At 40.2% G+C, this 72089-nt stretch overlaps 1 long non-coding RNA gene across 2 annotated transcripts; it reads right to left on the bottom strand.

Moving 5' to 3' along the window:
* Positions 1-15949: 15949 nt before the first annotated feature.
* LOC119619052 (uncharacterized) lies at positions 15950-53802 on the bottom strand. 2 transcript variants are annotated; one of them, XR_012094866.1, is made up of 5 exons: positions 53513-53802; positions 42406-42482; positions 39309-39385; positions 27878-28016; positions 15950-19462 (listed from the first exon to the last, which is right to left on the bottom strand). It is a non-coding gene; the product is annotated as an uncharacterized lncRNA (long non-coding RNA). The 2 variants fall into 2 exon arrangements; XR_005235420.2 differs by lacking the exon at positions 15950-19462 and having other exon boundaries at positions 22171-28016; positions 53513-53792.
* Positions 53803-72089: the final 18287 nt, after the last annotated feature.

Genomic DNA, 72089 nt, shown 5'->3' with positions numbered 1-72089 from the left:
ACGCAACTATCTTCCCATTTACGAAGGGATGTTTCTCAAATTTGTCTTCTACTTTCAAAGCCATAAGGGAAAGGACACCAGGTAGGGGCGAGCAGGATGCTTGGCTACATGTCATGTAAAAAAGAAACCACAGCCATCCTTCTATTTGCACAATATGCACCCATTTACAAAAACAGTTCTAGCATCTGAACTCACAGCCCTAGGGGTGGGCAGAGCAGGCTATATAATTCCCACTTCAGAGAGGAGCAACCTGAGGAGCAGAGATGTTGAGAGGCAGAACGGTGTGGTAGAAATACCAGTCACTGGACATGAAACCAGGAATGCCTGCTCTAGTCTAAGCTCTACCCCAGACTCGCCTGGACTCACCATGGGCTTCCTATACTTGCTGGTGCTGACTTTATGAACTGCGTGTTGGAGAGGGAAGAGTCCAAAGATGGAAAGAGCATTCTTGAACAGTTGCACAGAGCAGAGATCAAACACAACAGAAGCAATGAGCAAACAATACATTTTTATAGTGTTACACCATTGAGCTTATGGAGCTGTTTGCAGTTAGCCTACCCTGACTAATATATTCCTTCTGCAGTCAAGCCTGCTTTCTCCTCTGACTTTAGTCCAGCAAATTTAGCATCCTTTGGAGATTCTATCCTGTGCTTTCTAAGTTGGATTTCACTGATAGAATGTTCCTTGGTTCCTGGACCCTGATCCTTGTTCAGTCTCTTCTCTATTACTCTGAATATCAGTAAGAAGGCAAACCCATACATTACCCAGCTCTCCTCCCTGGCGGAGGAGAGCCAGTTCCATCAGATAACCTAAAAGACTAATCACAGGGCACCAGATCCAGTCCCAGGAGACCCGGGGCTGACTCAGCTTCTAATGCACTTTGTCTTCTTATCCATGTGTCATTCACTCCTTCTCTAAAATGAACAGGTTGACCTCACTCATACCAAAGCATCCTGCTAACATTTTAGGATTCTAACACATAGACTCAAAGCACAAGAGAGAAGGATGTGAGTTAATTAGTCAAAGCTGTGAGATAATTAATGAAGGTAATTTCCCCAGACTCTGAGGGGAAAAAAATTATATCGAAGGGGAGAGAATTGTTCAAGCTGATGTCATGTTTATGAAGGCAAAAGATCAGAATGTTTCCACGGCACATGTCCAGTGGTTTGAGAGGTAGCTAATGAGAATGGAGAGGCTGTAGGTGCTGGATTTGGGCAGGTCTGGGTTCAGTTCTCACCCTTACTCCTTACTGGCCATGTCTCACTCTGTCACCTAGGCTGGAGTGCAGTTGCGTGATCTTGGCTCACTGCAACCTCCACTTACTGGGTTCAAGTGATTCTCCTGAGTCAGCCTCCTGAGTAGCTGGAACTACAGGTGCACATCACCATGTCCACCTAATTGTTTTGTTGTTGTTGTTGTTGTTGTTTGTTTGTGTGGTTTTTGTATTTTTAGTAGAAACGGGGTTTCACCATGTTGGCCAGGTTGGTCTTGACCTCCTGACCTCAAGTGATCCATCTGCCTCAGTTTCCCAAATGTTTCACCTTTCTAAGCCTCAGTTTCCTCACTTGTAAAGTGGTACATCTCAGAAAGTTGTGGTCATTAAATGCAACCCTGTGAGTAATGCACATAGTAAGTTGCAGAAGGGAATTCCCTTTACTCTCATCATGCCAGGGTGAGGATGAAGCTGTTTTGTGAAATCAGAGAAGGATACAGGCATTTCCTTTTTGCTTGTATTTATTCATTTATTTCAAAATCATATGTCAGACACTGGCAATACAGAGGTGAATAAAGCATGGCCCCTGACCTCAAGGAACTCTAGGTGGACAGACAGGGACATACACAAATTATTGAGCTCCTAGTGTGATAACTACCTCATACAAGTATGAGAAAGCCAGGCTTTCCCATTCCAGAAGCATACCAAAGGTAGACACATACAGATGTTCATAGAAACATATACAGAGACGTCCACCGGAATTACAGCTATAAATTTTAAGCAATTGAAAAAAATCAAATGTCCATCAATAGGAGATCAAATAAAATGTAGCAGATGAATAACTAGAATCATTAACATGTAGTCTTTAAAGCTAAGATTAAGTGAAAAATGCAGTGACCAATGCAAATGCAGTTGGATGCCATTTAATTAAATTTTGAAACACACAAAATGTTTTGTATTTTTCATAGATGCATGCATGTGTGTGATTTGTGTGCATAAAACCATATATTTTTAATGAACTAGAATCCATGTCAAATTATGAACCTGGTTGTTTCTGGGAAAGGTAGAAGGAAAATGAGTCCAGGGATCATGGTCAAAAGAAACAGTATTTTCATCTGCAATGTTTTCCTGATGTTTTTAAACATCAGAGGAAAATATGATAAGGCTAGAAGGAAATATGATAAGATCTTAGCATTTGTCAATTTGGATAGTGGCAATATGTGTGACTGATCGTATTATGAGTGCTTTTCTGTATTTTTTATAAGTTTCTCAAAATAAAAGTTATGAAGTATAGCAGTGGGTCATACAAAGAAGTGATGAAAGTGTCCTTTATCTGTTAGCCTAAGTTGACTTTAAGGAAACCTCAGAAGGCCCTGGCTAGAGAACATGATCGAGGCAGGTTAGCCAGTGGTGATGAAGGCTCTTGGGGACTGTCAGTTTACCACAATGACACTGTACAGGAGACAGCACAAAGAGGTTGGTTTGAAGTTACAAACACCTGGTTTTCAAACTTCTGTATTTACCACTTAACAGTGCGACAAGTTCACAAATGTACCCACACTTCAACTCTGATATGTATTGCTTTGTCTAATGAATCTAAGCCTTCATTTCAGTTAGCAGATAAAGTGTGGACTTTAAATTCTATATGGTTTAGCCAGGTGCGATGGCTCACACCTATAATCCCAGCACTTTAGGAGTCCAAGTGGGAGGACTGCCCAAGCCCAGGAGTTTGAGGGCAGCCTGAGCAAGACCTCCTCTCTACTGAAAATAAAAAAATAAAAAATAGCTAGACTTGGTGGTGTGCATCTCCTTTCCCAGCTATTTGGGAGGCTGAGGTGGGAGGATCACTTGAAGTGAGCTGTGATAATGCCCTGCACTCCAGCCTAGGTGAAAGAGTGAGACCCTGTCTCAAAAATAAAAAGTAAAAAAAATAAAAATGAATTCTATATAGTTTATTCTTAGTTTGAGCCAATAATTTTAAATAGTTCCTTTAAGAACTTTTTATTCTCTCTAAAAAAAAAATAATAAAGTCCAATCTATGGTTTTTCTTCCAGCCATCACCAGCTCCTCTCCTTGGTGCCTTCTGTAGGTTGGAGCCCTGAGTCACAGAGCCTGTTGAATGCTGGTGTCAGAAGGAACATTGTTGAGCTAATTGCATCTGCCCTGCTAGTGTTTGCAACTGAACTCTTTAGCAGATGAAACTTAGAGTCTGCTGTCTCTTTTTGGGCAAAGTGTAGGTGCTCCCTGGCTACCTCAGCCACACTACTTCCAGACCTTTCTGGGGACTTTCCATGAATCCATTCAGCCTCAGGTCAGATGGTTTGTTGTCTGTGCAGCCTTTACTACAGAGCCACTTTGGCCCTGCTATGGTGAGACCCTCTAATGAGCATCATACCCCTAGAAGCTCTCAGCTGCTTCTAGGTCTTGTCCACGGCACACAGGAACCAAGAGCAGTTTGAGAAAGCTAAACTTGAGCCTTTCTTGGCATGGCAGGCACTACACTGCCATGTTCTTTGGGGGAGCTGCCTGATATTACTGCAGCATCCTGTGAAGTGGCTTTGCCTGGCAGCTCCCCAAGCAGAGTAGAAGCAAGAACTACCCTCTGTTCTGGATGCCTGTTTCATTTATCTTAAGCACTTTTCCTTTGTTGTTCAAATGCCCAGGCAGTTACAAACTAGAACACAGGATGGTTCCATCCTCTCTTTCCTCCTGCTCTGCCTTCTCCTTTCCATAAAACCCTAGGCTGCTGTGATGGCTAATTTTATGTGTCAATGTAACTAGGCCACAGTACCTAGATATTCGGTCAAACGTATCTGGATGTTGCCGTGAAGCTATTTTCTAGATAAGATTGATATTAAATCAGTAGATTTTGAGTAAAACAGATGACCCTCCATAATGTGGGTGATCCAATCAGTTGAAGGCCTTAAGAAAAACTTTGCCTTCTCTTGAGGAAGGAAGAATTCTGCCAGCAAATGGCCTCCAGACTTGAGGTACACCATCAACTCTTCTCTGGGTCTCTAGTGAGCCGAGATTTGGGATTTGCCAGCCTTCATAATAATGTGAGTCAGTTATTAAATACCTCCTGAACTCTCCCTCCCTTTCTCTCTCTCTCTCTCTGAATATTCTCTGAATATTCAATGCATTCTGTTTCCATTGTGTGTGTGTGTGTGTGTGTGTGTGTGTGCGCGTGTGTGTATATATATATATATCTCCCACTGGTTCTGTTTCTCTGGAGAACCCTGACTAATACCGCTTGAGCCAACCTCATGCTGAGCCTTAATGGTATACAGAGGTAAATGTTGAGGAGTCCTCTGGGCTTAGCATTTGATGTGATAAATGAAAGATAAATGAATTCAGCAAATTATTTTCTTCTCTATAAGAACCAGCTTGAGGCCAGGCGTGGTGGCTCACGCCTGTAATCCCAGCACTTTGGGAGGCCGAGGGGGAAGGATCACGAGGTCAGGAGATCGAGATCATACTGGCTAACATGGTGAAACCCGGTCTCTACTGAAAATACAAAAAAATTAACCAGGCGTGGTGGAACGCACCTGTGGTCCCAGCTACTCAGGAGGCTGAGGCAGGAGAATGGCATGAACCCGGGAGGCAGACTTTGCAGTGAGCCAAGATCACACCACTGAACTCCAGCCTGGGCAACAGAATGAAACTCCGTCTCACAAAAAAAAAAAAAAAAAAAAACCGTTTGCAAGGATATGGTTTTGCTAAGGAGGTCAATACCTGTTCTCTGGAATAATGAACTTGAAGGAGGTAGGAGGTTGCCAGGAAACTATGACTAAAAGAGAAAAATTCTAATTTATTATTACAATTTTTACCACCATTACATTATGTTATCTTGGACACATCTTTTCATCTCTAAGCTTCTATTTGTTTCACACAGTTGTGAGAATGTGCTTATAAAAGATGTGGCTTCCTCAAAGATCTAGAACCAGAAACACCATTTGACCTAGCAATTCCATTACTGGGTATATACCCAAAGGAATACAAATCATCATATTACAAATTACATTCATGCGTATGTTCATTGCAGCACTATTCACAATAGCAAAGACATGGAATCAACACACATGCCCATCAACGATAGACTGGATAAAGAATATGTGACACATATACACCATGGAATACTATGCAGCCATAAAAAGGAATGAGATCATGTCCTTTGCAGGGACATGGATGGAGCTGGAAGCCATTATCCTCAGCAAACTAACACAGAAACAGAAAACCAGACACCACATGTTCTCATTCATAAGTGGGAGCTGAACAATGAGAACACCTGGGCACAGGGAGTGGAATAACACACACTGGAGCTTGTAGGGGGTGGGGTGCAGGGAGGAAGAGCATTAGGAAAAATATCTAATGCATGCTGGGCTTAATACCTAGGTAATGGGTTGATAGGTGCAGCAAACCACCATGACACATATTTACCTACGCAAAAAACCTGCACGATCTGCACATTTACCCCAGAACTAAAAATAAAAATTTTTAAAGAAGATATGGCATACTGCCTGATGCACAATTAGAGGTATAATTAGTCCTCAATTAGTCAGAGGTATAATTATAACCACTAGCATTAATGCTTATGTTTTTGATATTTTGCCATGTGCCAGTCACAATGCTAAGTTTAATTGGAATCATGGGTCTAGGGTCTAAGGTTTGGAAGGGGTGATGTGGTCAGAGTTCAGTGGCCACAGGTGAGGTCATATGGGGTGCATATGCACAACGATACAGTTTAGACGGCCAGACCTTGGCTGAGTTATAAGATCCAGGTAGATGGTAAAGTAGGGATTAGCATGTAGTCAACTATGATGGGACAGGTGATTTGGGGTCATTGGAATCAGAGTTGAGAAATGGAGAGTAATGACTACTACTCCTTCCCACATCTCTTTTCTCGAATTATATGATTCTGCTAAACTTGCCTTCGATCCCAAAAGACATTTGTGCTGGCACCAGCTTTACCATCTGCCCTGCTGAGTAAGGAGCGAACGTTCAAGCAGCTTCACCCATGGAGTCCAAGGAGGATGGGAAATTCCCCTGGAAGCCCAAAGTGAACCGAGGCCAAACTCTGGGCTTTTTCTGAGCAAACAGTTTGAGAGAAACCAAAGTGATGATGATATAGAAGAACAACTGGGGCTGTCCCCTTGCACCGAAGCAAGACTGATGAAAACACAGGGATTAGTACAGATGATTCATTGCCAGTCCTTTCCCTGAGAGTGTTTGCTAGTGGCGACCCAATAAATACCGGATCTCCAAAAGCGCTGACAATTCGCAGACCGGGCTTGGGAGTTACAGAAATCACTTCCGAAATTGGTGGGAGGAAAAAGCGAGGTATGGAGACACGGGGGCGTATCCCTCTTCCAGAATTCGTGTTCCTTCCTTTGGTAAGATACTTTCCTCCTTTTAAGTGTGGGTGACTCTAGAATCTAGATGAATGTTGCCTGAGATCCCAACCTTGCATCCCTCCTGCGTGGGTGGGAATTCATGTTCCTCTGTGAGTTCCGTCTCTGACACCCATGAGGAGGGGTGGGAAGCTGTGGAGGCAAGAGGGGTAGCTGCCTCACCTCTGATAATTAATAGTGAGGAAAAACTAAAGGTCTCTGGAGTGCTGCTTCAAACAGAACCTACAGTGAACAGAGCTTAAGGCAGTATTCTGTTCAGTATCTTGACTGTCATGGTGGATCCACAAATCTACATGTGTGATAAAATGTATAGAAGTAAACACAGAAAAAGAGAGACAGAGGAAAGAGAACGAGTTAAACAGGTGACATCTACATAAGACCAGTGGATTGCATCGATCTCAATATCCTGGTCTTAATTTCCTATTGTGCTATAGTTTGGCAAGATAGTACCATTGGGGAAAAAAGGGCAAGGAGTACACAGATTTTTTCTGTATTATTTCTATCTTTAAAAACAGTTTTATTGTTTTTTATTGATTCAAATACCATACAATTCACTCGTTCAAAGTCTCAATGCAATGGCTTTTAGTGTATTCACAGAGTTGTGTGTCTATCACCCCAATCAATTGTAGAGCATTTTCATTATCACAAAAAGAAACCCCTTACTCCTTAACCATTACTTTCCGACCCCACCATTTCCCAAGCCCTAGGCCACTGCTAATCTACTTTCTGTCTCTGCAGATTTGCCTATTGTGTAAATTTCATACAAGAAGAGTCATGAAATATGTGGTCCTTTATAACTGACTTATTTTACTGAGCATTTATTGTACCATGTGTCAAAGTTTCATTTCTTTTTATTGCTAAATTATTATCCATTGTATTTGTTTATTCCTCATTCAACAGACATTTTTGGGTTTTTCCCATTTTTGGCTACTATGGATAATGCTACTATGAATATTCATGTACAGGTCTTTGAGTGGACTTATGTTTTCAGTTGCCTTATGTATATACTTAGGAGTGAAATTGCCGAATCTATGGTAACTAACTCTACATTTAACCTTTTGACAAACTGTCAGACTGTTTTCCAAAGCATCTGCATCATTTTACATACCCATTATTGGAATGAGGATTCCAATTTCTCCATATTCTCATCGACATTTGTTATTATTAGTCTTTTTTATTATAACCACCCAATGGGTGTGAAGTGGTATCTTATTGTGGTTTTAATTTGCATTTCTCTGATGGCTAATGAGGTTAAGCATGTTTTCATGTGCTTATTGGCCACTTGTGTATTTTCTTTGGAAGAATATCTATTCCAACTCGTTGCCCACCTTTTAATTAGGTTATTCATCTTTTCATTATTTCTTATAATTGCATGTGAATTTATAATTAACTCAATAAAAATTTCCATGTAAAAAAAAAAGGATGTTGGGGGAAAATGGAAGGGAATTCAGAGGAAAAAAGTACAGTCATACATCACACTCAACTCTGAAAAATCCATCATTAGGCAATTTTGTTATTGTACAAACATCATAGAGTGCACTCACACTAACCTAGATGATATAGCCTACTACAAACCTAGGCTATATGGTCTAGCCTTTTGCTCCTAGACTACAAACCTGTATAGCATGTTACTCAGCTGAATACTGTAGGTCATTGTAATATGATGGTAAGTACTTATGTATCTAAGCAAAGAAAAAGTACAGTAAAACTAAAGTACAAACGATTTAAAAATGGTACACTTGTATAGGGCGCTTACCATGAATGGAGCTTGCAGGACTGGGAGTTGCTCTGTTGGTGAATGAGGGGTGAGTGAACATGAATGTCTAGCACATTACCGTACATGACTGCAGATTTTATGAATACTGTACACTTAGGCTATGCTAAATTTATGTTTTAAACTTTTTCTTTCTTCAGTAAGTTAACCTTAACTTACTATAACATTTTCACATTATAAACTTTGTAATTTTTTAAAAACTTTTTGAGTCTTTTGTAAAATACTTAGTGTAAAACAAACACATTGTACAGTTGTACAAAAATAGTTGATTTCTTTATATCCTTATTCTATAAACTTTTTCTATTTTTTATTTTTTTACTTTTAAAACTTTTTGTTAAAAACTAAGATACAAATATGCACATTAGGTTAGGCCTACACAGGGTCAGGATGATTAATATCACTGTCTTCTGCCTCCACGCCTTGTCCTGCTAGAAGGTCTTCAGGGGCGATAACATACATGAAGCTGTCTCTCCTATGATAAAAATGCCTCATTCTGGAATACCTCCTGAAGGACCTGCCTGAGGCTGTTTTACAGTTAACATTTTTTAAAAGAAGTAAGAGGAGTATACTCTAAAATAATGATAAAAACGTTAGCAAATGTGTCCACCACACCACAGTTGTTTATTATAATTACCGCATATCAAGTGTTACATATATACCGAATATTTTTATACAGCTGGCAGTGAAGTGGGTTTGTTTACACCAGCATCACCATAAACACAAAAGTAATGCGTTCTGCTGCAAGGTTACAATGGCTAAGACATCACTAAGGAATAGAAATTTTTCAGCTGCGTTATGATCTTGTGGAACCATCATGTATGTGGTCCGTTGTTGACGGAAACATCATTAGGTGGTGCATGACTATATTTCACTGGAGAAGACAAACAGATGACAACTCAGCACATGAAAAGATGCTCAACATCGTTAGCCATTAGGGAAATGTAAATTCAAACCATGATGAGGTCTAGCGACACACCTATCAAAACGGCTAAAATAAAAAGTAGTGAAAGGAAACAAAGGTTGGTGAGGCTGCAGAGGAACTGGGTCACTCATCACTGCTGGTGGAGGTGTAAAACAGTACGGCCATTCTGGAAATAGTCTGGAAGTTTCTCATAAAACAAAATGTGGACTGCCATACAACCCAGTAATTGTGCCCTTAGGCATTCATCCCAGAGAAATGAAAAGTTATATTCACACAAAAACCCGTGCATGATTGTTCACAGCAGCTTTATTCATAATAGCCAAAAACTAGAAACAAACCAGGAATCCTTCAACAGGTTGCTGGTTAAACAAACTGTGATTCATTCATACCAGGGAACAGCACTCAGCAAGAAAAAGGGGCAAACCTTGCATCAATCTCCAGAGAATTAAGCTGAGTGAGAAAAGGCCAAGTTCAAAAGGTTATATAATGTAGGATTCCATTTATGTAACACTTTTGAAATGACAAAATTATAGAAATGAAGAATAGATTCATTGTTGCCAGGAGTCAGGGTGGGAGAGGTTCAGGAGAGAGAGGCCAGGTGACAATAAAAGGGCAACATCAGATGACAGATCTGTTAAAATGTTATGTATCTTGGTTGCATCAATACCCAGTACCCTGGTTATGCTATTGTACTATATTTGTTAGGATGTTACAACTGGGAGAAACTGGTAAAGCCAGTACCACACCAGCTCTCTCAGATCTGTCTGATACATTTCTTGTAACAGCATGTGAATCTACAATTATCTCCAAATAAAAAGTTTAACTTTTAAAAAAGCAAGAGGCAATGCCTTCATAGCTCCACGTACAACTCTACCAATCAGTAACTGTGTGATTTGGGGCAAGTTAGTACTGTCAAATTTTACATCTGTGAAATGTGGATAATGCCTACTCACATAATCGTGGTAAGGATCAAATAAAAATATAAGTGAAAGAGCGTGTAACTGGCTGGGTACAGTGGCTCACACCTGTAATTCCAGAGCTTTGGGAGGCCGAGGCAGGTGGATTACTTGAGGCCAGGAGTTCAAGACCAGCCTGGCTAACATGGCAAAACCCTGTCTCTATTAAAAATACAAAAATTAGCCAGGCGTGGTGGCACATGCCTGTAATCCCAGCTACTCAGGAGGTTGTGGCACAAGAATCGCTTGAGCCCAGAAGTCAGCGGAGATTGTGCCATTGTACTCCAACCTGGGTGACAGAAGGAAGCTCTTGGGGGAAAAAAAAAAAAAAAAAAAAGGAAGAGACAATAACTAACAAAGAAATTACTACTACAACTGTTACCATTCTCTGTCCCAATCCCTTAGTGCAGTCCACAGTGGAGAAACGTCCATTCATCATCATTTGACTTCCCCATTTGATAATGATGTAGCCACTGTGAGAAAGGCACCCGAACACAAACACACTAAGTCACCCTTGAGTGGGAGTGATAAGAGGTTGCCAACATGGGAGGGTTCAGGTGCTTTGAAGGGCTCAGGATTAGAGGGGAAACAGGCCAGGCTTTGAGCACTTGTCAGCACCTCTCAGAGAGAAGGTGCAGGAGACAGGCAGTGCTGGGATCAGGTCACAAGGCTTACAGACTTTGGTACCTAGAAGTGGGCCTTCTGACCTCCCTGCCTGAATTTAAATTTCCTCTTAACCTTGTGGTCTTGAGAAGACCACTTCTCTCTGCCCCAGGTTTTTCTTGCCTGTTAAACAGAAATAATAATACCTCCCTTACATGGCTGAGGAGATGATCATCCCCATGACATAATGTCCTTTCTCAGACTGCAGACATTCCTCTGCCAGTGTCCTCCTTCCTGCCAAATTCAATTAATGCCCACAATGTCATTTTTTATTATTTTTTATTAAGCCAATCTTTTTCTTTTTACTTAAATAACTTTTTTTGTCAAAGAAAACAGAAATAGATGTACATTTATTCACATTTTAACATCTCTGAAAACAGCATGCTCCTTACAGGCAGTGGTATATGATGGTTTCATTAACAGAATAATTTTTCTTTCTTAATGGAATATGTAATAGTGATTTTTATAATCAGTGGCATTTTAGATTCTATTAAATATGAAGTGTCACTTCTTTAAATAGAAAATCAGCTTTGCTTATTAAAATAGAAGAAACCGTTTAAATAAATACATTTTGTTAAATTACATCTTAATTAGATTTCCAACATGATTAAATTTCAGCTAAACTGTGCTGCCTGAAAATAAGTTAGCCTGAGGCCTGTTTCTGATCTACTAAAATAGGAAAGTTTAGGAAGCAAAGAGAGATAGTCATGACTTACCAATATGGAACTGATAGGATCTCCACAGGGCAAATACAATATATTTCCGTGTTACTAATAGCCACACTATGTAGCACATAAAACTATCTCTGTTATTAGCAAATGGCTGCCTTTAAAGAACAGTGGGAGAAAGTTCATGCAGGACATACACAGAGCAATTCTGCATCTCCGCTTCTGATCACTGGCTGCTGGAGGCAATGTATACACCATTCCCAGGAGAAGGAAAGTGTGCAAGGTAGTGGCTGCACACTGAGAGATATTATGTACCAGTTAGAAATGTCAGATAAAAGCGTATCCATTGATGTGGATAGAGTCTTAAAATGTTAAGTGAAGGAATAAGAAACTGAATGAGATATACATCACACCATCATATATGTACATTAGGACATTATACATCCACCATAAACACTGCACATTTAAAAAAATATGTATATCCTTAGGATGGGGTCGAAGAGGGTAGGAAAGGTGATCAAGGGTATGGGGAAGAAAATAATATTAATAAAATAAAAATAAATCCAGAGATGTTACTTGTACCAATGATGATGCTGTGCCCTGACATAAAGTATGTGAGTAAACCAACTCTCCATATGAAAAATATAAATACAAATGTAAAGCTCCTAACAACCACATGAGTATACAGTAGATACTCAGTGAATACTAACTACATGCCTTTAGGAAAATATGCAGAGGCTGCCTGCAATGTCTTCAAGAATTCCAAGTAGTACTGCATTCTCAGTGACTGTCTCAAGATTGCCATCACATACCCCCTTGTCAGAACCCTGCACCAGTCCAGTTCTCCTCGACCCCTACCCACACACACATTCCAGACTCGTATAGTTCAGGCTGACCTGCCACCAACAACCACCCCTCCTCCAACACCACGGGGCGTCAGAAGCCAAGCTGACTCCCCTGAAACAGACTCATGGACCCCAATGAGTTGATCCAGGTGGAAGCTGCTTAGGGATTGAGTCACACCAACCCATTATACAGATGAGAAACTGAGGCTAGAGAGGGGGCAGAGACTTGATGGGATCTCACAGTGAGTTAAAGCCAATTCCATAACTAGGACTAGGTTGTTTTTCTTCCACACATGCATACATCCTCTCCCACTCCACGCAAGGTTTATAATGCCCCTTATTGGACTTACCAATAAAAGAAACCATTAGCAAAGCCATTGAAATAGAATTCCTATCCTCAATGGAGCAGATATTCATGTCTAGGCTGCTGCCCACCAGCTATGGAGGGAATGGGACGTAGGAAATTGCTGTCAGGGCAATGTGCACCCTAGCAGATGAGACAGAAGCGATAAAGCCAAGGGTGTCATTTTCTAATGCTCTTATCCTGAAGATGATCTGTTCCCTGGCAGATACAGGAGAGAACGTCAGGCCTGTGGGCTGCCTAGCATCTTTGCCTCAGAAAAATGGTGGGTGGCAGATGTAACAAAAGCAGTGTCAGGGTCAGGGCAGGCATATGAGCCATCCTATTAGAATCATCTCATATTCCCAAAGTATATCCTTTTCACAGCTCATAAGAGACTTAGAAAAGCTAAGTAACTTGCCAACATTCACAAAGGCAGTAAGGGGTTGAAGAGGGATTTTAGCAGAGTGCATGTGTCTTTAAAGCCTTAGTCCCTGCCCTGCATGGCTTCCTGAGACCACAAAAAGAAAATCAGAAGTGCCATGGAGCTTTAGAGAAGACAGAGCTAAGATTTGAAAATGGGGAGGTGGGCATGAATCCAGGAGAATTTCATGTACCTCCGTCATTTGACATAGGTCTTAAATGAAGGGTATGATTTCCCCAGGTGAGTTGGAGAAGAGGGTTTCAGGTAGACAGAGTGCATTGCAAAGGCGTCCGGCCAGGCAAGCACAGAGCGTGCTGGTGTGACCAGCAGGTTGGTTATGTTAGAACCCGGGTCATGTGAAGTGGAACAGAAACCAAATGACATGAAAGGCAGCTCGCCGCATATGGAGGAAAGCAGGGGCCATCAGGTCAGCAGTTGTGTACACCACAGTGGGCACCGTAGACCATGGAAGGAGTTCAAGTGGAAGTGGACATGGCCAGAGAGGTTCGCTATCCTCCCCAGAGTTCCCTGTCAGCACCTGTGACTAAGGGGGTGGGGGTCAAGAACGCAGGTTTTGAGCCAAACTTACTAAAGTTTGAAGCAAAACCCTGCCATAAATTAGCTGTAATCTTGGGCAAGAGGTTTATCCTCTTCAGTAATGCTTTGAACTTGCCTGACACATAGTAAGACACAGTGTTTGGTATGGGTTAACAGTGGTGATGATGAAGATTATGATAACAGCAAAGGAAGAGGAGGGGGTAGAAAGAGGAGAATGAAAAGCAAAAGGCTGGGCACAGTGGCTCAAGCCTACGCCTGTAATTCCAGCATTTTGGGAGGCAGAGGTGGACCGATCACCTGAGGTCGGGAGTTCAAGACCAGCCTGACCAACATGGAGAAACCCTATCTCTATTAAAAATACAAAATTAGCTGGACATAGTGGCGCATCCCTGTAATCCCAGTTACTCAGGAGGCTGAGGCAGGAGAATCACTTGAACCTGGGAGGCGGAGGTCGCAGTGAGCCAAGATCATGCCATTGCACTCCAGCCTGGGCAACAAGAGCGAAACTCTGTCTTTTTTTAAAAAAAAAAAAAAAAAAAAAAAAGAGAGAGAGAGAAAATAAAAAAGAGACAGAGGAAGAAGAGGAGAGGAGTGGAGGAGGAAGAGAAGATGGAGGAGGAGAAGGAGGAGGAAGAGGAGGAAAAAAGCAGCAGCAGCATTTGTTGTAATATAGAGGGAGAGGTGGCTCCAGGAGTCAAAACCTCCTGAGGAATAAGGAGTCACTAACTCCGTCAGCTAGTAGGATTCTAAGAGAAGGTCTAGAGACATGGTCAGGAGCCTCTCCACGGCCAAGAAACTCCTCTGCTTTTCTGTCCTATAATAGTGCCAGCACCCTGCTGGGCCTGCCAAAACCAACAACAATAAACATGTATTTAGAAACCAAATGTGCTAATCACCATACTAGGTGCTAGAGACTTTAAAATGAATTAGACCCAGCCTCTGTTTTCAAGGATCTTATAGTCTAGTAGATGGGGGTGGGACGGGGGGACAGACTCATAGGTGACCATGGAAAAGGGAAAAGCCAACCGACCTGAGTACCAGGTTAAGCTTTCAGTGAAGAACTGGGTGCTCGGGGTAAAGAAGCCACTTCTGACTGGAGGCATCTAGGAAGAGGGAGCAGAGGCTTTGGCTCCTTGGATCTGAGAGAAAGCTTAAAAAAAAAAAAAAAAAAAAACCGAGTCTGCATCTGAAAAGAACAAGAATCAAGCAGTTCCAGGGTTCTAAGTAGCAGAAAATGAATGCATAATTCTGACTATGCCTTGGAATGAATGTACTCCCACTGTTTTGCCACCTTTGTCTCTTCTGCTTAGGATTCAAAATCCTGAAGGTTCTTTCTTTGGGTTCGAGAAGGCAAACCATCAGGAATTTCCATCTGGGAGCAGGTTCATTTCCCAAAAGAAATTTCAGCCGGTGTTGCCAAGAGTGGGAAAAAGATAAAGGTGATGAAAAGGAAATAAACATCAACTAGAGCCTGGGCAGACAGAGCTGGTTTCCACCCAGTCTCCTCTGATTTCATTCAAAAAGGCAAAATACTCAATTTAAAATTCCTCCTACCAACCCTGCGCGCACACACACATGCACACACAAAACGTGGGCACCCACACACCAACATCTTTGAAAATAGGAGTAGTTGTAAGATCCAGTTCTGCCCAATGAGATGTAGGTAATATTCAATGAGTGGAGGTCCTGGTTAACTTCTCTGAAAGAAAATGTCCCCTTTGGTTTTTTATCCTGCCCTTCTTTGCACCCGAAAATAATTGTGATGGCTGGAGGAACAACAGCCATCTTACAACCTGAGGCTGAAAGCTATACTCTAGGGTTGGGGTTGGGTAACTTTGTAAAAGAAGGAAGACTAAGTGCTCGATGACTTTGTAAAATTATTTACTTTTTAGTAGAGACGTCGAAACTCAAGCAGCCTAATTCCAGAACCCATATTACAATTAGTTTGATGAGTGTTGGTAGCAGGAGGTTTGGGGGTCTCCTTCCATTAGTACTCAGATCAAATGGCCCTACGCAGGAAGCCTTGCTAATTCCCAGGATAAATCAGGATTCCTTCATTTTATAAGTTCATGGCTCACTGTCATTTTCCCTCTGGAAAGTTACCACAGTTATTTGTGTCTCTATTTGTATGATGCCTGCATCTACTACCAGACTCTAAGCCTAGCAAGATATAGATATGGATCTAGTTTTAGAGCCATATCTCCATCTCCATTGATCTATCTATCTATCTATCCCTATCTGTCTACCAACCTACCTATATAGAGCCTTTGTATTCCTGATGCCCAGCACAGTGCCTTGCATAACATAGGCCCTCTAATGTTTGCCAAGAAAATAAATGAACAAATGAATGAAAGCCATGAATTGAAACCACATCTTCAGAATCCTCCATCACCTTTATTTCTAGCAAGAAAAACAAGATGCGAACAAACAAATTTAGGAGTTCTCAGTTCTTTATAAGAACATAGACACCTCTTGTAGATTCAAGGGCTGATTGTTCAACGCGTTGGCCCCTCAGGAACTTCCTCTGGGCATCACATGGCTTCTCAGGATGCACACAGATTACAAAGGGCATGTCTGGTTTCCTCTTTAGGAGAGATTGAGTGAAAGAAGAATCTGGTCCTATCTGAAGTCTGGGGATCATGTGGGTGTGATTATCAAGATTCATGCTCTGTGCCACTCCCCTGAGAGACCCCCAGGCTGTCCCCCCAACACCTCCACCTCTGATCAGTCTCCAGGGTCAGTGGCAGAAAGCAGCAAGCCTTTCCACGGCTCTGAATTTGAGCTGCTTGTGCATTGAGCACTGTCAGAGCCACATCAAAGGCTAAGGTTGGGTTGCCAGGTCTACACTGAAAGTCCTCAGGAGCCACAGCTCGGGAGGCAGGGGCTCTGGAGGCGCCCCCAGCTCCCTGGGAGACCAGGTACTTTCCTGATGAGAACATATCACTCAGCTCTTCCTGTGCTTTTACTGTAAACTCTTGGCTTATTATGCACTAAGAGGAAGGACAGAGGGGAAAGAGACAGACAGAGACAGAAAGACAGGGGAGGTTGACTTGAAAGATGCACAGCAAACAGCAACTGATTCTTACATGTTCAGACCTGTGAGTGACAGGCCCCACTGAGAGACAGAGACTGAGGCCCAGAGAGGGAAAGTGGCTTGCTCATGCCCAGGAAGCTGAGAGAGCAGAGAGGAAAACCCAGGGCTCTTTAGCCAGTTCTCTTTCCACCACATCTACACAGTCACTCTTCCGGAAAACCCTCTAGGATCCAGAAATGAATTGAGCTCTCTTTGATAAGAGAGGCCCCCAAGAAGGAGCAGGGGGACAGCAATTATAGGTACTGAGAGCCAAGTATGCTCACGGCACAATGGCGGACTCAAGTGTCATCCCTTCCAGCATGTGACAGTCACTGCATCTCAGAAAGTACGTAAATGAAAAAAGCCAAGGCCTCTGCCCTCACTGAACTCCCAGTCTACTGGGAGAGTCAGACATGCACCCAGCTCCATCCAATACCTGGCATCCTTGGAAAAGGGTTAGCAGTACACAGAGGAAGGATTTGATGGTCAAGGTGGGAGGGGTGCAATGGGAATCAGGAAAGATGTCCTGTCCTTCCGGGTAAATATGTGTTCACTGGTGGAAGAAAGGTCACCACAAGCAGAGGGACATGGGCAGCAGAGGCCTCAAAGTCAGAAAGTACATGGTGTAATCCTGGTGAGTCACCCTGTGGCTGAGGCTTAGCTTGTTTGTAGGGGACAGTTGCAGAGAGCTGACTAGGAAGGTAATTTAAACCATTGATGAAAACTGCAAAGCTGGAAGCCTGGCTTTGTGAATGTCCGAGTGCCCAGTGCAGGGCTGAGCACCAAAGACCCATGCTCCACATGAACGATAGTGGGGCCTGATCATTTCCTACCTGGGAGCTTAATGAAGTGTAAAACCATGTTCACATCTCCTACCATCTGGGAGTTTGTACCAAAAAACTCCTAAAGACCACTTACAAAGCAGTACCTATCAAATACTGCATATTCTGAAGCACAGAAGTCCTGTGGTAGACATGAGTGTGAGTGGCCAACATAACCCCATCACCCATCTACAAGCTTTATGAAATGGCTTACAATTAATTCTTCCAAAGAATAAAGAGATAAGAGACCTGAGATGCAGAGACAAACACATGGCAAGATGGATGACATCTAAGTCTACCACTGTGCCTATGTATGCTTGGCTTTCTCTATTTATTTATTTATTTATTTATTTAGAGACAGAGTCTCCCTCTGTTGCCCAGGCTGGAGTGCAGTGGTGTGATCTCGGCTCACCGCAACCTCCACCTCCCGGGTTCAAACAATTCCCTTGCCTCAGCCTCCAAGGAGCTGGGACTACAGGTGCCTGCCACCATGCCTGGCTAATTTTTGTATTTTCAGTAGAGACTGGGTTTTGCCATGTTGGCCAGGCTGGTATTGAACTCCTGACCTCAAGTGATCCACCCACCTCAGCTTCCCAAAGTGCTGGAATTATAGGCGTGAGCCAGCACATCCGGCCTGGCTTTGTCTTTTAAAAGAAAGAATTTTCTGGGGTGCTTTGCTTTTCCTCATCCTCATCCCATCATAGCAGAGGATGCCTTTTTTCCACCTCAATCCACATTAAGGGTCTTTTAAGAGGGTACACAGAGAGTTAGACCAGAGGCCCCCAGAGTGAGACACTTTTGAACTCTGGCAAGTAAAGGGAATACTATCTACTGGACCTTTTAAACCTGGAGTCTTATTTTACTCTGTTGTATGCCCAAAACTGAACATAAATTGAATATTAGTAACCCACCTGCAACATGCTCTTCTCAGTCCTTGCAATGATTTGGAGATTTACCTTCACTACTGCATATAGAGATGTACTTCATTCATCTTAACTGCTGTAAGGTGTACCCTCACATTTTACTTACCCATTCCCATGCTTAACCCTTTTATAAATGTAAAAGAAATGCATGGTCAATACTGTGGAGTCCTAGTGAGGGAAAGGAAATCAGGCTGGTGGGGCCAGGGGAAAGAACAAAGAAGAAAGTAGATCAGCTATAAGTCTCTGCCTCTCTCCATGGTCCAGCACGTACAGCCCTCCTGCGCCTAACTTATCACCAGACACCTGCGAGTTAGCTCACTGCAACCTTGGTGTTATCAGTACTGCACAAAGCCCTCTTCAGCATACAGCATGAACACCATTTTATAAAATCCCCAGCAAGCCTTTGTTTTCTTGCAGTCAGCTCCTCTCTTACCGGCTGCCTGTTGCAAACTCGCAACTTATTTTCATACTTTCTTTAATAAATCTGCCTTTCTTCATCTACAGCTGTCTTGGTAAATTATTTCACCCCCATGCCACCAGCCCAAATAGTCATTTCTCACCTGTGACAAATCCAGAAAACTTGGAATATACAAAAGGGGAATACTTTAAAGCCTGTTACACAAAGGGATTATTTAGACAAATCACTCTGGCTGCAGGATGGAGGTTAGGTAAGTAAAGATCAAATAGGAGGCAAGGAGAGACACATCCTTGTCTGAGAGAACAATGATCTGGTCACAAGTGATGACTACAACCCAGACTTCAAAGTCCAAGTTGCTCTGGCTTCAAACCCCAACCTTTTTTTCTTTTTTTCTCCATGATGACATATAATATACTCATAGCAGGGTGCTTGTCAAGACATCAAACAGGTTATCTGTTGAGATGAATTTAAAATATAAGTTAGCCATTCTTCTATTTAGATAGATTTTTAAAAAAAGAAATCACCTAGAAAAAAACACTTCTGTGGTCCCCTAGAGTTACATAAATGTAGGTGATACTTGCAGTGGGGCAAGGGGAGCCCAAGACAGAATCATGTATTATTGCATTAGAGCTGTCACTTCGGGAGACCAGGGGTACACAAAGCAAGGGGGTATACCCAGAGATGGACCAATTTATTTAAGGAGTACAGGGAATGGTTGCTTACTTTTGTGAAATGGTATGCATGTATTCTTAAGTTAATATTGTTTTATTGTTTTATGACATTCTGGGAAACCAAAATGTGGATAGTTGCAGAGAAAACCAACAGAAAGCATTAATCCTGGGAAGTAATTGATATTAATGTCACTCACTTCCATGATGTTTTGTATAGTTAAGCACTTTGCATAATCAAGCATAAATTTACTCTGCTCGGGGGGAACAAATAAGACCACTAAATATTAACATTCTCATTTCTTCTTGCCTCCTTTGCCCTCTGCTCTCTGGCCACCTGTAGTTGATAAGAAGAATAAAGTAGAGTAGAAAATCTAGTACTAATGTTGTGCTACTCCGCTGTGGCTAATATACAAATCCCAAATGTCAGATAGGGTAAGCCAGAATGGAATTTACGCAATTGGGTGTGAGTTCTTGCTCTGCCGTTGATGAGCTCTGTGACCTAGGTCACGTTCATGGAGCTTGTAAATGGCTACAATCACGTAGACTTTACATTTGTGTTGCTCTGAGCATTAGTAAATGAAATAACATTTACTAGAAAATGGTGTGCACACAATAAATAAGTAATGGATGGAAGCAGGAGATGTGCTTATCTGTCTATCTGCTCCTCCTCATTCCTTTAATTCCTTGACTCCACCCAGGAAAATTCAATTTGAGGTTTACACACTAGGCACGAAATGTTAATGAGGGATGGTGGGCAGCTATGGCAGGCATTCCTAAACATTCCTCCTAAGTATTGCACTCAGCCCTGGAGGAACCAGGCTCCAAGGTAGGGGCCTCTAGCCAGGTCCCTGGTGCCATGCCAGGGCAGGGTGCCCCAAGATAATGTGGAGATCCCCAAATACCTACACCTCTGCCTCAAGCACTCCACAGAGTTAAACAGCCCCAGCATTTAAATTGGACGTGGGCTGTTTGTCACAATCTATGTTAATATCAGAGAGGTGCTTGAAAAATTGAGAGGCATTCCCGTAATGCCATGCATTTGAACTACTTCCTAAGCATGTGTATATGGATCATCTCTTTTGGTCTTTGTAACAAACTCATGGGGTTCACTGGGCAGGTACAAGTCTCTTACCTTTGCAGGTGAAGAAACTGCAGTGAAAAGGTAATGCATTTTGCTCATGGTCACAAAATTATCATGTGGTAGTGTCAAGGTGAAACCCAGAGGGTTCATCACTAGACTGACCTATTGTGTCAAGGACATACTCAGCTTAGACATCCATCGATGCCCATGAGCACACAACAGCACAACTAATTTTACTGCCCGGACATCATTTCCTATCATACACACCTTAGCTTACCCATCCCATCTCACTGCTGAGTGTATTTCTTAGTAACCATGAGATTCTTAAATAAAACATAAGTTTAAAAAGACAGGTAATTATAATCTTTTCCATTCACACTTCAAATTAACACTTGGTACAAATGATGTACTCCCAACTCTGCAGCGGCTTTTGCTACTGGTCTCCTGAACCGTATAGAAAAAAACGAAGACACCAAGGACTCAGCCTTCCACCTCTTTGGCACTTCCTCAAAGCCAATGTACTGGACCTCCCAATGTATTCCAAGATAGGATTATATTAACATATTATTTCATCTAAGATTATAACCGTAATTATTAACAAGAAGACATGTTCATTAAGAAAAAATTTTAAATATGGAAAAATATGAAAATGAAATCATCCATAATTCCACCCTATGTGCATGTGTGTATATGTGTGTGTGTGTGTATATATATATATATATGTTTATATATGTATGTATGTGTGTATTTGCGTGGGTGTTTCTATGCTTTTCTTCTTCCTACGCTGATGAAGCTTGTGGTCCCAACCCTCTTCCACACACACTCACACTCTGTGGGCAGGAGGAACACAAATCCTCATGTGGCTTCCTTTCTACTTATAGAGTGCAGTGTGGGGACACCATGCCTAGGAATCTTATGAGGCCTTAGATGCAGAAAAGTGGCTGTTTGAAAATTTCTTCCTGGTCTTTTTGTGGGCATCATGGGTTGAGGGCTTTATAATTGTGTCCCCTTCTTTAAAAGTGGAAAGGCGGCTGGGCACGGTGGCTCACACCTGCAATCCCAGCACTTTGGGAGACGGAAGCGGGCAGACCACAAGGTCAGAAGTTCAAGACCAGCCTGGCCAACATGGCAAAACCCCATCTCTACTAAAAATACAAAAATTAGCTGGGCTTGGTGGCAGGTGCCTGTAATCCCAGCTACTCAGGAGGCTGAGGCAGGAGAATTGCTTGAACCTGGGAGGCGGAGGTTGCAGTGAGCCGAGATCATGCCATTGCACTCCAGCCTGAGCGACAAGAGCAAGACTCTGTCTCAAAAAAAAAAAAAAAAAAAAAAAAAAAAAAAAAAAAAAAAATGGTGGAAAGGCTCTGGAGGACTGCCAGTTCCCCAGATAGACCACCGTTTATCAGCAAAGGCCAGTTTTCACTGACCAAATATGGGAGAGTACTGCCTTGAACAAGTTTTAGCATGTCTTAGAAAAAGGAGGTCCAGGGTTTGGGGGTCTGGATTCCAGTGTTGCAGGCAGGTCTTTGTCATCTGATATCTTGGGGTTGGTGGACGCTGAGAGGCTAGAGGCTTGGAGGCAGTCTTGCTAAGTAAATGGCTGTTTGATAAGCAAAAGGGTTTTTCCAGTTGAGCAATCTATTGTCTTAGGAGAGATGATGTCTACCCAGATGAGCATCCAATTGGCCTGGGCAGAATAAATGGGTTTTCATGAAATGCCTGAGGTTAACAATGAAGTTATTTACTGGTTTACAGCTTTATCTTCCTGGGCAAGAATTTTCTGGAACAAATGGTAAAGTCATATTGGGCCTTGGTTCCGAGTCCTGATTAGCAAACTTAAACCACCACCAAACTCAGTAGCAGCATGGAGGAGTGACTGAGCCCCAACAAAACATTTGACAATGTCTGGGGACATTTTTTGTTATCTTCACTGGGAAAAGGTGCTTCTGACACCTAATTCACAAGTTAGGAGTGCTGTTCAACATCTTACATAGCACAGGACAGGCCCCTACCCCTGCAACAGGGAATTATCCAGGCTAAAATATCAAAATAGTCTTTTGATATTTTACTCTTAAGGTAAGAGACTCTGACCTATAAGAAAATGAAGATTCACTCTGAGGACATTTGAAGAGGGAAAGGAGAAACAGGGACCAGAGGGCAAGAAAGCAAAGTTAGAAAGATGAGGGGACCCCTGGGAAGGGACCAACTTAAAAAGAAGTCTGGGACCGACCATATGACTGATTACATCATATTATTAGTGATGTTTTATGGTCAACATTGTAGTAAAGCATTTGCCTACATCGTTAAATATTTTTTGAAAACATGGCTTTTAATGGTTTCATAATATCTTCATATATGCCTGTGCCATAACTTTTTAACTAAGTCCTTATTTTTTGCGGGCAGAGTGTTTCTGATTTTCTGATGTTGTCAGTCATAGAGCAATGAGCACGTATCAATACATCTTTGTGAACATCAGGTTGTTTCCTTAAACTCTTAGACAAAAAATTGTTACATGAAAGGACATACACGTTTTCGATCATTTGAAATACGTTGCCAAATCAGTTTTCAGAAAGACTCCCCAATATAGATTTCCACAGAATTTATAGAGAGTTGTTGGGACTTTTTTTTTCAATGTTTATGCTAAGGGACCAGTCTCTACCATAAAAGATTTTTCTACCTGATTCTTCCCACTCTTTCTTCCAAAAAATGGATCAATTTAGAAATATTGTGCTACTATGGCTGCCTCAGCCTTCCAGATACCCATTCTCCCTTTTATGGAATTATTAGGAGTAGTTGAAAGTTGAGAAAGCAATTACCTCCCTAATGATATCCTAGAAATGTGAACCTTTTAGTTTAACATCAAGTGATTCCATTTGAAAAGAGGGAAGAAGAATTGATAAGCATCTAACATACCACCCCACCTTTCAAAATGGAAGAAGTAAGATCTAAAGAGAAGATACTGTTAGCCTCACAGAACCAGGGGAAAGTTGAACCTAAAATCCAAATTCTTTATTCTTTATCCAGTGTTATTTCTGCTGAGTCCAGTTTCCAAAAATACAGATAAAAAAAGACTTTAACACATGACATTTTCATCGATAAAGAAAATTGGGCTGAGAAGAGTTAGGCAGCTTACTTCTGATGACAGAGCTGGTAAGTGGCAGAACTGGACTCCAACAGCTTCTATCCAACTTGACTAGTTGTATTTGGTTAGACTTCTGATGATCCAGAAAGCGAATAGTCCATAGTTAACTTATTCATAGGAAAGCCTCAGGTGAAAATATGATGCTCTCTTTCATATTAATGAATATTATAATATGGAGTTAAATCTAAATTAATTAACTAGCAGATTCCCTTTATAATAAAAAAAACTTATGGTGTACACCATGGTGCTATCATTCTAGCCAACAGTCTACAAACGTACTGTCCTACAGCGTGGTCACTAGACATGTGGAGTTATTGAACACTGAAAATGCAGCTAGTTCAAGTTGAGATGTGCTGTAAATGCACACTACAAAATAAACTTCAAGGACTCAGTATGAAAAAATAAATGTAAAGTAACTTGTTAATAGTGTTTACATGATTAGATAAAATAAATTATTAAAATTCATTTTAGCTGCTCCTTTTTCCTTTATTTACTGTGGCTACTAGAAATTTTTTTTTTAATTTCTGTGTGGCTTATATTATGTTCCCATTGGACAGCACTGGTCTAAACTAATTCTTGCTAATTCTGTGATCAAGGCATCTCAACCATCACCCAGCAGACAGGGCCCTAAAGATGGAGAGTAACTTGATACCTGGTCATCAAAACTGTTGACAACACCCAGAATCTTAAACTGTTAGGTCTGGAAGGAACCTGCGGCAGAGATTTCTAATTGTTCTGCAATACCCATTATCCTCTTCTCTCGGAATAATGGAACCTCAGTTTTTAGCTGGCAACGTATATCAGCTAAGAATATAGACTCTACTTCTGTATTTCCTAATCTACCCTGCAGGTTGGGTGAGCCCATGCGACAAACTTCAGGCCAAGGGAATGTGAGTTGAAGTACTATGTGCAGCTTCCAGGTTATATATTTCATCATTAGAGATTTTTCTTGGCTTTTTATGTTTTCCTGCTTTCAGGAAAAATATAAAGGATCCTGGACCCTGGAGGATTTCTTGGAGTAGAGATACCTATAGCCTACATTTAGGCCTCTACATGAGGAGGAAGGATGTTTCCATCTTCCTTTAATACAACTAATTTAGTCTTAATTAATGCAGATCCTAGAGGTCATTTTTATTTAACACTCCAATATTACAGGATAATTACACATCAGAGAAGACTACAATTACCTAAACTCACACAGCAGCTTAGCATGAGCTAGGTCTTCAACCTAAACCTTCTTATTATTTATCCTTCCATGCCATGCATTGCACTCAGCTAGCTTATCCAATTTACAGAGTCTATAAAAATACATTCCAGAAGATGTGATGCATAAATGAACTATTATCCTTTGGATCTTAGAGATAAGAATTTCAGTTTGCTCATACATTTGTTGTTTTGAACTGCATCCTTAAAACAATGATTTGTGTAAACTACCCATGATGCAATATTAGCTTACTTAAGCGAGAGATGCACAGCCATAAAATAAACTTATTCATGACATCTTGCTGGAGGCACTAAAACAATAAAATGTAATCCTGATGTCACTTGCTGCCTCCCTTCCCTTTAAAATCCAGATAAGACTGACTCAAACGATCAACTCCATGCTTCATGGAAGACCAAAGCCCACAGAATTCTGGGAAAGAAAAAGGGGTGATAGGGGAATGGGGGACTTGTATTCTGATGTCTCCAAATCTAGGTTTCTGATTCTGCAAATGCTGTTTTTTCCACATCGCTATAATCCAGACAAGAAACCCCACTCTTCTTCTATTTCTACACATCTATATACTCATCTTGCACAAAGAGCTAATCAGTGTAATGCATTTACTTGAAGATTTATTTAATAGTTAGAGAAAGGATTATTACATCACAACAACTTCAAATTGGACATTAGGCATCCCCCTTGTGAAATCCTCTTTTGGCCACTCTCTTAGTTTGGGCTGCCATAGCAAATTACCAGAGACTGGATGGCATAAACAGCAAACATTCATTTTCTTACAGTTACAGAGGCTGGGAAGTCCAAAATCAAGGAACCAGCAAAGCTGGTGTCTGATGAGGACACTCTTCCTGGTTTGCAGCTACTTTCTGATTGTGTCTTCATGTGCAGAGAGAGACAGAGATCTTGTGTTTCCTCCCTATTTTATAAGAGCACTCATCCCATCATAAGGGCCCCAACATCACGACCTCATCTAACCTTCTTTACCCCACAAAGATCCCACCACCAAATACCATCACGTGGGGAGTTAGTATTTCAACACGTGAATTTGAGGTGGACACAAACATTCAATCCATAACAACCACCTTATCATAAGGTAATTCCATAAGATGCTTTTCTCAGGGTCACCACTAGGCCATAGAGACACTTTCTTCAAATGCAGACCCAGAAAATATGAATTAGGGAGCAGGGCACTGGTTTAATTTCAACCCCAGCCAGCTGCCTCAGCCAGCCAGTTGAGCAAAGGCAACCTGCACAACCATGCATATTGTTGAAATGTTTACCCTGTGGAGTCCTCAGCCATAGACCATCTTTCTAGTCCCTCCTTCCCTCATCCCCTTATAAACCACTGATCTCTCCTATTCCCCATTGATACAGAGATGAGATATATCACTTAACTCCTCTTATATTCTCAGGCTGGACAGCTTAGCCATAGCTTTTCTTTTGCTTGAACTCCTGACAACCCCTTTGAGGTCTTACCTGCTACTCAAAGAGGCTTCACATATGATCTTTCCAAATAAGAAGGACTCCTTCTACTATAGGCTGGATGTTTGTGTCCCCTCCCCAAATTCATATGTTGAACCCAAATCTCCAGTGTGATAGTATTTGCATGTAGGGCCTTTGGAAGGTGATTATTAGGTCATTAGGGTAGAACCCTCATGCAAGAGAGTAGTGTCCTTATAAAAGAGACCCCAGTGAACTCCCTTGCCACTTCCACCATGTGAGGATGCAGTGAGAAGACAGCAGTCCATGAATGAGGAAGCAGGCCCTCACCAGACACCAAATCTTCCAGCAGCTTGATCCTGGGCTTCTTAGCCTCCAAAACTGTGAGAAATCACTGTTTGTTGTTTATGAGCTACCAGTTTTTATATTCTGTGATAACAGTCTAAGCAGACTTAGATACACTTCATAGATGAATTCTGGTATAAGCTGTTAAGATATTAAAAAGTTTTCTAACTTAGAAAGCAAAAATATATAGTACCTCCAGGCTCTGTCTTTCACAGAGGGAAATATGCAAAAATACCTCCTGAAAAGCTAAGGCTGGGTGGGACCTTTCCCAGAGGGTGGGTGAGATCACAAAGTCCAGACAAATGCCCTGTTATGTGGTTGTCTCTTCAGTCTATACCCAACAAAGGGCTTACCAGCCTCTATTTGATGGACAGTCATTCTCTCTCAAGGCAATTTCTGTATCTTCTATCACTGGACCTAGTTCCATCACGGGATGGATACTTTCTATAGAATATATCCATAGCATAGGTCTAAATGTTTTAACATAGAATTCAAGACTCCTTACACTTTGGAGACCACCTAAATCTCCAGTCTTCTCTTCATCTTCTGCCCTTTGTAACCTCCTTTTCATGCCTCTCACTTTTGTATACATTGCTCTTTCTGCCCTACCTAGAATTCTTTGTCACCTTTCTAAACCTAGAAAAGTTCTGTTATACCATAAAATGTACTGCAACTTCCCCAGGCAGAGTAGTTCATTTGCCCCTTTGTTTTCCTAGAGCTCCTCCTCCAAATCTTCATTATAGCCCACATTAGATCATATTGGAATGCTTCCTTAAATCCTCTGTTGCAGAAGAACTGCATCACCTATTTATCCAGCTCTCAGAACACAACCTAAAATGCAGTGCCTAAGATATATTGGTTTGGATTATTATACAACAACTGTATCCCCTCTTCTCCAAGATAGTCCTGAAACACACAAAAACAATGACCTTGCCCATCTTTAGTCATCTCTTCCCTGGCCAGCCCTTAGTACCTTCCACTGGTCTTTGTGTAGCAGGGACTCCATCCTTGTCTTCTTTACCTGAATATGTTCCTATTTCCTAACTCACTCTGATAACTGGGATTCAATGTCATGTTCCAGAGAGAGCTCTGCAGGGCCCCAAGGACCATACCTGAAAGAGATACATGATTGTGCTTAAGTAATTGTTCAAGATTGCATTCCCCTACTGGAGCAGTAGATGGTAGCTCAGATCAGGACCAGTTAGATCACTAGACCTACCTCAACAGGTGTACCATATAGGGCCCTCGGGTACACCTGCCCTGCACCTGGCTTCCTCCTGAGTCCTCACAGCTCTGAGCCGTCCTGTGCACCCTACTTTCACAACTGCCAACTTTTTTCAACTGTTTCTTAGATTTTTTAAATTGACTATTTAAAATTATTGCACAAATTAATGCACATTTATTATAGAACCTATAAAATACAAACAGAGCTTAAGAAGAAAATAAATATCATCTAAAACCTCACCCTTAGAGATAACACTATTAACATTTTGATATTCTTTCAGATTCATTTTCTGCATAGAAAGCTATTTACATTTTTAATCAAATTCTATCATCCCATACATGCCATTTTGTAAACCATATTTTTGTGCAAAAATTATGCTGTCACAAACACCTGTCCGAGTCATTAAAAATATATCTTACATAGGAATTCTTAGCATAGTGTCCCATGGACTGACTTCAGGAAAATTGAAGGACCTTCTGAAATTGTAAGTTGACATTTGTGTGCATGTGCATAGCTTTTTCTGGGGACAAGCTCTATGGCTCTTGAAGCCCCAAAAGGGTCCATGTGGCTGGGTGCAGTGGCTCATGCCTGTAATCCCAAAACTTTGGAAGCACGAGGCAAGAAGATCACTTGAGGCCTGAAGTTTGAAACCGGCCTAGGAAGTATAGCCAGACCTCATCTCTATGACAAAAAAATATTTAATTAGCTGGGCGTGGTGGTGCGCACCTGTAGTCCTAGCTACTAGGGAAACTGAGGTGGGAAGATCGCTTGAGCCCAGGAATTCAAGGTTTCAGTGAGCTATGCTTGCATTACTATATTTCCAGCATGAGTGACAGAGCAAGATCCTGTCTCTAAAAGCGGGGGAGGGATGTGTCTATGAACCAGAAATTATTAAGAACAAATGACCCATCATCATTTTTATTGACTATATAATATTTTATTTTGTAACTGTGCCATACTTTATTTTTTAATTTCCTACTAGACATTTAAGGTGTTTCCACTGCATCAAACTCACAAGAAATTCTGCTATGGCTATTCCCAGAAATACATGTGCTCAGACCCATTATGATCCCTTTCAGATTAAGCCCCAGATGAGGATTTACTTGCCTAATAGACATTAATTTTTTTAAGGTACTTCTTTGGTTCTTAATTGGTTTTATTTGGAGATTCTATTCTTTAGTCTTCTAAGTGTAACTTTGTAACCAAGTATCCCAAGTAGTCCCAAAAGCCAATTTTTTCCTATCTTGCTTTCAGCCTTGAAATATACTTTAAAATTCTTTGTTTCTCCCTTTTCCACCAGGTATGTTCCTGAACAGTACTCACTTATCTAATTCTGTTCTTGCTTAGAAACTCCACAAGCCGATTGTGAAACAAACCGGGAGAAAGACCCAGCTGTAGAATCATCCTGCTTAAGGGGAGTTACAAACATTTGGCCCACCACCTCCGGGCTAAAGTCAGGGTGACTCAAACCAGACCTCCAGATGGGCAATTACTGAAGACAGTCATTGGAACAACACGTGCAAACCTACACCTGCACCCTAGTGCACCACTCCCGCATGTTCCCCACACCTTTTCCTTCTTAAACCCCTTCACTCCGCCCAAAATGGTGGAATGGTCTTTTAAAGGCATGAGCCTGGCCATCCCTCAACTGCTAGCATTTGATTAATAAAACTGCTTTCCTTTCACCACACCTCACTTCATGTCTTTGGTCTCTGAGCAGCAAGCAGCCAGACTTGAGCCACAACTCTGGACCATTTGGGGCTCTGCTCAGAAGCCCCTCCTAAACTCAGCAGCGTGTCATCCCGTCAGGTCTGCTTTCACCCAATCACCTTCCACTGAACACTCAAATTAAGAGATTCCATAGCACATTTCTTCTGGCTTCTTTCAGGTGTAAGCAGCCTCATTGAATGGAACTGAGACAGAGCGTTGGACTTTGTCTCAAAACACTTGGGTTCAAGCTATGTCTCTGTCAGATATGATCTGTGTGATTTTGGGAAATTCATTCAACTCCTCCAGGTGACTGGGAAGATCATTCTTGCCCTAAGTATAAGTACCCCATATTACAGGCAAAGAAATTGACTCTGACTATATGATTTAACCAAATAATGACACTCTTTTCACCAGGGGCCTCATGGGGACAGGTGAGGACTTAGAAACAGAAGTATTCCCTGGAATTTCCTTGTGAATAATGTTGTCATTTCTCTACTTTCTACTGGAAGGATAATAGAAAGCTCCGATTTTCCCAAGAGGCATCTAATGGTGTGAAATGATTTGAGTGAGTCATACAACCACAAAATACTCAATTCTGGATTTATTGGCTGAGAAAAATTGAATTTTCTTCAAATTTTCTCAAAAAAGAAAAAAAAAAAAGATCAAACATTTTCAAACTGAAACTTTTAGGGAAAAATATCCATGTGGCTTTCTTTTCATCCCCTTCTCCACATTGAGTTATATCTACCAAAGTACTAACCAAAACCCATGGGGTGAGCTCTGATCCATATATACTTCATATGCTCAGAAATTTAACAGAAGAGACAGAAAAGAAATTCTGGGCAGAGCTTCACACATAATGGAGAGGCTCTAGCCTCAGCCTGGTCTCCTATAAACAATCCCAAGATGTCCTAAGATGATAATGGGATTACCTGTTTCATGATTTCACTAAATAGGCTATAGGTCTGGCTGATGAAACATGAATCCAAATGAACAATGAGTCAAAGTAGCATCTTATTTTTCTTTTTAGGGCTAGTATGGTGCTTCTATAATCATCCGGGAATCAGATTCCTTCTGCCTTGTTGTTCTGTCATCTTTAACACAAAGTTTCCATCTGGTGGCCGAGGATGGCTGCTCTGGCTCCCACCATCAAGCATGCATTCCAGTTAGCAGATAATGCAAACAGGGAGGGCATGACTCTTCCTATAAAGTGCTCAACCCAGAAGTAGTGTATATCTTTCATTTTCCATTCCATTAGCTATACTGAATTTTATGGCTGCATATACCTGCAAGGAGACTGAGTAATATAGTTTTATTTGGGTAACCATATGCCTACCTAAAATTCCTACCTACATTTAATTTTATCTAGTAACATATGAAATTAAGCTTTACAAGTATTAAATTTATTGGTATCTTCACTGAGTCCTTATTCCAGATAGTCATGTGTTACTTAGAACAACAAATCTTTAATGTAGATATGAATCACCTGGAGTCCTTGTTAAAATGCAAAATTATTATTCAGTAGTACTGGGATGGGGCCTGGGATTCTACATTCTCACAAGGTCCTAGGAAATGCCACTGCTGCTGATGCTCACACCCCCTTGAATAGCAAGGGGTCTTAGAAAATGTGAGGTGCCTCGAGCAAGGTGAGAACTCCACGGAGCAGAGGGGGATACAGCCAATGCCACCACCACCTCATTCACTTTCAGTGTACTAAAGCATGAAAGCATTTATTATGTCTAATTAAGGTGATTTATAGAGGTTAATATTTAGTTTTATCTAAACCAACTTTCACAAAGCAAGTAGCTTAAAATATTCCTGCAAAAAACAGTGGATTGAAGTTTTACCAATACTTGAAATACAGGACAGTGTCAGAATTGACATTTTTCCCTTCCAAGTACCAATTCTTTGTTAGCTACATTATAAGATAGAAACTGGGGCCTAATCAAACTGGAGAAGTCAGCCAAAAAATTGAAATTGACAAAACGGTTATCTGTAACAATACTTCCTCCATCTTTAGCAAGGAACAAAAGTCAAAGCATATTTTGGTCCTTATGATATTTGCTAATTAAAGTATTTCATATAAATGATTCATGTAAAATGATCCCATATAATGGGATACATGCAAGAAACTTTTATATTTATTCTAGATGCTTCCAAGGTTTCTTCTTTCACTTTCAGCAATTTTAATATGCTATGCCACCGTATAGTTTTCTTTATCTTTATTTTGCTGGAGTTCATAACAGTTTTTGAATCTGTGGATTCATCTCTCCGATTGATTTTTGAAAATTCTCGGCCAAGATCTCCTTAATTGTTGCTTCTCACCCACTCTTTCTTATTTCCCCTTTGAAGATTCCAACTGCATATATATCAGAGCTTTTCACTGTGTCCGCATGTCTCTTATGTTCCCTTTTAGTATTTTCCATCCTTTTTGCCCTCCATACTTCAGCCCAGGTATTTTCTACTAAACTCTTATCCAGGTCACTAATCCTCTCTTCTGCTCTGTCCAATCTTCTGTTGGATATTTTGGTTCTAAACTTTCTGTTTTTTAATGCACATTCTAATTCTCAAGTGAAAACCTTTGTTTTGCAATTTATTTTCTTAAAGATATTAATCACAATTATTTCACAACCTGTATCACAAATCAACAGAGTCATTAGTGAGTCTGTTTCTATCATTTTTTTTTCCTTATAGTCTTGTTTCTTGAGATATTTGGCAATTTTTTGTTGTTGTTGTTGAGCGTCATTGGCTACAAAGAAAAGTATAGAGTCTGAATGATGTGATCCTCCTCCAGAGAGGGTTTACTCTATTGCAAGCAGCCTAAATGGACTCAATCACATTCACTCATGCAGGGACTGAGCTCACAAAGTTGCTGCTCAAGATTAGGTTCCCCACCAGAAAAAAAGACTCTAAGAAAGAGGTTAACACAAAGAAGTTTACTAGGAAGTGATCTTAGGATAAGCACCAATGGAAAGTAAGGACTCAGGATTGAACAGAAAGATAGGTTGGGCTCTCATGCACTCTCAACCAAGGCCTCAAGCTCTCTAAAACTGGAATGAACCTTGAAAGCTGTCCAGCATTGCAGCAAGGGGGCCATGACTTTAGATTCCCACCTTAACTAGTCATTGGATGCAATCTACTCCTGGGAAGGCAGTGTGATCTGGGGTAGGGCAGTTCTTTCCTGCTGAGGGCAATCTCTGGAGATGGCTGACTGGTGAGTTCTGTCATTCAGCAGGATTCTTGGCTTCTGAGTAAATAAGTCCTTCCGTTCTGAAAGGAGAGCTGGGCAGCATATCACAGCACCCACCAGAGTCTACTGCTTTTGCCTCTTGGATCCACATCTTCATATTAGTTTGGGAAGCATTTCTTCAGGATCTAGAAGGTTGTGGGAAAACCATACCCTACCACAATACAGTTTGTAGTGGGGCTTTACATGATATTCATGCCCAGTTTTCTATGCATTCTAGGTCTCCCTCATCCTCAGCTAGAATAGCGGCTAGTCTTGGTAGATAATCTGATGACATGACCCAGATTCTCATTCCTAAAGTCTGAGGCCATGGTCACCAGGCCCTGCTTAGATAGTGACTGCTACACTTGTCCCTTTCCTGTCAAGATAAGGCAAAGGAACACTAAGAGGATGCCAAAGTGGATTATCTGGATAACAAACATTCCTTCTTACCTCCATTGAATAACAGCAGCCATACCTCTACCTTATGATCAGGATTAGTTACCCCTATCAGGATGGTGACTCCTCATCTTGCCTGATGGTGCCTTGGTACAAGGAGTTCAACATGCCCTGGAAACTGTTGTAATATATAATTCAATGTGTCTTCCCCTATGTTCATTTGAAAGCATTCCCCTCTGGAAACCAAGACCTCTAAACAGTCATGATTCAGATTCACCAGAATGGGAAGCAAAATGCTCCAAGTGAAGATACTCCCAATTTCACTCCCTTAATTACCAATCCATGTATTCTACCTGTTGAGGACACCGTGACATATAAAAGTAATTGATTTAGGGCACACACTGCATCTTGGAAGATGATAGTGCCTAAGCTATTTCTTCAACAAGCCATTCTGTGACTCTATTATGTTGGCAGTTTCTGTATGGGGTAGAATGTGATATGACAAGTAAATTTACTATGCCTTCTCTGCTATAAAGTGGGTCCCTTGGTCTGATACAATGTTATATGGGATCCTGTGGCAATGGACCAAACAGGCTGTAAGTACCCAGATGATGATACCAGCTGAGGTCCTACAGACAAGAAAAACAAGGCTGCAACTGAAATATGTGCCATTCCTGTCTAAATGAATCACTGGTCCTTTCAAGGTGAAAGAAATCCAGTGTAGTCAGCCAGGCGCAATGGCTCACGCCTGTAATCCCAGCACTTTGGGAGGCTGAGGCAGGCGGATCACGAGGCTAAGAGATCGAGACCAACCTGGCTACAGTGAAATCCCGTCTCTACTAAAAATACAAAAAATTAGCCAGGCGTGGTTGTGGGCGCCTGTAGTCCCAGCTACTTAGGAGACTGAGCCAGGAGAATGGCGTGAACCCAGGAAGCGGAGCTTGCAGTAAGCCAAGATTGCACCACTGCACTCCAGCCTGGGCGACAGAGCAAGACTCCATCTCTTAAAAAAAAAAAAGAAAAGAAAAAAAAAAAAAAAGAAATCCAATGTAGTCAATGTGCCATCCGTTGGAGAATTAGTGTCATCGAGGGATGGTGGCATGTCTCAGCATTGTTCTCTTTTGCTAGCAGGTTGAACGTTGAGCAACGGCTGTAGCTTGATTTATCTTGGTAAGCAGAAGCTCATGCAGCTGGACTTGTGTATAACTTCCTTCCCTGCCACCATGGTTCTTTCTATCATAAACCCATTGTGCCAGCATTGAAATGGCTAGTGACAGGCTATTGACACCAACCTCCTGAGTCAATTCTTCTACTTGGTTTTACATGTAATACAAAAATCTTCTTATTTCCTGCCATCTCCATAGTTTCAGCCTCATGATTCCACTCCATGTTTATCTTCCAGCGTTTCTCCTTCCTGGCCCCTAGCCAACTATCCAAGCCATTCCTACTGCCCATGAGTCTATAAGTATTTGAAACTTGAGTCACTTCTCTTTCCATTAAAAAGTAGATGACAGGTGTTCAGAACTCTTCAGAGTGATAGGCTTTTGCCCCACTGCTGTTTTCTAAGGCCATTCCTGGGTGAGGGTATAATGCAGTTGTTGCCTATCTTAGCTTGCTTCTGTGTACCAAGTCAACCCATCAGTAAAGTAAGACAAGGTTTCTGCTTCTTTCCTGAGCTTATCATAAGAGACTTCCTCATCACCATCCACCTGCCCTTCCGCATCCATAGGTGTAAACTAAGGGAGAGATGCTAATGCAATGAAGGTAGATGGTATGGGGATCTGAGTCACATGTTTGTGTAGCTTATGTGTAGGTAGACTCAGGCCTTAGTACTTATTATCCCAGACTTACTATTTCTGCCTTACAATTGATTGCTACTGGGTCCACACAACCTTATAACTTGGTGAGTCTGACAGAAATCAGGACCTCATTTCATGATGACAGTGCTGGCCACAAGGTCACTTGACCCACGGTAAAGTATACTATCTCTACATGGGCTTCCAAGTAGAAAAACAGGAACTGTCTTTCTAGGAGTGTAATTCTCCATTGCAAATGGCATAGTTGTGCTACACTATGATTCTCCTATGAAGTTTGCCGAACAACTCCACTCAGAGTCTTTTCCTGCCCTGTCTCCAGCACTATAAAGCCTGCTGGTGTTTATGGTCCAAGCATCAGGGTCACTTGCGCCAAAATCTAGACCTACTATAGAGCACTTTCTAGCGGCAAGCTCCCCTCAAACCCAGAAACCTTTTGTATCAGTCAGCAGTAATATTCCCAGTGTGGAATATATTGCCTCCAAAACCCAAAGAGGGCAGATATGTTTTCTTCTTTGTGGTGGTAAGTATGAGATGCAATCATTCTAACTATATTTTGGAGGGAATGTCTGAGCACACTCAAGAAATTAGGCCTGTAAGAATTTTTTTGATGTAGTGGGACTGTGAATCCTCATGGGATTTATGTCCTACTCCCTGGAGTGCATGTCTTATCGCCCCTCTAGTACACTTAACAGTTCTTGCTTATATTGCCCAATTATCATGACATCATAAATACACCAGTGCAATATTTTTTCTAATGTCCAGATGGTTCAGATTTCCTCAGACTTACATTATGACAGAGGTCAAAAGAGTTAACACAGCCCTGGGGCAAGACTAAACATATACTGTTTTATGTTCCAAGTGAATACAAACTGCATTTCATTCCTCTTCTAACAGGAATGGAAAAGAACGCGTTTGTCACACCAGTGGCTACATGCCATATATCGGACTTTGTTAATTTATTCTATTAAACATGCAGCATCTTGTATAACAGCTGAAATAAAGTTTCCTACTGTGCTGAGTTTGTAGTACTGTGTGTCATTCTCCAGAAACCACCTGGATTTTGTAGGGAACCACCTGATGAATTAATGTAGATATGATGGAGACCACCAAACCTGTGTCCTTTAGGTCTCTAAGGGTGACATTGATCTCTGTCACTCCCCACAACATGTAATATCGTTTCGATTATTCAATTGAAACTAGAAAGCATTTTGAATGAAATGATAATGAAACACAGCATATCAAAATTTAAGAGAAGCAGCAATCACAGTGCTTAAAGGTAGAAGCTTAGATTAATTTTTAATTTTTTTCTTTTCTAATGTTAACATTTATAGATAAAATTCTAAGTTATAAATCAAAATATTTTCTAGTTTCCTTTGTATCATCTTTTGGGACCCATGGATTGTTTAGAAGTGTGCCGTTTAATTTCCAATTATTTGGGTATTATCATTTTGTTATTGATTTCTAATTTAAATCTACCACTGACACATAATATGCTCTTACACTGCCTGATTTTAGTTCTTTTAAATTTATTGAGAATTATTTCATGGTCCAACGTACAGCCTACCTTAGAAAATGTTTCATGAGCTCTTCAAAGAATGTGAATTCCACAGTTGTTGGGTGGAGAGTTCTATTATTAATGTCAATTAGATTAATTTGGTTGATATTGTTCAATTCTATATTTGGTGATTTTCTGTCTTTTTTTGTCAATTACTTGAAAAGGAATGTTGGAGACTACAAAAATAATTGTGAATTTGTCTAATTCTTCTTCGAGTTGTGTTCATTTTTGTTTCATGTATTTTAAAGCTCTGTTAACTGGGTACAAATTAGGTGGTTACGTTTTCTTGATGTTCACATCATTATAAAATATCCCTCTTTAGTCCGATAATATTCCTTCCTTTGAATTCTACATTATCTGATATTAATATATCCAGTCCACCTTTCTTATGAATGGCATGTGCATATTGTATCTTTTTCAATACTTTTCGTTTTAACTTATCTGTATATTTATAAACAGTTTCCTTATAGGCAGCATATAGTTGGTCTTGCGTTTTATCCAGTTTGAAATCTCTGCTAAAAGGCAGAGATGGGAGTGTTTAGACTATTTATATTCAATATAATTATTGACATAATTGGGTTTAAACTTATCTTTTTGTTATATGTTTGGAATTCGTACCATATGCTCTTTCTTCCCCTTTTTCTTCTTTCCTACCTTTTTTTGGGTTAATTGTGTATTTTCTATCTTTCTATTTTAAATCCACTATTGACTTATAAACTACACTTTTTTGTTTATTTCTTTGTTTACTGGGGTTCATAACATGCAACTTAATTTCATCCAATCTACTTTTAATTAACATTATATCACTTCACATATAAATTTAAAACCTTGCAACAGTATTCACTCCCTAATAAACCTTGAGCTATTTTATTATACAACTTATTCTTTCATAGGCTAAAATTCTCAATATATTGGCATGATTTTTTGCTTTAAACAATCAATTATTTTTAAGAAGTATATAAATTTAACAAATAAAAAATTATTTTATATTTACCATGTCTGAAGCTTTTTATTTTTGTGTGTAGATCCAAGTTTTCATCACTTTTTTTCCTTCCATTTAAGGACTTACATTTTTAAAAAACATTTCTTGTTATGCAGGTCTCCTAGCCACAAATTTTCTGGGGTTTTTTTTCCCCCCCAGAAAAAAATTTATTTTGCCTTTAATTTTGAATAATGTTTTGGTCAGATATACAATTTTAGGTTTATAATTTCTTTCTTTTAGCACTTTAAAGATGTTTCTCCATTCTTCTGAAATACATAGTTTCTGAGGGGAAATTAAATTTGTATATTTGTTTCTTTATACATATTTTTTCTATTTTTAAGATTTTTCTCTTCATCACTTGTTTTCAGGAATTTAATTAATATGGGTTTTTTGTGTGGCTTTCTTTGTGTTATTTCGGCTTGAGGTTTATTGAGTATCTTGGATCCGTGAATTTACATTTTTTATGAAATTCATCAAATTCCTAGCCATTATCCTTCAAATATTAATGCTTATATAAGTAGTTAACATTTGATAAATGTATATTTTAAATCAGCAGCAAAAATATGCATATACATGCTATAAATTAAATGGTTTGGAATAATGAGCTATCCCTTTTTTCAAAAAAAAAAATTAGATTTCATCCTCACTCCATTCACAAAAATAAATTGGTTTTATATTAACAACCTCACGTAAACAAATGGAAATATAAAAGTTTTCAGTGAAAATAAAAGGATTAGTTTAGACACTTAGTATAAAATATTCAAGTTATTGATCAAGCAAACCCTGTATTTATACAAAAATTAACTAATGGTCAACTAGGTAGGCACTCCCTGATCATCACCCAAAATCAAATCTACCATATGTGATTGTGAAGTTTATGGTAGGCATGCTCAAAATATTTTTATTAGCTGTTCTTGAAAGAAAAATTATGAAAGTTGTGTACGCTTTTTTTGTTGTTGTTGTCTTTTTTGTTTTTGAAACTGTGTCACTCTGTCACCCTGCCTGGCATGCAGCAGTGCAATAATAGCTCACTGCAGCCTCAACCTCTTGGGCTCAAGTGATCCTCCTGCTTCAGCCTCCCAAGTAGCGGGGTCTACAGGCATACACAACCATGCTAGCTAATTTTTAAATCTTTTGTAGAGACAGAATTTCACTATGTTGCCCAAGTTAGCCTCAAACTCCTGGCCTTAAACAATCATCCCACCTCTGTCTCCCAATGCTGGAATTACAGAAGTGAGCCACTGTGCCCAGCCCTCTTTTGAAAATGTTCCCACGTATTAAGTTCAGCTACAACAATTTGTAAACCAAAAATAGAGGTGTTTTAAACAAAATAGAAACGTATCTGTCTCTCGTGCTTATGTTTACATACACAGTTAAAAGCCTGCATAGAGGCTTGACTATTGTCAGATAGCCTAGACACCATGCTTCTCATTGCACTGCTATTCTCAACATGTAACTCCATTTTGTGATCCAAGTTCCAAATATCTTACCCATTTATCCATTTTATCTTAGCCAGAAGGGGAAATTGGAAGGAGAAAATTATGTCCTCTCACTCTAAGATTATTTCCTGGGAAAAAAAAAAAAAAAAGTCAACATTAATTCTATTTACATCCCATTGGTCAGAATGTAATAGCATGAGCACATCTAGCTGCAAGGAAGTCTGGGAAATGAAGTCTGTTCTGCACGACTGTATCCAGGTGATTCTAGGTGCTACATTATTGAGGAAGAAGTGAAGAACAAATACTGGGGGACAAGCAGCCTTTCTGCATTATTTGTTCTTTCTTTCAACAAAACTCTTTGGGTCCCTACCTACAAGACACTAGTGATGGCCCCTAAGATGTAGGATGAACAAGCATACAGCCCACCCCTACCTGAATCTTACAGTCTAGTGAATGCATAAAAGTTGAGTAATTAAGAACACATATCTTCTGTGCCATTTCTGCAGCCTATTTTCAACCAGTTCTTTGTGGACATTCTGTTTAATCCCTGTAAATGAGTAACGCTATCATTAAGCCTCTACCTAGAACTTCACGTTACATTAGGCACTCAGTATTATCCTTGAGTCTTAAAACAAAAGAAAACTTCAGAGATCATTTAATTGTTTGTGGTTAAGAAAACTGAGGTCCAGGGACAAAGGGACTTACCCAAGGTCCCTCCTTTAATCTCTTTGTTGTCAACGACGCAGATCTCTGTCTGCAATCACCACAGAGTGTCAGGACCTTAAATTTCAAGAAATAAAAGCTGAGCTTTCCTCAGGATTTCCCAACCGTGTATGAGTAATAGGGAAAAACCCCTGGCAACAGCCGTCAACCCATCTGCTGTTTCAACAATGCAGCTTGCTAAACATTCTATTATAACTTCTCATTATGCAATAGGAACAGAGCCCACCCAGACTGCTGAAATACCTCTTGAGCCAACCTCTGTGTCTAGAAAGAAATCAGTGAGTTGAACATGCTAGATTTAACTTCCTACTCTAACACTTATTAGCTGTGTGTCCTTGAACACATTGCTTAACTCAGTCGAGTTTCAAATTTCTTATCTCTAGCTTGGGGATTGTGGATGAAAACAGTCAAACTCTGTAAAACTTGAAGAGATTTATTCAGAGCCAAATATGAGTGACCATGGCCTCTGACACAGCCCTCAGGAGGTCCTGGGAATATGTGCCCAAGGTGGGTGGGGTGCAGCTTGGTTTTCTACCCAGCATGGTATAAAACCTCAGGGAAGCATGAGACATCAATCAAATACATTTAAGAAATACATTGGTTTGGTTCAGAAAGGCAGAACAAATCCAAGGGCAGGGGATGGGGGGCTTCCAGGCTACAGGTCAATTTAAACATTTTCTGATTGACAATTGGATGAACTTGTCTAAAGACCTGGGATCAATAGAAAGGAAATGTTCAGGTTAAGATAAAAGATTGTGGAGACCAAGGTTCTTTTGAAGTCACATAGTAGCTGCCCTTAGAGACAATAGATGACAAATGCTTTTTATTCAGACCTTTAAAAGGTGCTAGACTCTTACTTAATTGCTTCAGAATTGGGAGGGCCTGGAAGAAAAATATCTGGGTATGTTAACAGAGATTCTTTACAGATGCACATTTTCCCCTACAAAGGACAGCTTTGCAGGACCATTTCAAAAAATGGCAAACAAAGTAAAATATGTTTACTTCCTTCTTTGTCACATAATGTTATGCCGGAGTCATATTGGAAAGTAAGTCACGATATATAGGATTAAATGTAAAACATCTGATGAGAATTTATGGTTTGTAGGGCATGACTCCACAGACTCCCTAGATAGGAATTTGGGCAAGATAAAAAAAACCAGAGCCTAGTCCTTAGGATGATTACCCGTATGCTATAGTACCAAAAGGATCAAGTAAAATATCATAAATAATAAGTTTAGTACAATAGCTTACCTGTAAATGTTATTTTCATTCACTTATATTCATGCATCATTGCTTCCAAGGAAACTACCTTCTCAAAAACTATTTTGATTTATTCAACTACTTGTAATCCTTCAATGGCTCCCAATCACTTACAGGAGAAACTCCAAACCCACTGGCATAATTTTCAATTTCTTCTCTATTTCTTTACAAAAAAAAAAAAAAAAAAAAAAAAAAAAAAACAGTGGGCCGGGCGCAGTGGCTCACACCTGTAATCCCAGCACTTTGGGAGGCTGAGGCAGGTGGATCATGAGGTCAAGAGATCGAAACTATCCTGGCCAACATGGTGAAACCTCATCTCTACTAAAACCACAAAAATTAACTGGGCATGGTGGTGCACACCTGTAATCCCAGCTACTTGAGAGACTGAGGCAGGAGAATCGCTTGAACCCAGGAGACGGAGGTTTCTGTGAGCCGAGATCGTGCCACTGCACTCCAGCCTGGTGACAGAGGGAGACTCCATCTCAAAAAAAAGAAAAAAAAGAAAAAAAGAGATTTGGCAAATCAAAGATGGAGCTAAAACATAAGTCAATTGACACCTGTTCTACTAATCCCTTAAAAATAACTATAGTAAAATGTAGAAAATTCTACAAGAGAGATTAATACAGAACACTGGGGTAAAAATGGGAGTGTTGTTTGTCATAAGGTTGTTTATACTTTCTTAGCCATTCAGTTTCAGAGACTGAAATACATCCTGAAAGATTTACTGTAGTTATTTCTAGGTGCAGAGTTGTAAGTGATTTTTAATAATTTTGTTGTCATTTTGAGTATTTTCCAATTTTTCTCTTCCTTTCTTTCTTTTTTTTTAATTTTTGTAGGGACAGGGTCTTGCTGTGTTGCCCAGTCTGGTCTCAAACTCCTGGCTTCAAGCAGTCCTCCCACCTTGGTCTCCCAAAGTGCTGCGGTTACAGGCATGAGCCATCATATTCAGCCCCAATTTTTCAACAGTAAAACACTTATTTTTCATCTAATAAAATAAAATATAATAATAGTAATAATATGTGCTTATAACTGAAGATTATCCCCAGCAGAAGAAATAATTAAGGGTAGGGTTTGTGAATGAAGTCAGACACTAGGAGATTTAATGACAAGATGACCCCAGTTGTCCATGGGGCCATAAGTGAGCATATATGACACACAGACTCACCACCAGGTTATGCCGTCTCAAGTCTCAAGGTCATTTTTCTTTTTCTGAGATTCGGTGGCTACCTGTTGAGGCAGGACCTGCAATTGAAAGGCAGTCTTCAGCTCTGATATAAGCAGTCATGCTCCAGCCAAATATGTCTCATTTAAACTGCAGTAGACCAATAATTGTTTGTTTTGTTTTGTTTTTGTTTGTTTACTTGTTTTCTTAAGAGCTTTATGGAAACATAACTCACATACCATACAATTCACCCAATTATTTTTACATTTCATATAAATGCATTCATACAATATGTGGTCCTTTGTGACTGGCTTCTTTCACTTAGCATAGTATAATGTTTTTAACATTTGTTAAACATTAACATTAACATAATGTTTGACCATTATAGAGAATGCTGCTAGGGACATTTATGTACAATTGTTTTTGTTGGCTATATGTTTTCATTTCATTAAGAATGCACCTAATTATGTATCTCCCCTCTTTTTCCTTTCCAATGGGAAGAGTTATTTTGGTTTTGTGGTCTCTGTATATTAGGCGTGTGAGGAGGGGAGCACAGAAAACCCTTCCTTTTAGTTTACAAATTACCAGAGTGAGAGAAGGCACATCCAGATCTAGAAAAGAGGCCACCTAGCATCCCCTAGTCTACTCGGGACTTCTAGCTGATTCCACAGACTGTATGAACTATTGTGTTTTCTCTCTGTCTTGGGGTGGCATGATTGTCTTTTGCATGTAAGAAGGTCAGTGAACTAAATATTTGCTGACCAGAATAGCAGACTTTGGTCACCATTAATGTTTTCCACTAACGATTTCCAATTCTCCTACCAGAAACATTGCACTTCCTCATCTTCTTGAAACTGAGTGTGACTATGTGACTTACTTTGACTAGAAATGTGAGTGAAAGTGACCCTTTTCACTTCTGAGATGGTATACTATTTGTACTTCTTTTTTCTTCTGCTGCTACATACATAATACTTCCATGAGGAAAACTTTAAAATAATAATAGATACAGAAGAACTGAAAAATGGAAATATTCTAAAGCCTTACAAAGAGGAACAAAGGTCCATGAATATTTAAGTCAACTTAAAAAAAGAGGAGTAAAGAAAGGGGATTCCCCCTACTAGATATGCTGTGCTATCAAGCCATAGTAATTAAAAGAAAATAGAATTGGTGTCAGAACAGATAGACAAATCGAACAGAATAGAGTTTAGAAATAGACTCTAAATTAGAGTCTATAGATTAAGTCTTCAAATGTACACGAAGTCTATTTAGAGTCTATATCTAAATACAGACTAGACTCTAAATAGACTTCGTGTGCATTTGAAGACTTAATCTATGACAAAGGTGACACCATAAATCAAAGGGAAAGACTAGTTTCTAGCAGATGATGTTGGGAAATAGCTCACTGTGCTGCCCCTGGGCCTGTTTGACCCCAAATATGGTTCTTGCCCTCCTCTGCTTTATATCACAGGCTGCGGGCTACATTCCCAGTCTCTCCTGTCACCTGCCCTTCATCCAGTGAGGCCAACGGAGAGGCAATGGAACAGATTGCAAAGAAAGAGGAAGAAATAATCCAGGCTATTCTCTCCTACTCTTCATGCATTTGAGGACATTTACGGCAGCAGCGGCATCTCTTTGTTCATTCCCATTCCCTCCAAAAACTCCTGCGTGGATTCCAATTCCACCAAGTAGTCTCGAGTTCCAATAACATTGCCACCTCCTGTTCTTTATTATTAAGCCTAAGAGTGATAGCGGCTTCTTGCTGCTGCTAAGGTCTGGGTTGCCTCAGCATCTCCTGGTTAACTCACCATCATTCATGTAACGAAGTACCTGCATTAAATTTCTTTTGTTTTAAACACTAAAAATGGCACGCATTTTTCTGGATAGATCTGACTGATATACTTACTATGTGGAGACAGATACATCTGAATCCCCACCTAACATCAAATGCAAAAGGTGGACTCTAAACGAATTCAAAATCTAAATATGAAGGCTAAAACTATGGTTGGTAGGAGAAAATATGGAAAAATGTCTTTGTAACCTAGGGATGGAAAAGCTAAAATTCCAAAAGCACAAACCATTAAAAAATTGACAAATTTGATTACATTGTAACAACGATTTTTGCTTAATGAAGAAGATAATTAAAGTTGAAGAAGACAAAGTTAACAAATAGATGAGTGATTGAAAAAATACATCTTTAAGGTCTAAAGTCAACAAAAGCTTAATATCTAAAATATATGAGAAACTTGCAAATCAGGAAGAAACAGATAGCTGCCCCAATATTAATAGAAATATGGTATAACAGGATATAAACAGTGAATTTACAGATGAGAAAGCCTCAAAAGCTAACAAGTTTATGAAGAGGTGTTCAAAATCATTAGCAATTAGAGAAGTGCAAATGATATTTTGGACCCAGAGAAAATGACATTTGCACTAGCCAAAAAGCTAAAGCTGCGTGAAAAAACTAGATTAGCAGCAACGCGGAATATCATGGCCACCATTTCCATGGTGGACTACCCGGAAAGCAGCCATCCTAGAGGACAAACTGTCAATATTTAGTCTCATTCCATATGCACATAGCAGCAATCTTTCTCCAGGGTATATAACACAAGCAATTCTCACGTAGGTTTATCAGAGGACATTCCTGGGGATGTCAATTGCTGTATTTCTTTTTTTGGAGTGAGTGGTGGGGGAGTCAGGGGAGAGATGGAAAATAACTTTGATAACCATGCCTGGAAGAATGAGTAGGTAAAAATCAGTAAAGCTGCATCATAAAATACCAGGCGTGAGTTCAAAGAAATGGCTTAGATTACTTTCATAGCAACATACATGGATCTTTAAAAAAAATTTCCCTTGGCCGGGCATGGTGGCTCTTGCCTGTAATCCCAGCACTTGGGGAGGTCAAAGCAAGCGGATCACCTGAGGTCAGGAGTTCGAGACCAGCCTGGCCAACATGATGAAACCCTATCTCTTTGTATTTAACCAAAAATCCAAAAAAAATTAGCTGAAAAATTAGCTGGGCCTGGTGGCAGGCACCTGTAATCCCAGCTACTGGGGAGGCTGAGGTGGGAGAATCACTTGAATCTGGGAGGCAGATGTTGCAGTGAAAGCGTCATTGCACTCCAGCCTGGGCAAAAAAAAAAAAAAAAAAAAAAAGCCGTTGATGAAAAAAAATAAAAAATGAGACAGAACACATGCAAAGAAAGAGAGTGACATAAGCAAAGCAGCATCTTTCAGGCCTCCCTCCCTCCCTCCCATGCTCCCTACACATCTATACTTTCCATGCCAACAATACTGAACTGTTTGTGGTTCCGTAAACTCAGCATGTTTTTTCTCTACCATCTGCATCTGTATGTGCTGTACCTTCCTCCAGCCTTCCCATCTAGTTCAATGAGGGATGGGCACACTGAATCTTTCTTACTGGGGAATCATCTGAGCTCACAGCTTATTTGGAACAGAGTAGTTGCTCAGTAAATATTGCTGACTTTAAACTCAGTTTGGACATACTCTGCAGGCCTCTCTTGCACCACAAACCCCTTCCATTCTCCCTCAATCTTTTTGTGAAAATAGCTACAGATTGTTAGAAGATTATACCTTCTAAAATCTCAGCATTATGCTACTAATCTGGAAGGCACACACTTGGAGGTCAACATTCTGGGAGCTCAAGAAGGGGAAGAAGACTAAAATGTAAAGTTTCCATATGTTAACTTTCATTTAATCGCCCAACCATTTTCTATAAAGTACCCCTTCTTCCAACTCTGCCTGGTGTCCACCAGTCCAGAGCTCTTTTGATTCACTGCCTTCTGAGGGTAAACCTCCAGCTACATGCCAGGGCAAAGGAGAAGACATCACCTGATGTAGTGGGTAGGGTGGGCCTAGAAGTTCTCTTGCTTTTTATACAGATTCTCAATCACTCCTCTTTTTAGGCCCTATTTTACTTCATTCAGAAGTTCCAGGATCCAGAACTTGTCTGGGGTTCTGGCGTGCAAATCCCCTTGCTCTCCAGCTTCTGCTGCTTACAGCTCAGAATTCTCAGGTCTATGGAAGCCAATTGGAACAGTTGCCTATCTGCTTTCTTATTTTCAATATTCTTATCACCCCTTCTACCCTTCTTTTTGTCCTTGAGGGTTTATGCTTCACATTATGCCAAAACTTTAGTTGCTAGCATTGTGTTGTTATTTAAGAGGGAGCAAGGATAAATTAATTTGTTCAATATATCATCTTTAAAAAAAAAAAAAACCTGCCTATTTTCAGACATTTTAAAATTGTTAAAAATGTCTTCCTTTGAGGGAGGCAAAATTGGCAGGTTGAAAAGATCTACTTCCTATTCTTGTTTTGACACACAGACTTCTGATATTGTAGAACACCTTGCTGTCCCTCTCACACTTTGATTCCTTTCTTCTCCAGGCTGTAGACAAGCTCCCCTCCAGTACTTATTAAAATTATTGTATTTGTGACCAGTGGAAAGTATACCTGGAAAACATGTGAAAAGTGGGGTCGGGATGAGGATGGGAGGAGGTGGATGCATTGGAAGAATACAGAGAGCTCAGTTACCTTCTCCTAGGTCAATGTTTCTCAATTTGCACTCCCTAGATAAGCAGCATCAGCATTACCTGGGAACTTATTGAAATGAAACTTCTCAAGCTCCACCCTAGACCTGCTGGGTCAGACACACTGGTAATGGGATCCAGAACTCTGTTTTAACAAGGAGATTCTGATGCACACTCCTGTTTGAGAACAACTGCCTTAGAATCAACTGTGGCCATGGGCACAAGGAGATAATAAGGAAATCTGGCCACTGCGTTACAGGGGCCATTACCTGAGAAGAAACAACTATAAACTGGAGAGCCAATGAGTTGATATGAATTACACTTCTATCCCGTAGTAATTAATGGTATTCCTATGGAAGAAACAGCTAACTTCAGGGTGGTCTTTGTTAAAAAATGATTACTCTCCATTTATATTTTAGTCTTAGGGTTTTACTTGCTTTCTCTACATCCTGTATATGAGTGTCTGTGCTAAGAGAGTGAAACCAGATCTAGAATATCCTCACAATTTGTTACCCTTGGTGCTACTCATACTTACAGGCTTGACAACAGCTTTGTGCTACAGGTGTTGCTGATGGCCTTCCAAAGAGCTTTGAGAGTTAATACTTTAGAGTTGACCTCAGGAGTTAACGCTTTAGGGTTTTTTAACCAAGAGGTAATCTACAACAAAGATAGTCAACCTCCCACCCTTGGTTTGATTTCATTCCAACCTTAGGAAATACAGAGGGGAATGCACCCCAAAGAAAAGTTTCGACATTGTTACTTAAGCTACTGTGATTCAGAAAAGTTTTTGAAAAGTTTCAACAGAAGGGTTGAAAAGTCAGGAATAGTACAAAACCCATTTTTTCCCACAGAGACACATTCTCTTAACCTCATCCAACTTTCCCAGAGTGCCTCTAAGACTCTAATAAAACTAAAGATGCAATATCTTGAAATGAAAATCGTGGTTTCAATTTTAGGGTCTACCATGTGCCCAGCAATGTACAAAGCTTTTATGTGTATTATCACAATTCGCCTAAAGTTTATGTTTCTGTGTTTTATCGTCCTTTTAAATATGAAGTGAGGACTCAGGTTAAACAGCTTGACCAAGGCCACACAACTAGCAAATCAGGATTAAACCCATATCTATCTGCCTGTAACTTCCATGATCTTAACCACCCACCACACTGTCTTAGCACAGAATTGTTTCCTCTATGAAGCCCTTCCACCACCCCAAATCCAAGTCAGTTACTTATTATTCTCTTCTGATATTTGTTTACTTGTCTTTCTCTCCTGCAAGACTTTGAGCTCTGGGAAAGCAAGGTTGGCTTGATTTCTTGCCTTGCTAGCACCTAGGAAAGGGCCAAACACAAAGGATATATTGAGTGGTTGTTTATTAAATCAAACAATAAATGAAAGGGTGAGCAGATAAATGAAAGGGTGGGCAGATAAATGAATGGATGAATAGATGGGTTTCAAAGAGAAGTTACAGCAGCAAATACATAACTCTAGTACCCATAGATCAAGTGTTAATTAGAGGAAAACCAAAAATATTCGTCTGCAAACAATGGCACCTACATCTACTGTATCTTACCTTTGCCGTGTCTTTCATATCTCTGCTAATTTTGTGTGTTTGCTACCTCCCCTTTTTTCCTTCCCTTCCTTTTCCCTCTCTCCCTTCCCTTTAAATACCTATAATATAGAACTGAAATCACAAGTATAATATTTTCGTTTGTTGTAATTTATGATTCAGATATAAATAATGTTTCCTCATTCTTAATTTCAAAATCCAGTTCATGGAACATTTTTGTAATGTCTAAAAATAAGATCCAAAACACAAACACCCACAAGTGTCCCTCTTGATTTAACAACATACAGTAAATTGATTTTTTTTTCTTTTTTCTTTGGTGAGTCAGTGACCGCCAACAGGAAAAATAAATTATCCAATCTTGTTCAATGATAGGAAGTAAGAAGATTTCAGCACCTACTAAGTGCCAGTGGGGTGTGTGTGTGTGTGTGTGTGTGTGTGTGTGTGTGTGTGTGTCCTCCATCTTCTTATTTGCATTTATAGGTAGACAATTAAGGCTCAAAGGTTATGTAACTGTCCCACCGTTACCCAGGAAGGAAGAAGAGAAGGTGGGATTCAAACTCAGGACCCATGATTAGTTCTCTCGCATGAAATTAAAGACATCATATGGTAGAAGAAGCAAAGAGAAAATGTGCCTAGTTGAAAACAAAACCCTAGGATTAAGGAACGCTTTTTCAAGGAGAGCACCAAGGCTACCAGAACACGGTTTTGTAATCATGGGTGTAGAGCTTGCATGCTGAAATTTCCTATGATTCAGCTCTGCCGTACTACTCGGCTCTTTACGAAATTAAACCACATTTTAGAAAAGGAAACAATATCAGACTGATAATAATTTCTGTTTAAAATCAGATAATTTAAAACAAAGATGAAAACCAGTGGAATGACATAGATTTTTATCTCACCTGCTAGTCACAGAAATGTTGAGTGTGAAAAACTTTGAATTCCAAATTCCAAAAATAAAACTTTCTTTGCTGGCTCTGGAGGTTTCTCATATTGTTTCACAACCTACATGCCCACGCCCCTACTCTCATGGTGTCTACTTCCTCTTCCTCCCCCAGCCCATGCCATGAACCCGAAGGCATGCGACAGGGAGGGGGTCTAGGGGAGAGAAGAGCCCAGGAGCCCTTCCCTGCAAGGGCACTTCTGAAAATCCCCAAACACCACTTCACCAAAATTCTCTCAGGCTGCTCTGGGCTGAGCAAGAGTGGAGGAAACCAGGCAGGATGTCAGCCTTGCTTATGTTCTCAGAATTGCTACTTGGCCACAGTTTTCTCTGGCTTGAACCATAGCAGTAGGCAGAATGGAAAGTGTATGAAAAGAAAGTGCAACTGATGGTCTTGGAGAAGTCCTCAGAATGAAAGCAGGAGGCGCCTGTGGGAGACTTCAGCCCTCGCTAAAGTCAAATGGGCCTAGCCAAGCTGCCTGGCCCAAGGTACCAGGTCCTACCCTCCTGTCCAGATTTTGGAGGATTCTTGGAGCATCAGTATTCTCCCCTCATACCTCATTAGCTTTCGATTGCATTTCGCGCCTTCATTCTTAAGAAGTCACTTGCCTTGTTAAATGTGAGTATTCCCCAAGGCCAATACTAAGTCTCTGTTCTTCTGGCTGCATCTCAACAAAGTTGTAGAATCAGAACACTATTGTGGTTGAACATGAGGCATGAGTTTAGCCAGATCTGACTTCCAGTGCGGGGCCTGCCAATTATCAGCTTTATGACCTTGAGCAAGTAATCATCTTTCTTCATGTCATTCTCTTCTTGAACTTCTCTGTGAGAACAACTCTCTAACCTGTTTTCATTTCCTACCTCTAATATAGCCAACTGCTTGCTAAACATTTCCACTTGGATGTTGCTTTATTGCCTCAAATATGACAAACGAAAACCATTATCTACTCTTCCCCATCCCACCAAAATCTTTCATATTCTTTCTGCTAAGACAACCATCAGGTTTTGTTCTATTTTGTTTTTGAGACTGGGTTCACTCTGCTGTCCAGGCTGGAGTGCAGTGGTGTGATCACTGCTCACTGTAGCCTCCACCTCCCCAGGCTCAAGTGACTCTGCCACCTCAGCCTCCCAAGTAGTTGGGACTAGAGGCATGTGCCACCATGTCCTTAACTGGTATTTTTGTAGAGATAGGATTTCACCATGTTGCCCAGGGTGGTCTCTAACTCCTGGGCTCAAACAATCTGCCCACTTTGGCCTCCCTAAGAGCTGGGAATACAGGTGTCAGCCACCATGCCCGGATGGAAGCGTTTTGGGGAACCACCTTTAACCTCCTATATTAAATCAGAACCAAAGTCCTATTGATTTTTCCTCTCTAAACTCTCTGCAATCCCACTCTTCCTTTCTCAAAAACTCTTGTCATTTCATAGCATCTTATTCCCTACATGTATACCCTTTTCAAACTAGCCTTCGTACCACAACCAGAGAAATTCTTTCTGAAATCCCTTTGATCAAAATACCTACCATCATCACCTCTCCCATCATTGAAAAATTACTAACAAGCTCCCAACCAGGAAAAAATTCACTCTCCTTGCCCTGAGTACTCAAGGCTCTTCATAAACCAGGATCAGTATCTCCCACCATCATCTCCTTGGACTCCCACCTGAGGCCTCTTCCTCAAACCATTTCACTCAATGTGTAGTCACTCATTTATCAAATATATGTGGAATACTCACTTTGAGCCAGGTGTGACAGATACAGTGGGTGAATAAACAGACACAGCCTCTTCCTAGCAGGAAAGCAGACAAGTTTTAGACCACTAAACACATACATAGGCTGGGTGTGGTGACTCATGCCTGTAATCCCAGCATTCTGGGAGGCTCAGGCCAGATTACTTGAGGTCAGGAGTTTGAGACCAGCCTGGCCAACATGGCAAAGTCCCATTTCTACTAAAAATACAAAAATTATTCAGGTGTGGTGGTGGGCGCCTGTAATCTCAGCTACTTGGGAGGCTGAGGCATGAGAACTCCTTGAACCTGGGAAGTGGAGGTTGCAGTGAGCCAAGATTGCACTACTGCACTCCAGCCAGGGTGACAGAGTGAGACTTTATTTCAAAAAAAAAAAGAAAAAACACATACATATAAACAAATTGTGAGGTTAAACACAACAGATAGGCCATAAGCATTTATATATTTTTTCTTCTCCCAATAAAATGAACCAAAAAAATATTTTAAGGTATAAATGAACAACAAATTTTAATCAAATTTTGAACGATGGGGAAGAGATACATGAGTAATAATCAACTTTATTGAAAAGTTGAGAAAACTTCAACTTAACGAACCTGGAGAGGAGAAAGTTGAACATAATCATTCTCATGCACCCTACACACACCTGCAAGGTGTGGCTCTTGGAGACCTGATGCCCACAGAAGCAAGTAGCAAGATATAAGGCTGCACATCTGAATGCAGGAAGAGCTAAACCCGTAGATTCCTTCCCTTGGCCCCACAGAGCCTGATTACCACCCGACAGAAGATAGGAGAGCTAGCATCTGGAGAAATTGTTTGAAGAAATTCCAGACTCATGTACATCAGACCCAGACTGGGACACAAGTGAGACATGAGACTGAAAATGATCACGCCAGGGTACATCATCATGCATTTCAGAACTCCAGGGATAAAGACATGTTCCTAAAACCTCTCAGACAAAAGGTTGGGGGCAAGCAGAGAAGAAGATCAAGATCATATACAAACAGGAATCAGAATGGTAATCAGTCATCTACCAGAAATGCCAGAAGTCAGAAAATAACTGAAGAAAGCCTTCAAAATTCTGACAAAATATTTTATCTGGAATACATTACTTAGCTGAGCTATCAAAAGACATAAGAAGAACATATAGACATTTCCAGACATAGAAAGACTCGGAAAATTTACCTCCCATTTACACCCTCTTTTTTAGGAAGTTACTTGAGAATATCCTCCAGCTAAACCAAGGAATGAAACAAGAAAGAGGAAGTGTGGAGGCCCAAGAAACAAGGGGTCTAAAACAGGAAAACAGTGGGAGGAAGTTCCAGGATGCCAGCAGGGCAGGACACAAAAAGAACCACCAGTACAGACAGAGCAACACAGGCAAGGTCTCCAGGACAGGGCTTCGGAAAAGTAAAGTATTACAAAAAATAATATCTGGTCTATTTTATCACTTTGATTAGGGGTTGGCAAACTGCAGTCCATGGACCAAATCCTGCCTATCACCTGTTTTTGTAAATAAAGACTTTTTGGAACATGGCCAGCCGCCTCCATTCATTTACATACTGTCTGCAGCTTAGTTGCATATTGCCCATGACTTTAACAGCTGAGTTGAGTAGTTACAACAGATGCTGTCTGGACCAAAAAGTCTAAAAATATTTACTATATGATCTTTTATAGAAAGAGTTTGCCAGCGCCTGATTTAAAAGAAAAAACTAGTGATCTGATGGAATGGGTGAAAAAAAGATAAGAAAAAATATAGAACAAACAACGCCAACTGGAGGTAAACAGGCAATCATTAACTCAGGAAGTATAAAGTTAGACAAGAAAAAATATGTTCCTAGTATACTACTTGGACTCTGCAAAGAATTTTTGTATGATCATAAAAACATAAACACTCATTCGGATTAATCTAAAAATTGTGAAATGAATATTAAAGCAAGAGGAGAAATGAAGAGATGTATAGAAGATCTAAATTTTCCTTTTAGAGCAGAAAACCAATAGAAGTCTAATATTAATAAATCAATATATAACAATATAAGCATATTTGCTAGAAATACTGAGGCATCTATTAGAAGAGATAGCTAAGACAGTTCCAAGTGATTTCTCTGGAGAGCAGGACCAAGTGGGGTAGAGATTCGCAGGCAGAGCACTGCTGTTTTCATTATAAACCTTCAGCATGTTTTTTCAACTTGATAAAGTGGCAATTCATTTCCAAAAACAATCTCAAAAATTATAAAATATGACAGGTATTAAGAAGTCCCAAAACAAGGTACCATGAGAGAGAATAATGGAGGTAGATAAACTATAAGCTTACTTTAGTCTGCAGGGAAGATGGTTCTGAGAAGATGACATTTAAACTGAGAACTTGAAAGCTAGCCAGTCAGTCAGTTTAGAGGAATGGGCCTCCAGGTAGAAGGAACAGCATGTGCAAAGGCTTGAGTGTGAGAGCAAGCTCCACAGGGACTTAAAGGATCTGAAGTGGTTTCCATCAGCTGAAGGGGAGAGTGTGCCTGCAGAAGCCCTCAGGAGCAAACTTGCAAAGACAGCAGGAAAGAGACCAGGAAGCATTTGTACCCTATCCAAAAAGCAATGCTGAGTCACTGGATGACGCCATAAACACAAGAATGTGTCGCAAGACTGAGACCAACATTTGGAGTATGTTTCTTCCTTTTAAGATTTTTGCATATAAACAGATTCCAATCCATAACCTAACAAAAGAAGTTACCATACTGTCAGAAAGTGGAGCCAGACTGTATGTGTTTCCTTTAGGATGACAAGTCAAGCTTAGACATAAGTCAGCAAGGGGACCTCCCCAATGTCCTTGCTGGATTTAGAAGTGGCCATGTGCTACTCAGGGATTGCCTGCTTTCATCAACTACGTGACAGCTTCTTCTTCTCAGGTAAACTCCTACTTTGCTCCTTATATATACCCATTACTTTCCCTTAATCCCCCCTGGAATTTTGGATGCAAGATTTTCTACAATCTCTCTTTGGGTTCCTATGGGCCTCTCTTTGAGTAAATCCAAAGTCTTGATCTTGGCCATCACTGCACTGGCTTCCTAAATGCCCTCTTTATCTGCTCCTAATTTTGTTTCAGATGCCTCAATACAGATGAGTCTCTCGAGGAAGGACCCAAGAGATACTCTCTCCCTACCTCCATGGAAAAGATGGACCCCAGGGAGAGCACCAAGCTGACAGCAGAATCAGGATCACAATGCAGGTTGCATTGCTTTGCTTGTAAGGAGACCTCCTTCAAGACTGCAGGAAAGAAGCTATCACATACCCTTGGCCAGAAGCCTGGCATAGTGAAATTCCAAGAAATGGAGTTCCTTTTTCATTTTGTTCTATTAATATATGATTTTCCTCTATTAAAGAAATAGCAATTAATATTTGAGAAATGTGTTCTAATTACAATTTGCAATCCATGCCCTTGGGTTAAAGTGTACCCGGATGTAATTATTCTTGTGAAATAGCTCTTACCTCTCTGCATATTAACTCTTGCTTCCTTTAAAAGCAGCAGGGTGCCTTCACATCATTGCTGTTGGCATTTTCTTATCAGAATTACTAAGGATTAATTACAAATTATTTTTATTGCACTGGGAGTAGGCAACACGGAGTCAATGTGTCCTAAATGTTAATGTAGTCAGTAGTTTTCAGTCATTTTGGTTTAAAACTCCTTAGCCTTTCAAAAATTGAGGACTCCAAAAAACTTGTGTGCGTGTGGCTTTATCTATGAATATTATTAGAAATAAAAACTGAGAAACTTTAAAAATCTGTACCTATTATTTTAAAACAACAGCAATAATCTTATTACAGTGGGATTAATGGATTATTGTTATTTTAAAATAAATTAATCGGTAAAGACTTACAGAAATAGTTTAACATATTTTTATGAAAAAATAACATTTAAAAAATGCTAAGAACATTTTTTAAATTGGTTTTAGAGTTTTGTAAATCTCTTCTATCTCTGGCGTAATATGAGACAGCTGGATTCTCACACCTGCTTCTTCCTTGAGTCTGTTGCAGATATCATACATCATGCAACCTCAGAAAAGCTCCACTTACACACATGAGAGAATGAGTCTGAAAACAAACCGTAACATGCTGGTATTACTGTGAAAATAGTTTTGACCTTGTGAGCTCGATAAAAGTGTTTCAAGGATACTTAGGGGTCTCGGGACCACATTTTGAGAACCACTGGCTAAGTTAAAATAATAAAGCAAAACTCATTTATGTATCCAAACATTATATTTCCATATGAGTGTTTTCATTTAATCCTCCCAACGAACCAAGGAGGAGACGTTATATCCCATTACATATGAGAAAGTGTGCACTAATAAGTTAGCGAAGCAGCTCTTAAACCTTTGAATGCATAAGCCAGGATTTGGGTGTGGAACTTTTCACGTGACAGCCAGTGGCCAAGGTGATGTCACTCAAAGATGATAGACTTACCTTAGTATTTCACTCTGTCCTTAAGTATTCATTTGTAGGTAATTCCTTTGGATCCATCATCCAACAACTTATCTCAATTCTATTTCATCTTCCTATAGTGTAAATGCCTATTCCATGTTGCAGGATGTCTTATTTTGGTGTTTCCTATTCCTTATTTGTACCACTTTTAGGGGAGGTGATGTCCTAAACGTGCCATCTCCTGAGCAAAATAATAATCATAGCAATAATCCACTGAGCAAATACCAATTTGCACTTTGCTGAGTGTTGGAGTTGAGGAGGAAGAGGGGGACTGTGGAAGAAGCAACGAGTGTGGCATAGACTGGGGTTGTATAATAAAATGGAATTAGCTTCCAGTTCATTTCTTCTACTTACTAACTATATGACTTGGGCAAGTCAAGGGACTCCATGAACCTCAGTATCCTTATCAGTAAAACAAAGATAACAATGCCATTCTCCCAGGGCTATTGGGAAGTTCCTATAAAATACTGCGTGGAAGGTGCCTACCACTGTGCCTGATACATAGTAAGAGCTCTATGGACAGGTGCTGTGATAATGCAGATTGTAGTAATGATGATGAAACAACACCCCTGACATTGGCACAGTCAGGTTGATTCAAGGACTCACAGAGGGCCCAGAATCACAGCCAGAAACTACAGCCTCTCCTTTCCTTCTCTGTAATCCAACCACAAGAGCCACCTTTCAGACCCTCAATCAGGCCAGACTCCTTCCAGCCTCAGGGTTTTTCTAAATGCTATTCCCTCTGACTGAAAGCACCTGAAACCCTCCATACCCATAGTCACCCAGCTGTTTGCCCTTCAGAGCTCATAAAAATCACCTCCTCTGAGATGCCTTCCTGAACTACCCAGATCAGTCACACCCCTGTCTCCCTCCATAGGCTTACAGAAAACCCGGTGTTTCTTCACAATATTGTCAGTTAATGAAGCAATTGTATAATTACTTGTTAAATGCCTTCTCCTTTCTCTCTAACATCCGTCTAGTTGCAAAGGAAAAGAACATGATAACAGCCTCTGAAGCTGCCATCTCTACTTGATGCCACATATATTAACATTTCTCCTTTTGGATTTGCTGAAAGCACAGATCCCAGGCACAAAATTCCCAAATAACTAACAGCCTAAAACCTTTTAAGGATAATAATAGCTGCTACTTTTTGAGATGTTCCTCTGTGCTAATCATTGTATACACATGACCTGTTTAATTTTCTCAGGACCAAAATTTGCAGATGAAATAACAGATTCAGAGAGGTGAAGGAATTTGCCTAAGGTCAAAGTCAGCAAAGAGCAAAATTCAAATCTAGGTCAGTTGACAGACCATTCTGGCTTGCCAAAGAGTCGGAAAGTTCACAATTGCTGAAACTCCTCAGTTCTGGGCAAATCAGAATGGTTGGTCACCTTACTAACCCACTTAGCTGCCTGCCTCTAGGAAGTCACATAATCTTCCTAAGTTCAGGCTTCTTCATCTGTAAAATGGCAATAACAGCCCTACCTGTAGAATGGCTTCAAGTCATGAATGGAATAATATATCTAATAATAAAGGGCCAGGCATGGTGGCTCACACCTGTAATCCCAGCACTTCAGGGGGCCGAGGCAGGCAGAGATCACCTGAGGTCAGGAGTTCAAGACCAGTCTGGTCAACACGGCAAAACCCCGTCTCTACTGAAAATACAAAAATTAGCCAGGCTTGGTGGCGGACACTTGTAATCCCAGCTACTCAGAAGGCTGTTGCAGGAGACTTGCTTGAACCCGGGGGTGCAGAGTCAGCAGTGAGCTGAGACTGTGCCACTGCACTCCAGCCTGGGCGAGAAAGCAAGACTCTGTCTCAAAAATAATAATAATAATAATAATAATAATAATAATAAAGGCACTTAGTAAACATTCATTAAATAATAGAGTAGGCTTTCAAGAAATGTTTGCTGAATGAATTGACAAAAGTAATAAATATATAGATGTGCTGATAAATTTATTAAGAAGCTAAATTTAGAGAAGGGAGACTGTTGTGAAGTGAGGGAATAAGAAATGGCTTCAAGAAGTGACTGCAGAGTGATTTTGGAGTCTGGCCTTATAGAAAATATAGTAAGGCCAGGCGTGGTGGCTCACACCTGTAATCCCAGCACTTTGGGAGGCCAAGGCGGGCAGATCACCTGAAATCAGGAGTTCAAGACCAGTCTAGCCAACATGGTGAAACCTCATCTCTACTAAAAATACAAAAATTAGCCAGGCGTGGTGGTGGGCACCTGCAATCCCAGCAACTCAGGAGGCTGAGGCAGGAGAATCACTTGAACCCGGGAGGCGGAGGTTGCAGTAAGCTGAGATCACGCCACTGCACTCCAGCCTGGGCAACAGAGCAAAACTCTGCCTCAAAAAAAAAAAAAGAAAGAAGAAAGGAAGCAAAGAAAGAGAAAGAAAGAAAGAAAGAAAGAAAGAGAGAGAGAGAGAGAGAGAAAGAAAGAAAGAAAGAAAGAAAGAAAGAAAGAAAGAAAGAAAGAAAGAAAGAAAGAAAGAAAGAAAGAAAGAAAGAAAGAAAGAAAGATTATAGTAATTATGTATGCAGGCTTAAGATAGGAGAGTATTCTATGAAAAAGGTCCAAAATGTACACATCACAAAACAAGTACAGATCCCATCGACAGGTTATTAATGGCAGATGTGAGTGAAGCATGGATGTATGTTCTAGAGGAATCACACACAAAGCAGGGAGGGAAAGAGCCTGGCGCATGAGGTCTGAAGACAACTCTATTCCCTTAACTAAAGCCAGTCACCAAACAGAATCCTCTACAGCGGAGGTGTCCAATCTTTTGGCTTCCCTAGAGGAAGAAAAATTGTCTTGGGCCACACGTAAAATACACTAACTTATGATAGCTGATGAGCTTAAAAAGGAAATCACAATAAAATCTCATAGTATTTTAAGAAAGTTTACAAATTTGTGTTGGGCCACATTCAAAGCCGCCCTGGGCCATATGCAGCCTGGGAGCTGTGGGTTGGACATGCTTGCTCTACAGGCTTCTTTGACATGTGACTAGGCACTTGTCACCATTCCAACTTGTGTGTGCCCATAAGTGCATGTGTTTTAAAGAGCATTATTGAGCACCTACACCATGCTCAGGACTACGTTACTCCCATCACTTCGATAACATCAGTTTGATAACTGAGAAGTTCTGATGAAGAAAGTGGTGAAGATGCTACCTCGACGATCCAAGAAAACAGAGAAGTCCATCACATGTGTGCCTCAGCCAGACTCTCCAGGCTTTGCAGAGAATCCATAAACAATGGGAATGGTTGTCCTTGACATCTCTAGCCTGTCTTCTCAAAGAAATACTGTCCACCCTGAAATATTTACTTGATACCAGCCAATCAGTTTACCCAGAAAATGTGCACACGAGATTCACTCCCTAGACGGCCGGCAGTTGTTTTTCCTCCTCCACCTCACCCCTTTCTCTTCTATAAATCTTATTTGTAGCCTTTATAGTAAAAGTAATTGCTGTGGTTTTTTTTATTTGTTTGTTTGTTTGTTTGTTTTTGAGATGGAGTCTTACTCTGTCACCCAGGAGGCTAGAGTGCAGTGGTGCAATCTCGCCTCACTACAGCCTCCGCCTCCCAGGTTCAAGCAATTCTCTTGCCTCAGCCTCCCAAGTAGCTGGGACTACAGGCATGTGGCACCATGCCCGGCTGATTTTTTTGGATTTTTAGAGAGACAGGGTTTCACCATGTTGGCCAGGATGACCTTGATCTCCTGATCTCGTGATCCACCTGCCTCGGCCTCCCAAAGTGCTGGGATTACAGGCATCAGCCACCGCGCCCAGCCTGCTGTCTTTTATCTACAAATAACCTGCTGATAATTCACCAGATTTCTCTGCGTGATCCTTTGACATTATTCTGAAAGTGATAGGTCTTTGTAAAATTTCATATTTTGCCCAAGTCAATATTTACAGAATAGACACTCTCCTCACTTTCAAAAAAAAATAAATAAATACACTGAAAAATAGCAGACCACAATTCACTTTTGTTCTCAAGACTTCTGTTTTATTGTTTTATTTTATTGAAGACTCCTGGCTTTGTTCATCAAAAATCAACATCATCATCAAAAGTTCGCATGGGAAGGTGACAGTAAATAATAGCACATTTTAGGCCACAGCCGTCATTTCAAAGATAAAACAGACCTTGTTAAATTAATGAAACCACAAAAGAGAGAACTGAACTTCCACAGTGTTTCTGATCACTGCCCCACACTTTCCTCCCTTGAATCTACCCAGCCTTGACATCATGCTAGACTATCTTTCTAACTATAGCTCTAATCTTGCCATTCTTTTAAAAAGAAATTCAATGTACCACCATTGCCCACAGCATAAAGTCCCAACTCCTTATCCTGGTATTTGTACCGTTCTGTGAGCTGGTTTGACTGCGTCTGCTTTACCAAATTTCTCTTTCTCTTCTCCTCTACCTCCTACCTACAAATGCCAGGTGGCCCACTGCAAGGCTGCCTTGGTGAAGAAAGCAATGTATTGATTTACATTCAAGCACAAGTTTTTTATCTCACTGAGACACAGACCAGCTATTTTGAATACCACTGCCTAATACAGTTCTCTCTATCTGTTCATTAAAGTCCAACTCAAAGTCCACCAACTCCAGAAAGTCTTCCCTATTATTTTCAGCTCAACTAAACACAGTGTCGTTGATTATCCTGCTTACACTCCCTAACAGCATCTACAAAGCTGGATGTGGCTGTTCTTATTCACTTCTCCAGCCTCATCCAGCACCACCTGTCCTTTGTCCCTAAATATAGGTTCCTCCTCTGCATGTCCCTTGAACATACAAAGTTCTTTCCATCCTGGGGGCCTTCATGCATATTCTTTCTTTCTTCTAAAACCCGCTTCCTCCCATTAATCATCTGGTCCACAACTTCTGACATTTCAGACTTCGACTTAAAAGCCACATCCTCAAAAAGACCCTCTTGGATATATGTCAGTCAGGACCTCGGCAGGAAACAGGTGTTGTATTCCAAATGGGGTAAAATGTTCACAAAGAAGCCATATATAAAGTTATGGACAGGGTTTAGGGACACCAACAAGAGATAGTGTAGTACCCCATGGCTACCATCAGCTGGGGAGACTGGACGCAGGAAGGAAGGGAATGTACCAGAACCTAGAGAGGGTGAGTGTAAGGGCCACCTTAAAGAATTGAGAATTGATGGCCTTCAGTGGAGAGTTTCAATCAAATAGAGATATGGCTTGGAAAGAGCCAGGAACCCAGCCTCATTCTTCACCAACCATCTCAGTGGCCAATCCCCACTGGAAGCAGAGGAGCCCTTTAAAGCAGTCCATGCAGAAAGGCTCCCAGGAAGGGCAAGGAAGGGTGGGAGGAGGGGCTGCAGGGACAAATAGAAGCTATCAAACACTCCACTCATTCTTAGGTAGACACTCTGATTATTCTTCCTTATACATACCAACCTATTTTTTTTTCTTCTTAGTAGTCAATAACATTTTTACTTCTACATTTATCTTTTTGTTTATGTCTATATAAGCACCTTCAGATTGTCAATTCCATGGCTATGGAGACAGAAACCTTATTTGGTGAGTTCACTGAAGCATTCACAGAATGTAGCATATAACAGATGTTGAATAAATACTTGCTAGTAAATGAGTGAACACACGGATCCATCAGATATGTAGACATGTGTCAATATGTGTGTGACACATATAATAATGCACACATACATCTCAGTTTCAAAGGAACAAACCTCCTCTGCAGAATTAAGAAATGCCAGAACATTTCACAACTAAATCAATTAAATGAAAACAAAATGCTGCCTAGCATAGAGACTCAAATTCTAACTTCAAAGAGAGCTGATCACTTTCTGAGATGAGAAAACCTTTCCCATTAACCTCCTGTGAAATACGCTGAGCCAGACTAGATAAGCTATCACTGTATTATACAAAATTGCTATCTTCCCCAATACACATTGCAAATTTAAATGAGGTTGAGTGGGAGTATTCTCCTTAAACTCTGTTCTTTAAAAATCCTCAGTAGCTCCCATACCCAACTTTTTAGCTTCAAAAGATGGAAAGTACTAGCAAAACCTGAGTCCCATTCTCTTGAAACTGGGGTTTTACACATCTTCCAAAAGCCCACATTTCTCTGAGATCTTGCAGTAACATTACAAGGAATCCAGACACAACCTCTTTAAATCAAATTTTCCATAAGTTCATATTACATGGTAAGTATATTTTATAGACTGTTACATTTAACATTCAAACACAAACTTCCACATTTCCTTCTCTCCTCCCTCCCCAACACATTCTCACTTTGATGGGAAAGGAGGAAGTCTTTTTCCTTTAGCATTGTACATAGCATAATTCCAAATACTTTCCTTCAGTTCCTCAAATGTGTCATATGCCATGTCTTCTCCAACCACAGGGTCTTTGTACTTGTTCCTTTTTGGTAGGAGATGCAACTCTCTTTTCTCCAGCTAGTTTTGTCTTTAAACAAACAAACAAACAAAAACAGAAAGGGGGTAATATTAATAACTAGATTGTAGAATGACTGTAATGCAAACTTGTGCAACCCATAGCCTGCAGACCACATGCAGCCCAGGATGGCTTTGAATGCAGCCCAACACAAATTTGTAAACTTTCTTAAAACTACGAGGTATTTTGCAATTTTTCAGCTCATCAGCAATCGCTAGTGTTAGCATATTTTATGCGTGTCCCAAGACAATTCTTCCAGTGTGGCCCAGGGACGTCAAAAGATTGGACACCCCTGCTGTATGAAATAATCAAGATAATACGTGCAAGGTTCATAAAACAGAGCCTGACACATAGTAAGGTCTCAATAAATGCCATCATCATTATCATCATCAACCACATCATCAATTATTACTTTACTTCCAAATTATCTTCAGATCTCTAAGCTAATGTTACTCGCTCCAGGAAGTTTTTACATACCCCAAATTGGATTGGATGCCCCGATCATGCCCATTCATATGACTAGTACCTTTTTTTCTTCATAGCACTAATTATAACCCATAATTAAGTATTATTCAAATAAACACAAAAATAATGTATATGTTGTCAACTAAGAGAAAAAATTCCTTGAGGATGTGTGCAGCAAGCATGTTTGTTATTGTCCACCCTTGTGTCTCTAGTTCTAGAATAATGTCTTGCATTTAGTGCTCAAAAAATGTGTTAAATGAATGAACAGACAACCACTCTCCCTTTGTGCCACAGTAATCACTTTTCATAAATTTCACAACCATTTTCATAAATTTCCTTCATCCTCCTTATTTCAAGAGCTCTAAAGGTAGGCATTTTAAGAGGCTGGTGCATCAGGAAGACACATGACCAGAAGTCCCAGCTCCCAGATTCACAGGTGGGCCACAACCCAAATGTGCATAGTTCCAGTTGCAGAGTATCCTGGGCATAGGAAAGAAATGAAAGAAGCTATCTGTTGTGGACTGTATGCTTGTGTCCCCCTAAAATGTATATGTTGAAGCCCTAACCTCCAATGTGATGATATCTGGAGGTAGGACCTTTGGGGGTAATTAGATTTACATGAGGTTATAAGGGGAAGGTTCTCGTGTTGGCATTAGTTCCCTTATAAGAAGAGACCAGAGAGCTTACTCCCTCTCATTCCACCACGTAGGATGCAGCAAGAAGGCAGCCATCTGCAAGCCATGAAGAGGGCCCTCATTAGAACTTGACCCTGCTGGCACTCTGATCTCTGACTTCCCAGTCTCCAAAACTGTGAGAAATAAATGTCTGTTGTTTAAGCACCCAGTCTAGGGTATTTTATTATAGCAGCCCAAGAAGACTAATGCAGTCTCCTACAGTGGATGGGAGTGGGGGTGGGGGACACTTTGCTGCACTCATGGATACTTCAATCTTACTTATATAGTTTCTTACACAATTGTTAAAGCATAGTTCTGAAAAAGTGTGCAAAGAAAATGCTTTATGTCCACCACATCATTTCCTCTTCCTGGACACACAAGAAGGACCACATTTCCCTTACCTGTACTTGGATGCAGGTCACATGACTGAATCCTGATTAATAGAATGCAGACAGCAGTGTTAGAGAGAGAAAGATTTTATATATATGTCATTCCCATGCCTGATCCAAAAAATACTCCATGTGCAATATTCCAGTCTTCCTCTCCATTACCACCCCGTAGGTTACCAGGGCTACTTGTCACCTATTATACTTCAAACAAGTGAGAAATACATTTTTATTTTATTAAGTCCCTGATATTTCATGGATTATTTGTCCCTGCTGCATATCCTAGTATTTTCCTGGCTAATGCAAAGAGGTAGAGTGGAACAATGGAAAAAGAAAGAGATCAAGGGTTTGAGGCCTGGTTCAAACATCGGCTTGTGATGTGACATTGGAACATCATCTCCTCTGTAACCCTGAATTTTCTTATTCATACTAATCAAATGTGAATAGATCACCATGAATGGTCTCTGATTTTGCCCATATCTACCTAGCAGCCAGATTCAATGCTTCATTATACCCCTTCCTCCCACACATACATACAGTTCTAAACACAGTGATAAATCACATTGCTTTTCACTGAAGAATTTCTTGAATGATAACAACAGGGATTATAGCTAGAATGACCTTATATGTCATGGTTTGGCTAGGAAAATCTCCATTTATGCCTGTTGTCTCAGTGTAATTCATTGTGGTTATTAATAAAAGAGACCCCCCTTTACCTCTTAGGTATCCTGGCTTAAACAATAAATTATAGGGTTAAGCTAGTTATATCATAAACAGTTCTTACCAGACACCTCTCTGCTCATTCTATTGTTCTCCCTCCACCTTGAGGCTTCATCATCCCCAAAAGTCTCCCCTGGAGTCCTTTACTAAGTAAAGTCTACTGGATCATCTGCCTGCAGCCATCTAGCTAGCTGAGAAATTGCTCAGAGAAATATCTAACTCACAACCACATTCCATGGCCTCAAACTGGCCACATGGCCTCACTCTAACTGCAAGGGAGACAGGTTATTGTAGACTTCCTGGTGGCTTTGTATGCTCACGAACTTAAAACAAATTGGTACATGTAAAGTTTTTGTTTTGTTTTGTTATTATTATTATTATATTTTATTTTCTTGCTATAAAGACATAGGTATAAGTCAAGTTTTAATAAAATGCCTTTGCTTTCTCTGTAGGAAAATGACTATGGGGTAACCTTATAGCACTATTCCCTGGAAGCTAGTCCCTGATAAAGGTAGAATGGCATTGTTAATGAGGAAAATGACATCTGATTGATAAACTGATTCTACACCGGGCAAACTGTGAATGAATATGAATACCTGGAGAGAAGACATAGATTGAGGCTTCCCACAGTGCAAGAACTGGATGCTGTTATAACAGATATTGGTTCCTATGGAGCTTTGAGTTTTTAAGCTAGGATGGTTCCCATATTTAATCCTGTAGTCTTTACAACAACAACACCTGTGTTGTTGGTGGGAGAAAGAGCCTGGCCCTTGGACTGCCATGAAGACTCACACCAAAAAGATGATATACTTGATGCTGCCGTCTTGGCCTGCTGTGTTTCCTCCGGAACACTCTTCTAAGTGAAATTGACCACTGTGGTCATGTGACTTTGATTACCTTTCCTTGCTATTCAAAGTACGCATCTTGGAGAAGCAGCATCAGCATTCTCCCAGGACTTGTGAGAAACACAGTCAACCTCCTCCCTACAGACCTTCTAAATTATAATCTACAGTTTAACAAGGTCTCCGCGTGACTCTTATGTACAGTTAAAGTTTGAGAGGCAGCAGTATGAATGAACCAGGACTGTGGCTAATCAATTAGCCTCCCGTCCCAACACAGCCTAGACAACAATTTCCCTCAATGTTTTAAGTGTATTAACATTTAGGCTTTATTACCTTCCCTCAAAAATGTTTAACAAGCTCCATCACATGAAAGCAAGAGAAAAAGACAATAAGAGAAAATCCATGTAGACTAGAACACAGGGCTCCCCTGGTCCCATGAAGTCCAGAAGAGCTGGGCCAGTTTTGCTCAGCCTGGATCCTCCAATAAACATCCACAGGGAAATTTAAAGGCAGGACTTCATGGGAGAAGCTCAAGGCCAAGAGAGTCCTTCCTGCTTTTCCAGCCATGCATGGGTTCCAGCACTCTGAGAGCAGAGGAACTCTCTTCTATAGTGCTGCCAAATTGGCACAGTGAGCCCTTCAGACTGATACTTTATTCTCTCCCAGTTCCCATTCTGTCCAGCTGTTCATCAGCTACACTAACATCTTTTGAAGTGAAGAACCGAATGGGGTATGCCGGAAAGCAACTTTTTGGAGAACACAGAAAAAGGCACACAGGGCTGGGTCAACTAATCCGTGAGCTGGCTTCAGAGGGAGAAATTTAATTTTATTTTTATATATTCCACATTCCCTGGAAAGAGGTAGTGAGAAGTCACACATGGTATTTAGATAAGGAAATACTAGATTTTCCTACGAGAAATAGGAAACCACAGGTATTAAAAATGAAAACAACAGTACAACATATATTCCGTATGGTCCCAAGATATTACTTATATCTTCTCTATGGGTAAGGATTAGAGTTGTTTCCAGTACCTCCTTTATAAAAAAACACATAATACAATATAATGCATTGTGTTATAAAAATAATACAATCATACTTTTTCATTTGAAATGAAAATATATAAAATGTAAAAACAAAAGAGATAAATACAAGAGGTCTTCAAAAATTTTATGAAAAATGCATATTGTGAACAAACTCCATGGAGTTCAAAAATGTTTTGCACCAAAATAAACTCATACTAACTTGTTATAACATGTCTGAAACAGATTTAGTTTGAGGCACTAAAAAGGAAATACAGTTTGAAAAGCTCCCATATCAGAATGAAGTAAATTCTGCTAGAATTGAAGCAAGAACAAACATCAAATTTTTGGTGAAGCTTGAGTGGAAGAATGGTGAAATCAATGACGCTTTACAAAAAGTTCATGCGGACAATGTCCCCAAAGAAATCAACAGCTTACAAATGGATAACTCAAGAGTGTGGAAGATGGGAGAAAAGTGAAAAGATTATCTTGGGTGATTTGAGAAGAAAGAAGGAAGAGTTGTTCTTGTCTGGAGATGTAGCCCAATGATTTATTTGGCTAGCTTGGAGTCTCACACTTCAAGTCAACATAAGAAAGGCTCACACCTGGCCAGGTGTGGTGGCTTACATCTGTAATACTAGCACTTTGGGAGGCCAAGGCAGGAGGATTGCTTAAGCCCAGGAGTTCAAGACCAGACTGGGCAACATAGCAAGACCTCCTCTTTACAAAAAATGTATTTTTAATTAGCCAGACATAGTGGCACATGCCTGCAATCCTAGCTACTTAGGGGACTGAGATGGGAGGATGGCTTGAGCCCGGGAGGTCAAGGCTGCAGTGATCATGCCACTGTACTCCAGTCTGGGCAACAGAACAAGGCCCTGCCTCAGAAAAAAAAGAAAAGGAAAAACAAACAGAAAAGGCTCAGATCCTTTCAACAAATGTAAATTAAGTGCCCGCTATGTATTATACAAGGAGATGTTTTAAGGTGTTTTAAACACACAATATCCATCCTTTAACCACTCTAAAAGTGAAAATGATTATTATCATGCTACCAGTGAAAACAACTGAGACTTGGGGTGACTAAGTGGCCCCCCTAAAGGCTGCAAGCACCTACCTTATTGCAGGGCTTCATAAATGTTTGGTTTGGAGTAGAAGGCGGAAGGGGAGTTGAAGTCAGATCTGCATTTCCTAGACACTTCTTTGAACTATTCTTCAAATATTCAGTCTTCTATAGCTTCACTGAATACAAATTTCCCAGAGAAATTTGCTCCACTCAAAGTCATTTTCAACACCTTTTGCATCCCCCACATTGACTATCCCCTCTCTGGCCCCTCTGCCCATGGGCATCAAGCAAACACCCACACCTGGGCAATTACTGTCTTCCAATCCTCCCTTTCTTTGCACAGCTGAAAGTTCAATGTTAAGAAGGCAAAGTAATTAAAAGTATAAAAAGAAAAAAAAATCACTGAAAAATGAATTGGTGCTCTATGCTGTGGTTCACCTGTTTCTCCTTTGCTTGTCTTTTCACAACTGAATATATGCACCACTGCACAGCTAATGTACCTGTTCGATCTGATATAGCTTACTCAATTGCCCTATCCATGCAGAGATACATTGATTTTTACTTCAAAACCAACACCACCAAGCCTTCTAGTTCATAGAAATTGAAAAAAAAGAAAATGTTAGCCCACTTTAAAGAGAAAAGGTCACTTCCTGATTTTGCTAACATCAGAAAACAAAGCTTTAGATCTTTCAGTACCTGCCTCCACCCCCAGCAAAGCCCATAAATCTAGCATAACCAGAGGACAGATGCCTGATTGATTGTACATGTGAAAATTTTCAGTAACTCAGAAATGAGCCATTCTTCTTTTCAAAAAACTTCAGATATTGAACTTCTAAAATGTACTCAGATTCAGATCTCTCTCTTTCTCTCTTTCTTGAAATAGCATTTGTTCATCCAAACTTTTTGCACACCGATTATGTTCCAGGAACCATTCCAAGAAGGCACCAGTCCCCAGTCCCCTGAGACATCTATGTGCAACATTTTCTGTCTACTTCTGTTTCAAAAACATGTGTGAGTACATGCACTTAGAGGCAAAAGGCAGGGTGGGGAGAGACAGATATTTGGAGGATGGAAGTCAGCAAGAGGGAACCAGAGAAAAAGCCAGGCCTGAGCTGAGATCTCTTTTCTGGGATGGTCCTACGTTTTTGGATTTCTGTAAAATGAGAAAAAGAAAAAACCTTAAAACAAATCGTGTTTTTCCTGATATTTTGTGTTTAAAATTACTAGGTAAATATATAGTTTAAACATTTATTGGGAGCCTGCTAGGCATGAACATGTACAAACCACATGCTGTATTCTCAAGGTGCTTACAGTGCATCTGGGGAGAGCCCTACATTGCTGCCTTAGAATACAGGTCATATAATTCCATAGTTGTCACAGCAACTTTCTCTGGAATCAGGCAGACCTGTGCAACAATGCCAATTCCATCGATTAGTAGCAGTAAAAACTTGGAAAACCTATTTTGCAACCCCAAGTCTCAGTTTCTTTATCTGCCAAATAAGAATAATAGCATTAACGGGAATATTGTAAAACTAAGTGAAATGAGCATCATGTGCTTAGCACATGAGCTCATAATACGAGCTCCCTAAAGGTAGGCAGTTGTTGTAACCGTAAAATAATAATTAATACTCTCATCATTATTGATTGCAGGTAGAAGCATGATATGAAACCCTACAGAGGAAAGAGGGATTTGTTTCTTACTAGAAGTAGAGGGAGGAAGCACAGAAAAGAGGCAGTATATGAGCAGTAATTTGTTTTTCCTTTTTTAATGAAAGATGTAAGAAATGGCATTTGATGTCGCAGTGAGGATGCCGCCTGCACAGAAATGGAGTCCGGCATTGGGGTTGGAATAAAGAAGTGTGCCTGGAGTCGAGGGAATGGAATCAGAGGCTGAAAACAAAGCTTAGGGGAAGGCCAGGGAGGCCTTCCAAGGAAACATGACCAGGATTTTGCGGGCACAGGGAAATGTTAAAAGATTTTAAACTGGAAGAGGAAGGGTGAAATGACCTAGAAAGAGTTTGGGGTGGAGTCTTACTCATCAAGTTAGTGTAGAGGTAGAAGAGTTAACCTCAATGAAGTCCCCTAGAGAATGACAGATCAGCTTAAGATTTCCCTACTGTGTACACATAACACCATGAATTGGCTATTACTATAAATTACGTTATGTAATAATTACTTATTTAATTTCTTGTCTTACCCACCTTACTGTAAGTTTCATGAAAGCAGAGATGTTTGACTTGCTCATTGTTATATGGGCAGCGCCTAGCACATATTAAGCTCTCAAATACCCAGTGGATGTCTCCTCCCACATCCATTATTAATCGATATGGAAGGACTTTCCCCAGCTTTGCAAAGAATGCAGACTCATCTCTCTTCTTTGAATGACAATGGAGTTATTAAGGACCATGTAACTAATAGAGTTTTCTAGCCATTCAGCTATACTGGAAGCCCCCAGAAGCCAGAAAAGTGATGTTCTTTTTTATTTTTTCTTTCCTTGAATCTCCTACTTCCCTAGTGTTAGTTTATCATTAGTTCTGCATCACTGAAAATCGTAAAATTACATTAAAAAAATTTCAGTATTTCCACTTGGTAAAATCTGCCATTATCCTAATTCATTGCAATGGCATGCTTTAAATTCATAGATTACATTCATCTGGCATTTTGGAATATGTTGTATATCTCAAAGCACTTATATAATCAGCAATGTATCCATTTCTCCTTTTTATGACCAAAGAGAGTTATGCAATCCAATGTATCTGCTTCTTTTCCCTGGTTACCCGGAAACTCATAAGTATACATGTTATGCTTAACTAACAAAACTATTATCAGACAGGATTTCTTAATACATTCACTTTACTCTCTACTTTTATATCTTGACTCCTACCTTTTACCTTGTGTTAATGGTTGCAGTATATACCTGTGCATTTATTTTACATTGTCTCAAAACTTTTTTAAGGTTGACAGGAAGATAGATAGATAGATAGATAGATAGATAGATAGATAGATAGATAATAGATCAATAGATAGATAGATATGATATGATTTAAACACACACGTATATATATCACCAATACTGGAAGTATATCTATCTAACTCCCAGATGGCTTCTGTCCCACCTTTCTATCAGTTCTGTCTTCTTCAGTAATCTATTTTTGTCATCCACCAACCAGAACACATAGCTTGTCTACAATTAGTGAATTCCAAAAAGAATCTTCTCACATGAAGCATGAGTTAACAATTTAGACATTAGGGAAGATTTTATAGAGGTGCCTTTTTTTTATTTGAACAAATTTATGGGCCACATGTGAAATTTTGTTACATGTATATAACGCATAGTGATAAAATCAGGGTATTTAGGGTGTCCATCTCCTGAGTAAAGTACATTTTTGTTTAAATATAGTCATACTACTGTGAATTTATTTTTTCTATCCTCTGTATATTCATACCCTTTAACCCACTTCTCTTTGTCTTCCCACTCCCCCAGCACTCATCCTTCGCAGTTTATGTTCTCCACCTTTCTACTCTCTACCTCCATGTGACACAATTTTTTAGCTGCCACTTGTAAATGAGAACACGTGATATTTGTCTTTTTGTGCCTGCTTATTTCACTTAAGATAATGATCTCCAGTTTCATCCATGTTGCTGCAAATGACATGATTTTATTCTGTGTTATGGCCAAATAGTATTTCACTGTGCATATATACCACATTTTCTGTATCCATTCATCTGTTTATGAGCAACTTAAGTTGATTCCACATCTTTGCTATTGTGAATAGTGCTGCAGTAAACATATGAGTGCAGGTATCTCTTTGACATACTGATTGTTTTCCTTTGGGTAGAGACCCAGTAGTGGGATTGCTGGATCAAATGGTAGTTCTATTTTCAGCTTTATGAAGACTCTTCGTACTGTTTTTCATGATGGCTGTACTGGTTTACATTCCCACCAATAGGGAATGAGTTCCCTTTTCTCCGCATGGAAGTGTATTAGGAAATAAATTTCTGTTCTTTTTCCCAAATCTCTTTCGGTTATCCTGCCTTGGGTCTATTTTAATACTCTAAACCAAGGGTCAGCAAGCTTTCTTTGTAAAGGTCTAAATAGCAAATATTTCAGACTTCACCAGCTATGAGGTCTCTGTTGAAACCACTCAGATTTACTGTTGTAGTGGAATTGAAGCCATAGATGTACACACAGATGGACATGATTACATCTCAATAGAACTTCAATTACAAAAATAGGTACCTGCCAGATTTGACCTGTAGTTCAGTTTGCTAGCCCTGTTCCAAATCTTCCTCCCACTGTCCCTGTCCTCACCGGGCCCTCTCAGTGAAGTGTCACTGTGGCTCAACTCCAGCGTCCAATCTCTTCAAGTTAGCCCCAGTAAGACAAAGAGCTCTAAAGTTAAAGGGACAGGACACTCCCACATCAAAAGGCCATTTAGTTACGCGTGTTATTGCTTGAATATAACCTGGGTGAGTCTGTCCTTGTCTCACATATACCCATAGTTAAAAATATATATATTTCTACCATGCACAGTGATCACCAAAAGAGAACCTTAAATGAATAAAATTATTAAGTTACTTTTAGTGGCAAAAACTGCAGTCACTTTTGCACCAACCTAATGATTTTAAATGCAATAAAATATCTCCATTCTACTCCAAATATATCTGCGTTCCAGAAAGGTTCTGAAAGTATTTCTAGAGCCTGCAGACATAGTCAAGGTTAGAAAGAGAGTTCAATCAAGGGAGCAGAAAAACCAGTCTGTAAACCAACATGACCCAGCTATATGACCCCA

The sequence above is a fragment of the Chlorocebus sabaeus genome, chromosome 12, assembly GCF_047675955.1.
Source record: "Chlorocebus sabaeus isolate Y175 chromosome 12, mChlSab1.0.hap1, whole genome shotgun sequence".
Lineage (NCBI taxonomy): Eukaryota > Metazoa > Chordata > Mammalia > Primates > Cercopithecidae > Chlorocebus > Chlorocebus sabaeus.
Note: the sequence above shows the minus strand (reverse complement) of the source record. Positions and strands in the feature narration are given on the sequence as shown.